The following is a 72,089-nucleotide window of genomic DNA, read 5'->3' on the forward strand; positions in this document are numbered from 1 at the left end:
TTCTAAGATGAGCCTACAGTGGCTACTCTGCTGATTTTAGAAGACTGGCACAAGGAGCATGAAAAAAATGTGAAAGTACTGTATAAATGGTGTGAATAAGTAGCGGCAATAAGATAAACCTTGTTGCATTTATTGTAACATGTATAGATACAGAGTTATGAAATTCTCCCCCATTAAAACACACTCTGTTTCTCAGATTGAGTTTAAAAATACCAATTTCTGACTGAAATAGATGATTCTATAGCAGATGAACTGATTAATGCAGAGAATTCTGCACTGTAGATGAAGGGAAAGAAGAGAAAATAGTAAACACTGATCTTTATAATAAAATAAGAAATAGCATTCACATTAATAAAATGAGATTAGTAAATATTGTAAATAAATATTGATCCCCCTCACTCAGGTTCTCTGAAAAACAAATTATATAAGCTGTCTCAACTCCTTTTGGGAATTATGTAGACAAACAATTAAAGAGAAGGAAAGAGAAAGAAAAGATGAAGGGCCTGTGGACAAACAAAAAGGGAGTTCTGTGAGCAAGTAAGTTTGGGAAATAATGGGTGAAAAAGTGAAACAAGTTTCTTTAGTACAGAATTTTCTAGAAATTTTAGATGTTAATATGCACAGTGAAGTGAAAGATGCATCAGTTTGCATTTTTCTCATTTTTCTAGTTCTTTTTTTCCTATTTTCTCAAAATTTTTTGACAAGGGGATCTCCCTTCACCTCACCATCATCTCACAAGATGCCTCAAGCAGCTCCAGAAGCTGTGGCCCACTAACACGTCCTTAGCTGGACATGGGGAGTTCTTGGCCCAGCCCCCTTCACTTACCCCCCCCCACTCTCTCCTCTGCTGGAGTTCTCACCCCAACCCCACCACCACCATCTGCTCTCTCCTCCGCTGGATGTCGGGAGTTCTCAGCCCAGCCGCATCTGCTGCTGGTTGGCCCCTGTCTATGGGGCAGGTGGCTTTACTCTTTCAGCTTCCAAGTTCACATGTGTAAACTTTTGATTTTACACATTGTCTGAGATCTCTCAGATTCTTTCCAGGTCAAATAATTCCCAGCTCAGATATTCTAGAATTCTATATAAGAAAATCAATAGAAATATATGTTATTTCCTGAGAAATATCAAAGCACATTTTGGTAAAACACAAGAAAACATGTTTATACAGTTCTGTGTAATCTTTGAAGGTATTTCTTCCAACTTCAACTCACTGCACACAAACCTGAGAGACAATGATATTTATCATTCCTCTTTTATAGGCGAGGAATGCTTGTAACAGGCTTCCCTGGCTCCTCCTCCACTTCCTGTCAGAGTGATATTTCTAAAACTAAATGTCCATCCCTTATTTGAAACCCTTCAAAGCCCCCCTCTTGCTTATATAAAAAACCCAAGTTCCTTATTACAGCACACAAGACCCCAGGCTCCTTACTCACTGTTCCTTCCCATACTTAGCATCTTAGCAACCCCAGCAGGTTTGTAATCCCCACGCCCAGCACACACACGGAGCCGTGGGCTGAGAGAGGAGTGTCACTGGGACCAGAAAGCCTAAGGCAGAGCGGGGCAGGGCCAGCGATGCTCTGAGTCAAGGGGGATGGGACTGGAACTCTTTGATGGTAGTGGCCCAGATGACAACAGGAAAGGCGGGGAAGGAACACAGGTGGCCTACACGGTGTACAGAGGAATGAAACAGAAGTGGGAGTGGAGACAGCTAGCCAACAGCCCCGGCAAGGAATATGATCTTTAGAGGAAAAAGCAGAAATACAGAGGCCTCTGAAATAGAAAAAGAGAGTTTTTTAGAATGGGAGGTTATGTGCTTGGGATCATATTGATAGGTTTTTCAGAAAAGATGATGGAGAAGGAGAGACTGAAGACAGAAGAGAAAGGGCATTCTCTGACCAACATCACCTGCATCCCAACACTCTCTCTGAGCAGCCCTTCACACCCACAGCCAGGGCGGCAGGCTCCAGCTCCTCCCCATAGCACCAGCCACACCCCTGGCCACGGTGGCAGGCTCCAGCTCCTCCCCCACAGTGCTGGCTGTACACCCTGTCTAAGCCACCACCACAGGGCCCTGACATTCTCTATGTACAATCTCTTCATCCCATACACTGTAGACTTTGCATGCATTTCCGATTGCTGCTGTGATAAATGACCACAACAAAAATTGCCTTGAAACAACAAAAATTTACCTTAGCATTCTGGAGGACACAAGTCTGAAATAGGTCTAATGGCTAAAAGCAAGGAGTTGGCAAAATTGTATTCCATCTGTGGGAACTAGAGAAAAATCTGTTTCCTTGCCTTCCTGGATTCTAGAGACTGCCCAATTCCTTGGCTCCTGGCCTCCTCCTCACATCTTTTGACCTATGACTCTCCTGCCTCCCTCTTTTCCTGCTGTCTAGGCTTTCATGTATTCACCATTCAGTTACATAACTACCCTATTGATGGGAAAGTGCTGTTATTTAGGAGAAACCACACTAGATTAAAGTGAAAAATGTACATTCTTAGTTTTAAGTTTTCCCATTTTCCAAAGTCTTGAGCATGTGAATGGCTATGTCATACCCACATGTTAACATTTGAAGTCCTCTCTTTTCTCATTTACTATGCTAATGCGTCAGCCCAGACAGGTTATTTCACTGTATTATGAAGGTAGGTCAGGATCCCAGGAAGTACTTTATGTCAGTTAAGAGGGTAAAATGGAGTGGATATTTGTAACATTCTTAGCTTCTCCAAAGATTATAAATATGGCTTTACTTCATGAGGAACCCAAAAGAAGTAATTTTCTCACTCAGTAACTTTCCTTTTACCTCATTTGATTTCCAAATGTTTATTTCCTAAGGAAAGAATAATCCATGAACTTTCAGACCTTACAGTGCCAAACATAGGCCACACTTCCCTGCATTGTGCTGTTTGTGTAATTCCTGACATTAGCACAAACCTCAGTCCAAATGAAGCTGTTTTGTGCCCTCTCTGGAAATTTCCTCTGCTGTTCAGGCTGTCTGTGGTTGGCCATGCTGCATCACAGATAGTGATTTGGCTGCGGTCACCACCACACTTTCTAGCTTTTGTAAAGCTTCCAAGGCGGATCTTCCCAGATCAAATCCCCACCTCTGTCACCTCTGTCCTTTCTTTTCTCATGGAATATCCTTCTACTCACAGAAAATCCACCTTGAAGATTGTCTTCCAGGAAATCCATCCAGTGTCATCCCAATCCAATAAATAGATAAAATTTAAACCAGGTACCTGAGATAATTTCATCTCTATCAATAGACATTACTCTAGCCTTCAAATCAATTTTACTTCAGTTCCTGCTACTTCTAATAGGACATCCTGATATTAACTACTAACTATATTCTACAATGCTTAAACTCTCCAAATGTTCAGGATAATATTCAAATATTTTATCATTGTGCTAATCATTTTTCTTGTTATATCCTCCCCACAAATTTTTCCTTTCTCCTCCTGTATTTTTTTATATCTAGGTTCCATCCTCTTTCTTTCTAAAGTTGAAAACTGAAATTACTTTCTTCATTCCTGTAGGAATGTCAGTTGTTTTCTCTGCCCCAAATCCCTTTTTCATTTTCCAGGTAACTGCTTCCACCCTCCCCCACAAAAAATAATGTGATTCTAAGGAAACTGCCGATTACAGTGCCCCATACATACACACAAAAACCACCTGCCACGGGGGTGGGCAAGCAACCGGGGCAAGGCTGGGTATTGCCTGGACAAAGTCACCTGACAGACTCATGAGTTTAGCTGAGCCAATCAGAATCTTTTGCTGTGATTTATACCCATTGGATCACGGGGAAAGGAGTCCACTCATTCCTTGTTGGTCAGTGAGCTGCGAACATTTTCCTTAAGGCAAGAATCTGGAACAATGAAGAAATCCTATGGGCTACACTGGCCGTGTTTTGTGGGGAAATGTGCTACAGGAGATCACCATCAGGCAAAGAGAAGCAGAGAGAGGAGAGATGTAGAGAGAGAATCCTTTGGGAATTAAGGGAGGGGACTGTGCTCACACCAGGACAAATCAGTTCAAGGAAAGCAGCAGACGCCAGGAGAAGTGAGTTACAAGAAGGCAAACAGTGCTGGGAACTCGGACAAGATGGCTGACTAAAGCCAGTTTTCCACAGAGGCTCCCATCCAGAAGGAGAGTTAAAGGAAAGAAATTTAGCAAGTGACCTAGTGGATTTGAGCTGCACCAAGAGAGAAGGTTGAAGAACGCACATCCCCACTGAGGTGAGCTGTGAACCCAAGGATACAAACAAAAGGTACAAAATCCATCACCAAGCAGATGGGAGTCCCCTCCCCCATGAGAACAGGTCAGAGTGTCCCTCAAACAAACTAGCAGAGTTCAAAGATAGTCCCACTACACTCCACGGGAGAGACCCTTTAAAACTGGACCTATCTCCCCTACTAGGGTGCCATGGCATTCTCCTGCCAGGCATAAAACTATATAAAACTGTATATATTCTATATAAAACTATATATATTCTCTACCAGCAATTCTGAGCTCCCAGCACTTCCCTCCACTCTCGCTCTGAGGTCTGGAGGCCTGTCCCCCAGGAGTCCAGATTCTTGGGTGATTTCTCAAGGAGTGTGGATAGGACCTGGACTGCAGCTGGTCAGTGCTGATTCTGTGGCATGGGAGTGAGGAGAGGACGGTCAGCTGAGAGGGAACCACGCCAGAGTGGCGGTGTCCCGAGGCGCACAGCAACAGCCATTTTTGGCAACAATAGGGCTCACCCCTGGATATTCCAAAGTCACACCCCCATCTCTCTGGACAACAAGAGGAGGCCAGGCATCTTCTCAGGTGGCAACAACCATGGAACAGATCTGGGAAGGAAACACAGGCCCCACTAGTAAAGGCTTTGCCTGAGTTGGTAACAGCCTGGGGAAAGCGCGGGGACTAGAAAATGCACGCACAGAGCCAGGAGATAACCTAGGCAGGGCTGACCCAGAGGACTGCTTTACTGAGCCGAAGATGCACCCAGCCCTCAGGGGATTGTCAGCCTATAGACAAAGGAAGGCAGGAGGCTAGACCTAACAGCTAACCGTGCTGTGAATACAAACCTGCAAGAGCACAGACAGGGCCTGAGGTGCAGGTTCTGGGAACTCAAAAGAGCTTCTCTTCTGCAGGGCAATTTAGCAGGGACAGAAACAAATTCCCGCAAAGATATTCTGTTCAGTCAGTAACATCAATCAGGGGTGGGGCTGGAATTGAGTGAACACCCCCCAGCCTCCATCAAGTGCCCGAGGTTCTCAGGTCTCACCTCCCCCTGCTGGATAAAGGCAGAGAAAAGTGGCCTGGTGGAGCAAATATAGATTTCCTTGTGATTCAGGCAGGTGCAAACCCCTGGAGTATCTGCTCATTGGAGGCAACCGGGTCACAGCCTTGCGGGGCTATCCGTGACTGGGTGTGACAGAGGTGCAAGGTGGGGAAGGAGACATCAACCCTCTCAGACTAATCTATTTGCTGGGTGGGTCCTCCTGACTTCACAGAGCACCAGAGCAAGTCATATCTGAGTTATCACGAGACCTTTGCGATCTAGGTGCCAGAGACCTTTTAAATGCTCCCACCTGAGACAGGTGCTGACTGAGACAATTGATTTGGACCTTTTGAACTGATCCAATTGCCCGAGGACTATCCAGGTAGTGCCCTGGGTGTGTAGTTGTAGGAAAGTTTGATTTTCCTTTTCAAATTGTTAACGGTGGGGGGCAGGGTGACTTAATGGCTGATATTTCTCCACAGCTGAGACTTCAACCCAGAGTAACTGTTTCACTAGGCTCGGACAGAGACCACCTGAAAACAAGACCGAACCACTTAGCCCAACCATACCAAACAGGTCCCCAGTTTCTCAGGCCGTTGCACTGTATGGGTCCTTGAGAAAGCTCCAAGGGAGAAGTCAAATGGTATAAAATAATCATCGGGCAGAATCAGTGGAAAAACTCTGGTAACATGAATAACCAGAATAGATCAAACCACCCCCCCCCAAAGAAAGATATGGCAGACATAACTGAAGATCACATTCACAAACAGCTGGCTGAGATGTCAGAAATCGAATTCAGAATTTGAACTGCAAATTAGATTAATAGAATGGAGGAAAATTTGGAATTAGAAATTAGAGGACCAATTCAATATTCCGCATTAGAAATTCGAGGAGAAATTCAAAAGTTTTCTCAAGAATTTCATGAATTTAAAGACAAAACCACCAAAGATTTTGATTCACTGAAGCAAGAATTTGCAGCCCTCAAAGATCAGAAAAATACAGTAGAATCCTTCAGTAACAGAGTGGACCAAGCAGAGGAAAGGATTTCTGACATTGAAGACAAAGCTTTTGAACGCTGCAAAACTCTCAAAGAGGAAGAGAAATGGAGAGCAAAAATGGATCGTTCTCTCAGAGAGCTCTGAGATAATTCAAAGAAGGCTAATATCCACCTCATTGGAATCCCTGAAAAGGATGAAGTGGCCTCGCAAGCTACAGAGGCCCTTCTTCATGAAATTATGAAAGACAATTTTCCAGACATGCCAAGAGACTCTGAAATTCAGATAGCAGACAGTTTCAGAACCCCAGCATGACTCAACCAGAATAAGACATCCCCCAGGCATATCATAATTAACTTCACTAAAGTTAATATGAAGGAGAAAATTCTGAAAGCAGCCAGACACAAGAAATCCATTACCTACAAAGGGAAGAATATTAGACTGACTGCAGATCTCTCTGCTGAAACTTTTCAAGCCAGAAGAGGGTGGTCATCAACTTTTAATCTCCTAAAACAAAATAACTTTCAACCTTGGATCCTGTATCCAGCTAAACTGAGTTTCATTTATGTTGGATAAATTGAATAATTAATGACATTCATATGTTGAAGAAATTGGCCATAACCAAACAAGCTCTTCAGAATATTCTCAGACCAATCCTTCATAATGACCAGCCCAATCCTGTACAACAAAAGTAAACTCACTCAGAAACTTTTGATCAAACTCCAACTTCCACAGTGGAGAAAGGATTAAAAATGTCCAGAGGACTTTTGAAAACCTCAATACCTAAAATTTTACCAGACTTATCAATAATCTCCATTAATGTGAGCAGCTTAAACTGTCCTCTAAGGAGGCACAGGCTAGCTGACTGGATACAAAAACTCTGGCCAGATATTTGCTGCATACGAGAATCACATCGTACCTTAAAAGATAAATATAGACTATGGGTAAAAGGATGGTCATCCATATTTCAGGCAAATGGTAATCAGATAAAAGCAAGTGTTGTAATTCTATTTGCAGATCCAATAGGCTTTAAATCAAGAAAAGTAAGGAAGGATAACAATGGTCACTTTGTATTTGTTAAGGGTAATACTCAATATGATGAGGTCTCAATTAATAATATTTATGCACCCAACCAGAATGCACCTCAATTTATAAGAGAAACTCCAACAGAAATGAGCAACTTGATTTCCTCCAGCTCCATAATAGTCAGAGATTTCAGCACTCCTTTGGCAGTGTTGGATAGATCCTCCAAGAAGAAGCTGAGCAAAGAAATTTTAGGGTTAAACCTGACCATCCAACATTTAGATTTAGCACATATCTACAGAACATTTCATCCCAACAAAACTGAATACACATACTTCTCATCCACCCAGAGAACATACTCCAAAATCAATCACATCTTAGGTCACAAGTCTAACCTCAGTAAATTTAAAGGAATAAAAATTATTCCTTGCATCTTCTCGGACCTCCATGGAATAAAAGTTGAACTCAGGAACAACAGGAATCTGCATACTCATAGAAAAACATGGAAGTTAAATAACCTTATGGTGAATGATAGCTGGGTCAGAGATGAGATTAAGAAGGAAATTGCCAAATTTTTGGAACAAAACAACAATGAAGACACAATTATCAGAACCTCTGGGATACTGCAAAGGCGGTCCTAAGAGGGAAATTTATAGCACTTCAAGCCTTCTTCAAGAAAACAGAAGGAGAGGAAGTAAACAACTTAATGGGACATCTCAAGCAACTGGAAAAGGAAGAACATTTCAACCCAAACCCAGTAGAAGAAAAGAAATAACCAAAATTAGAGCAGAATTAAATGAAATTGAAAGCAAAAGAATTATACAACAGATCAAAAAATCAAAAAGCTGGGGTTTTTGAAAAAGTCAATAAAATAGATAAACCTTTGGCTAACCTAACAAGGAAAAATAAAATAAAATCTCTAATGTCATCAATCAGAAACAACAAAGACAAAATAACAACAGACTTCTCAGAAATTCAAAAAAATCCTTAATGAATATTACAAGAAACTTTATTCTCAGAAATATGAAAATCTGAAGGAAATTGACCAATACTTGGAAGCACGTCACCTTCCAAGACTTAGCCAGAATCAAGTGCAATTTTTGAACAGGCCATTATCAAGTTCTGAAATAGCATCAACCATACAAAATCTCCCTAAAAAGAAAAACCCGGGACCAGATGGCTTCACATCAGAAATTCTACCAAACCTTTAAAGAGGAATTAGTACCTATATTACTCAACCTGTTCCAAAATGTAGAAAAAGAAGGAAGACTACCCAACACGTTCTATGAAGCAAACATCACCCGGATCCCCAAACCAGGAAAAGACCCCACAAGAAAAGAAAATTATAGACCAATATCACTAATGAATATAGATGCAAAAATAATCAACAAGATCCTAACAAACAGAATCCAGCAACACATCAAACAAATTATACATCATGACCAAGTCAGTTTTATCCCAGGGTCTCAAGGCTGGTTCAATATACGTAAATCTATAAGTATAATTCAGCACCTAAACAAATTAAAAAACAAAGACCATATAATTCTATCAATTGATGCAGAAAAAGTTTTTGATAATATCCAGCATCCCTTCATGAGCAGAACACTTAAGAAAATTGGTATAGAAGGGACATTTCTTAAACTGATGGAGGCCATCTACAGCAAACCCATAGCCAATATCGTATTGAATGGACTTAAACTGAAATCATTTCCACTCAGATCAGGAACCAGACAAGGCTGCCCATTGTCTTCACTGCTCTGAAACTTTGTAATGGAAGTTTTAGCCACCACAATTAGGGAAGAAAAGGCGATCGAGGGTATCCATATAGGGTCAGAAAGGATCAAACTTTTGCTCTTCGCAGATGATATGATTGTAAATCTGGAAAACACCAGGGATTCTACTACAAAACTCTTAGAAGTGATCAAGAATACAGCAGCGTCTCAGGTTACAAAATCAACATTCATAAATCGGTAGCCTTTATATACACCAGCAATAGTCCAGCTGAAAAAACAGTTAAGGACTCTTTTCCTTTCACAGTAGTGCCAAAGAAGATGAAATCTTTGGGAGTTTATCTAACAAAGGACATGAAAGATCTCTATAAAGAGAACTATGAAACTCTAAGAAAAGAAATAGCTGAAAATGTTAACAAGTGGAAAAAGATACCATGCTCATGGCTGGGAAGAATCAACATTGTTAAAATGTCCATACTACCCAAAGCAATATACAATTTTAATGCAATCCCTATTAAAGCTCCACTGTCATACTTTAAAGTTCTTGAAAAAATAATACTTTGTTTTATATGGAATCAGAAAAAACCTCGAATAGCCAAGACATTACTCACAAATAAAAACAAAGCAGGAGGAATTACGCTACCAGACCTCAGACTATACTATAAATCGACAGTGATCAAAACAGCGTGGTACTGGCACAAAAACAGAGAGGTAGATATCTGGAACAGAATAGAGAACCAAGGGATGAATCCAGCTACTTACCATTATTTGATTTTTGACAAGCCAATTAAAAACATTCAGTGGGGAAAAGATTCCCTATTTAACTAATGTGGCTGGTTGAACTGGCTGGCAACCTGTAGAAGACTGAAACTGGACCCACACCTTTCACCATTAACTAAGATAGACTCTCACTGGATTAAAGATTTAAACTTAAGACATGAAACTATAAAAATACTAGAAGAGAATGCAGGGAAAACCCTTGAAGAAATCGGTCTGGGAGTGTATTTCATGAGGAGGACTCCCCCAGGCAATTGAAACAGCTTCAAAAATACACTTCTGGGACCTGATCAAACTAAAATCTTCTGCACATCCAAGAACACAGTAAGTAAAGCAAGCAAACAGCCCTCAGAATGGGAGAAGATATTTGCAGGTTATGTCTCCGACAAAGATTTAATAACCAGAATCCACAGAGAACTCAAACATATAAGCAAGAAAAGAAGTGATCCCATCTCAGACGGGGCAAGGGACTTGAAGAGAAACTTCTCTGAAGAAGACAGGCGCACAGCCTTCAGACATGAAAAAATGCTCATCATCTTTAATCATCAGAGAAATGCAAATCAAAACTACTTTGAGATAACATCTAACTCCAGTGAAACTAGCCTACATCACAAAATCCCAAGACCAGAGATGTTGGCGTGGATGTGGAGAAAAGGGAACACTTCTACACTGCTAGTGGGAATGCAAATTATTACATTGCTTTTGGAAAGATTTTGGAGAACACTTAGAGATCTAAAAATAGATCTGCCATTCAATCCTATAATTCCTCTATTAGGTATATACCCATAAGACCAAAAATCACATAATAGCAAAAACAGAATGTTTATTGCAGCCCAATTCATAATTGCTAAACCATGGAAAAAGCCCAAGCGCCCATAGATCCACAAATGGATTAATAAACTGTGGTATATGTACACCATGGAATATTATGCAGCCTTAAAAAAGATGGAGACTTTACCTCTTTCATGTTTGCATGGATGGAGCTGGAACATATTCTTTGTAGAAAAGTATCTCAAGAATGGAAGAAAAAGTATCCAATGTACTCAGCCCTACTATGAAACTAATTTATGGTTTTCATATGAAAGCTATAACCCAGTTATAACCTAAGAATATGGAGAAGAGGGAGAGGGAAGGGAGGGAGAGGGGAGGATGGGAGAAAGGAAGGTGATTTGTGGGATTACACCTGCGGTGCATCTTACAAGGGTGCATGTGAAACTTAGTAAATGTAGAATATAAATGTCTTAACACAATAAGTAAGAAAATGCCAGGAAGTCTATGTTAACCAATGTGATGAAAATATATCAAACGATCTATAAAACCAGTGTATGGTGCCCCATGATCGCATTAATGTACACAGCTATGATTTAATAAAAAATAAATAAATAAATAATAATAAAACTGGAAAAAAAAAAACAACAGTGCCCACACACAGTGCCACCTGGAACAAATGACCAGCAGCAGGGAGAAGCCACAGTAGATGAATGTGCAGGGTGTGTGAGCACCCCAGGGATTCTCAGGAACACAGAGGGAGGGATTATAAGAAGACATTACATTTTTCTGCACATATGGAAAAAATGCTTAGCTTATTGTTTATCATTATTATTATTACTATCACTATAATTATTCAGAGTAAATTGTGGCCTAAAAGGCTGGAGAATTTGAGTACATAAAGTGTCCATTGAAAAGCAAAGGGAACACTGAAAAAGGTAAGTGCATCCAGACAATACTGCTTTTTTCCCCTGTGACATTAATGCCCAGAAGAGCAGCTACCACAATTTATCTGAGCATGCAAACAGTATTAACGATGCATCTTCCATAAGTTAAATTATCTGCACCACTCTTTCTATGATTTCAGCCATATGTCGTAATTATCCTATCACTGGTGCAAGGATCTATGGAAAATCATGAAGATGACTATGTCATGCGTATTTTCATAAGGGCTGATTTTGATCTTTCAAACCAAGATACAGCCTCAGAAGACTAAATATAATTGGAATAAATAATTATTAAGTCACACCTCATTTTAAAAAAGGCAAGTGGAAGAATATTTTGAAAATGTTTCCACTGTAAGTGACGCAGAAATCAAAGAAAAAAAATAAATTGCACACATGAGAAAACATTTCATACACCATTAAAATACAGAAAAATTTTCCATCACATAAATGCTATTATTGTGTTAAATTTATTGTGTTAATAAGTTATTGCATGACTATTTGACCTTTGTTTTTAAAGAAATGTATAATTTTCTTAAAGTTTAGAAACATGAAATCTAGAATAAATCTGGATGATATTTTTGGAACACGGAGGTGGCAGAACTTTTGCCTTTTTTTCTCTCAATTATTTCAACTAATTTTAGCTGAGCTTGTGGATTTCTATAATGAAGGTTATATTTGCAGTTAAGTGCACCCATATGACCACATTCAGGTCAATGGCAAAAGTGGTGTGCACAACTTTGGAAAGTGTCCTAAGAGGGAAAAAGCATAATTTTCTTATTCCTGTTCTTCCTTCTGTTGGCTGATGTGGGCAATAACTAGAGCTTCAGAAAGTTGACAAGTGATGGCACATGATAAAACTGGAGGAGGCCTGGGTTTCTACAAACACCCCCCTTGGAGGCTGACCTCCAGTTTTTCTATGTGACAATGAGATTTTTGGTTTAACCCATCATATTTGCATTTTCTTCCACAAGACAATGAACTCAATCCTAACAAATACAAAGGAGAAAGTGAGGCATTGTCTCACTTTTCTGGCCTGGGTTTTGGAGGATGTAGATTTCTAAGAAAGGGCTTTTTGGGTGACACATTTAAAAACTGATAATCAACTCACAGAGATAAGCTAGATACTAGAAAGTTAAAGCTTCATATCAGTCATTTCTTAATCTTTAGGGTACTCAAATGGGATAGATTCTGTAGGATCTAGAGCAAGCTATATCTTGTGGGTCAGATTGTTTAAAAATTCTTCCTACTTAGGCTGCTTCCAACTCTCCATATTTATTTCCCTGATTTTCCCCTTTAGCAGTTAGCAAAATTCTGTTTTATTTTTGCACGGGACAAAATTGAAAGAACCAGGACCTCTCGATTCTTGTATACCTGTATGGAGGTGACATTAGAAATAAGTAAGAAATCATCCTTACTAAACCAATAATACCTTTCTAGAACATATATGTTGTAATCTTCCCTTTGCTATCCTAAAATAAAATTCAGAGATAATATATATCTATCTGTACATATAAATAAGGAAATCAATATAATCCCCAAACTATATTATTGAAAAAAGGAAAGTAGTTGATAATAAAGTAATTTTTCCTTGTGCAAATGCTCAAGCGTGATAACACTAGAAAACCAGACTGCCCCTGCATTTTCAAAATGTTCCCCGGAGAAAGTGCAGTGTGAGTGTAGAGTGCTCTACACAATATGACTCTTGCCTGCCCTGGACGACTGCAGAACTTTGGGGTCAGAAAGACATCTCCTCCTTGCCAGCAGGGGGTTCTCCTCCTGGGGACAACCTTGAAATTTTGGGGTTTATTTTCTTAAGAAAATAAAGTGGGGTTTTTTACAGCAGTGTTCTTTCAAGTGCGTTCTGTAGCAAGCAAATCTGTTAATAGGTGTTGTGTTGAAGAACAATTATAGTCTAATTGTTTCAGAAATGTAAGTTTAAAGAAAACTGATTGCTTTTTTCTTGCTCCACTTCAGACTCTCAAAGATGTCGCTGCCTGTGTGATTCTAATTCCCAAGCGTATTTCATCATAGAATCCTTTTTCACTGGAACATCCCTTGGGTCCAGTTTTTCATGAAAGAAACTTAGAAAAATATTGCTTCATCCCTTGTCAAAGCACATTAGCACGGAGAAAAGAGGGTTTTTGGAAGATCAGAAATCTACTCGTGAAGAGCAGTCTTCAGCTAATTCATTGTGCAGGAAAGCAGCCACGTAATGCTGCCCTAGACGTCATGAATTTCTCCAAGTGTCACTTGATGCTCCTGAGAGGGGAGCAACTGATTAGAAACAATCTGACATCAGGGACATGTTCAAGAAAGCACAGTTGTAATGCTGCTAGTGGTATTGATAAATATTTGAGCTCATATTTTACACCAAATGCATCTATAGCTATTTTAACAAGACATTACAGAAATTATCAGTTTATATGTTGACAACAGGACATTAGAAAAGGATATTTGATGTTCATTATCTTTAAAATGTATCTTTTACTACTAGTATCAATAATATTTATCATTTCTGAAGCTCTGTTTTTGTATAATGACATTTTACAATCGCCACTTTATTGCATCCATACAGCATGTCTACGAGATACCATCAGTCCCATCTGTAGATGAGGAGCCTGCAGCTCAGGATGGCCAGGCACCAACGTCACAGAACATTTTAGTTGCAGAACTTGGACACAGCCCAAGTTTATCCTTCTCTAAAGCCCAGGATTTTTCCACTGCCTCCCTTAACTGAGGGAAAAATTTTAGAACATTTTCCATTTTCAAAAATCAGTTACAGCAAATACAAGTTAACCAGCAGCCTTTAGGAAAACAGCCAGAGTCACTCATTCCTTGAGGGTGCTATAGTCCATGGTTTAGCACACATATTTTAATTGACAAACCTACCCTGAACTGCTAAAAAGTTTACAAAGTCTAAAATATCATGTTTTTCTTCCTCCCTCATTGTCACCTGATTTAAACTTCAAGGTGTGTTCTTTGAAAACCACTTGTTTCCAGTGACTCATTTTGAAATCACTGATTTCATCTTCCTGGCTCTTTGCAAAGCCAGGAAGAGAGATCAACACCACATTGTTTTCATCTTCAAACACATTGGCCCTGTAACCAGAAGGATCCAGAAATGTTATTGTTAATTCATTGAATAGTATGCTCTTGTTTCATCTTTTCGCAAGAGAAGAAATCCATTCTCAGAATAGGGCTCCCTGCTTGCCATGTGCTCCATCCACCACCAGTTTCAGCCAAGTTCTAAATGTCTGGAAATGGATTCCCTTATTAGGTCAACACACGTTCTCTCAGCATCTGCGTTACACCAGACACTACTCTACATTCTGGGGATGCAGGAGTAAGGCAGATGCAATCCTTTCTCCTTGGAGTTTGTATTCTAATGGGAAGAATAAAATGATAAATGTATAAATAAACATGATCATTCTAGATAGTGAAAAGGTCTATGAACAAAAATAAATGAGGGTGGGCTTAGCACAGAGTGACTGGGACAAAAGATTTCTTTAGATTGGGTGAGCAGGCACAGCTATCCAAAGGAGGACACCTTTGAACTAGAACCAGAAAGGCAGCAGTGACATGATTTGCAGGAAGGGAGTTCCAGGTGGAGAGAAGAGCACCAGGATGAAAATAAAATTGGGAGGCTTGAGGAATAGAAAGAAGACAGATGCATCTGGAAAGCAGTAAGGGAAAAGGAAAAGAAAAGTAGCAGATGAGGTCAGACAGGTTAACAGGGCCCAGAGCCTGTGGTAAAAAAAATCGAATTTTATCCCAAGTGCAGTGAAAAGACATGGTAGGATTTTGAGATTGCAGTCTGGAGATGAAAATACAGGTTGGCAAAAATGAAGCAGAAAGACCAGTTAAGGCTAATTGCAGCTGTTCAGGGGGAGAAATAGCATGCTTGGACAGGATAATCCCTGAAGATGGGAGGAAGTGAATATCTTTCATGATAAAACTACCAGAATTTTCTGATAGATCACATGAGGGGATAGGAATGACTTTTAGAATTTTGTCTAAACAGTTAGATTGATAGTGGTGATATTTTTTGAATCGAAGATGACTAATAGAGACATAGATTTGACGAAGGGATGGGAAATGGAGTGAAGTATTGGATAGCTTAACTTTGAGATTTCTTTGAGTCATCTAAATGGAGATGTCAAGCAGTCAGCTGACAAAAGGTCAGAGGATGGGGGGTCATAGCTGGAGATATGTTGAGTATTCCATGAGGCTCCCGCAAAGCAATATCCTGGCTTTGAAACATAGTCACTTCCAATTCTACATATGTAACTGATCTGCTCTCAGAATTAATACTCCATGAAAGTATCTGGTTTCCATTTGGTTTCCCTCTAACTGAGGCCATTCTAGGTGCTCTTCCTTTGTCATCAGTATCTTCTTAAAATGAAAATAAAATCAATAGGCACCTAAGCCAAATTGAATGAAATTACAAGTATTCTTAAGTAAGGTGACAACTTGCATTCTAAGACAGTTTAGGTGACTTTTGTATAATTCTCAAGAAGGCTGGCTTCCAGCATCCAGTCTGCCCTGTGGACCCTTCCCCAGCCTGCAGCTCTTCTTTATCCCTCTCCCACACACAACACTCTTTATTTTCCTTCCTATTTCCTGTAGAGTCTTGATTTCAACCAACAGTCAACCAATCAACCCTTGGATGTTTAAAGGTTTATTCATCTGCAAATATATTTGCTTTTTACCTGGGAGATTGAACAAACAAAAGATCTTGAAGGTCAAATAAACAACTCTTTAATGGAAAGGTCTCAGGTAGAATTATTCCAATCTTGACACATAGGCTGATTTCTTTCCTGTGACCCGTGCTATTGTTTTGTTCATTCTTTTCATCTTAAAAATTCTCTTCCTTAAGAAATGTGGCACATGCCACGACACGGATGGACCTGGAGTACATTATGCTTGGTGAAACAAACCAGTAACAAAGACACAAATGCTGTCTGATTCCACAGATGGGAGGTTTCTAGTCAAAAGCTCAGAAACAGAAAGTAGAATGTTGGTTACCAGGGGCGCAGAAACAGGGAGAAAGGAAAAACAATCATCACTGAAATATGATAGAGTTTCAGTTTTGCAACATGAAAAAGCTTTGGGGATTAGTTGCACAACAATGTGAATATACTTAACACTACCGAACTACATGCTTAAAAATGGCCAGAATGGTAAATTTTACGCTATGTTAAACCACAATTAAAAATTCAGAGAAAAATTTAAGATAAAACAGCAAGACATGGAGATTTGAAGCATGAAAAGGATTTAACACACTGAGGCTTCAAAGACGAAGAGGAACACATGATGAGGAATTCAGGGGCCTCTGCAAAAGCAGGAGCCTCAGTCCTACAAATGTAAGAAAGACTGTGAGAGACTAAAGTATGACAACCAACCTGAAAGCTCTTAGAAAGATAGTCTGCTCCAGATCCGTCATCTAAAAGGCAGAAGGACCCCACGATGTCGGCCTTGAAAGACCTCAAGCAGAGAAACTAGTTGAGTCATAAACAAGTCTGTGAGATATAAAATGAATATTTTAAGCTACTAAAAAAATTCCCTTTTTATTAACCTCAAGCCTGTCCTCACCATGATCCACCATCACTTATCTTTCCTCTATAGGCTACTATTTGACATCAGTGTCTACGTCCCCTGTTCTCTTGACTCTACTTTCTCCCCAAAGTATCAGTGACTTTCTTCACTTCCAGGTTCTGACGGACATTTTAAAAATTTTATCTCTGTGACGTTTGATGTTCCTGACCGCTCTGTTCCTTATGAAACATTCTCCCCATTTGGATGCTGTGCTGCTTCTTCCTGATCCCTGCGGTAGATCCGATTAGCTGTAATGAACTCTCACATTTGTTGTCCTCCAGGGCTCTGTCATTCCCCCTACCTTTCCTGCTCTGTGTACTCTCCTCAGAAAACTTCATCCACATGCACAATTTCAGCTCTTAGATAACTACATAACAGTTTCTTATCTAACCAGATCTGTATCTCCAACTGCAGATGAAACATGTCCACTTAGAAACCCCAAAGACCTTCAAATTCATTACTTTCAAATCACTCTTTCCTGACTAAATCTGCACTTTTTCTTGGCAGTTGCCGTCTAGGTGAAATCAATCCTCCCAACTTAGTAGCCCAAACTGGAAGAAAGCAGGTATTGCCCACACTCCTCTTTACCTCTCAGAACCCCTGCTACAATCCAACCACTCCCCCAGTCCTGATGAATTCTACCTCCGTGTCTCTTGAATCCACTCTCCTTCTCTATCTACTGTCAGTTTGTTATTTTGTGCTCTAATCACATCACACTTGATTATTGCAATAGCTTCTTGTTTTTCTGTTTCCTGAATGGTCACCCTATTTTCAGATTGTCCCACTATGGTTCATTTTTCACCCCAAAGTGGTCTTTCCAAAATGCAATTTATTTGATTAAATGTCTTTCATAACTCTGCATGCTTTCAAGATAAAGCTTGAGTTTTTTTTCTTAGTATGCAATGCCCTACATGATATATGCTTGCCCAACTCCTCAACTTCTCCTCCCTCTGGCCTGGGACATACTAAGTTACTACAAATTCAGTAATATGTCAAGCTGGTTCTTACCTCCATTCCTTTGAACATATTGTTCCTTTTATACATAATTCACAAACCATTCTTCAAATTTTGTTTCCATTATGACCCTCTTGGAAACCTATTCTGATTATACAGTGACACCTAGGCATTCTCCTTTCCCTGCTAAGATTGCACCCTGAGAAGTCAATCATGCTGCTTTCTCACAGTTCCTGGTGACAGTGGCCTCGTCTTCTTTGAATGCATTATTTATTCTAGTACACACCCCTGGAGAATAAAGAATGGGCCTTACTGACCCTGGCCACTTCATATTTAACACAATCTATGTACTATCAGGTTCTATAACATACTATAAGTATACCTTAATGCATATATGCATGCATGAGTTGTCTTTTATTCATTGCTCATTAAGAGCTGAACATTTTTGGAAAATGATACCAACAAAAACATGTAATGTTTGCCAGCTTGGTAACAGTAATAATAATTGCTAATATTTACTATATTCTAAGTACTATGCCATTTATACTTGTAATATTCCTGGAATATTTACAGAGATGTATACGTTGTAACTATCCCTATATTTTAGGTGAAAAAATTGAGAGATAGGAAAGTTAACTAATTTGCCCAAAATCCAGAGATAAGAAATGAAGATTCAAATTAATACAGCCTTTTGGAAAGAAGTATGGAGAATCCTCAAAGAGCTAAAAGTAGACTTTCCATTTGATCCCTCAATCTCATTATTAGGTATCTATCTATCCAGAAGGAAAAAAAATCGTTTTACCAGGGTTTGCATTTGAATGTCTGCAGCAGCTCAATTCACAATCACAAAGATGTGGAAACAACTTCAAATGTCCATCAGCCCATGAATGGATTAATAAACCATGGCATATGTATACCATGGAACACTATACAGCCATAAAAAGAAGGAGACTTTGCATCTTTTGTATTAACCTAGATGGAGCTGACACACAGTCTCCTTAATAAAGTATCTCAAGAATAGAAAAACAAGTATCCCGTGTACTCAATACTAACTTACACATAGTAGATGAACAGCTACAGGCCCACATGCGAGGGAAACACAACTAAATTGAAGAAGGAGGGAGGTGGGGAGGAGTCCGGTAAGCTCCCACCTGACTGGTATAATGCAGGGGCACCTGGCACACTTCATGGAGGAAGGACTCAGCTACAACTCCGACTTTTCCTAACACAAACAATGTAACCTAATTTCATGTGCCCTTAGACTAATCTGAAATAAAAAATGAAAAAAAAGAAATCAGGGTTCAAAACTAGATTTTTCTGATTCCACTGCATTAAACTGCCAACCATATATAATGAGCTCTGTAGACCGTGTAGATTTAGAAATACCCTTTTCTTTTGTCAGATAAAATACTGGAACAAAATTTTAGTTCAGAAAATTATCACTATATCTATATATGGTAAATACCTGTATGTAAAAACTAAACCATAATAAAAAATTAAATCCATGTATTTCTTTTTTTTTTTTTTTTATTGTTGGGGATTCATTGAGGGTACAATAAGCCAGGTTACACTGATTGCAATTGTTAGGCAAAGTCCCTCTTGCAATCATGTCTTGCCCCCATAAAGTGTGACAAATCCATGTTTTTCTCATTTTTTTTCCCCCAACAAAAATTGATGAGCATGTCTGGTGAAGTGAGTGAATAGCTGTCCCCCCAGCTTCTGACTGACTCCCCTGCCCACGTGTTCAAAGGAAATACTATAAAGCAAGTTTCAGACTCTATTTTGAAAAGTAGCTCTTTTTTAAAATCATACTTATAAATTTTCAATTTTGTGGCAACATATGGCAAACTTTCTGGCACGTGGAAGGGGTACAATGAATCTGTCAAATGCTTCATGTGAGGGGACTTGCGGTGAAGAGGTGGCAGATTAGAAGCATCGGACTCTGGGCTCTTACCACAGTTCCAGACTGTGGAGTGTCTTACTTATCTATCTCACTGCCTTGTAAGATTCCATTTTAGAAAAAAGTTTTACTTTGAATAAAGCATGAAATCAATTTAAATTATGAAAGCAAATTTTCTATAACCTATGTAATCATGGATTTTCCCAGGACATTTTCCTTTGAGGGCATTTCCTTTTGAACCCTCCTTATACATCTGCTTCTTGGAACAAGTCTTTCTTCTTTTGGTCATCAGAGTCTGTTGAGATTGGTTGAAGACCACAAGCATGAAATGTGAAATAGGCTTATCCACTTTAATTATAATACCAACCCCTTAAATATAGGCGCACATATTATGTTTGAATTGTCAGGCGGATTAGGGCACAGAATAGTAGCACTAAAGTGATATTCCCTGTGTTCACATCCTAACTCTGCTACTTTTATAACACTTAGGTGATTTCTGACAAATTATGTCTAAAATGAAGTTAATAATAGAAGCTACTTTATAGTGCTGTGGTAAGAATTAAGTGAGTTAACATATGTGAATCTCATTGAAGAGCCCCTGGCATACAATGTGGGCTCTATAATTGATAGTTGTTAATAATACTATTATTATTACTCATGCATGGGCATCCCAACCTTTGCATGCCTGGAAATTATCCATAAAATCCAGTGCTACTCCTAGCCAGCTCCTTAAAAATAAGAGCACTACAGTTTTCTCTTCTTAGCAGCCTAAAGCTGCACAGCGTACATCTTGGTTCTTGCCTCTGTGGAGACCCACTGGCAGGACTGCAAATTCTTGCCTGGTCAGTCACTGCAGTATCCAAATGCTCAGGACCCCAGAATATTCCAGAATGATCCTTGTCCATCCTCTCTGCCATGGATGGTCTATTCCCTGCCTAAGGGTATAAAGTTGCTTCTGCTTTACTTAGGTTAGGATGGCAAAGTTGAATAAGACATAGCCACCATTGAAGACTTTCAGTTGGAAAGGAAAGATAGACCAGTGAACTATGATTACAATGAAAGTTTAGGTATTGGTGTAGCAGTGGATAATAGTTTCATTATATGTTAATTTCTTTTTTTACTCTTCTTGCATGAGACTGTTCTCTGAGAAACCAGGTGCATTTTTACCTCTGGGAAGATTTTGTTATAACTGGACTGCAAATAAAGAGCCACCATGTATCTTGCGATTTGCAAGAGAGAATCTTGAAGCCCCTGGCAAATCTGTAGTCCTGAAAGCCAGGGTTTGCTGAGAATTAAAGTTACTTCTGAAGTGGAGTAGCTTCCCTTTCCACTTTAGGACCAAAACTTCACATTTGAAACATACAATTTTACTGTAAGTTCTACACAGATAGAAATTTAAGGACTGCAACTTAAGAGACGATATCATGTACCTAAAGAGTAAGAAGGAAGTGGAAAAAAGTTCTGACTTAAGAAACAGAAGTCAGACAGGGGGTTGGGGGGGTTCTAAAGGAGATTGGATGAGAGAGGATGGTTACGGGTCCCTGTGTTGAGCCGCCCAGGGGCAGGTGTGAGGACACCAAGGGGCTCTTGCTGCAGCTGAGATTGCCACAAACCACCAGACTCATTGAGGCAGAGCCCAGGAGCATCTTTTTCTAAGACTGTCCAAGCTGGCCTTGAAGCAACAAAGAGTGGAGGGAGTGTCTGCAGAAAGCGGCCTGGTATGGAGCAAGGACTTTCCCTTGGTGCTTATCTGAGGAGGAAGGAATGCAGCGGCTCTTGGATGCCTCGTGGAATGCAGATCATGAGCGCTGGATGGCGAACTTTCTAGAGGCAAAGACAGGGCAATCTGCAGATGGGATGGAGCCCCTGGGAATGAAAAGCACCAGCAAGAGCCAGTGTGGGCCTGACTGACAGCAGGGGCCCAGCTCGCAGGCTCCATCACAGTGCAGCATCTTCCCAGAAGGACAGAACCTGAGTCACAACACCTGCATGCTCAGTGGCAGCTTTACAGTCAATACAGGCTGCACCCCAAAGACCAAGCAAGATGAGCTGGACTGGGGCAGAGAAGCGAGCAGAAAGGACAATGTGTCCATCACTCACCTCTTCAGAGCTTCCTGGACGCCCTTAGTGCAGCAAACCTTCCCCTGCACCCAGACGCCATCAACTCCTGGAGAGGGTGTTAGAACATGTGAAATGTCAATCACCTATCCAAAAGAGACAGAGTTACCCTGAGGTTGAAAAGTTTATGGTTTTCAACATTAGTGAAAATTTCAGAGCAAGGTGAAACCAGTGACCAAGAAATTGAGAAATGCTTACTTTGGTCCATCCGCACTGCGGGTCCTCAATCTGACCCCTCTGTAGTAAAGTGAGTGTGCATCGTACTACGGAAATGAAGGTCAGTTTTTTTAGACCATAGAGTTAGAAAAGGCTCCCAGAGGAGTAGCATGTGAGGTGAAGTTTGAAGGGCAAGCAGGAATTATCCAGCTATGAAGAAGATGAAGTATATTTTAAGAAATGGAAAAAACATAAGTAAAGGGACACTGGTCAAATTAAGTACAACATGCTCAGAGAAAACAAAGTTGTCTGAGAGAAGGGCTAAATTTCAGTGCCAAGAGAAATTGGGTTGAACAGGTCGACTGCCTATGGCTGTGATGGTTTTGTCAGTTGCAAGGGCAACTGAATGGCTGAGAGCTAAAAAAACAGCCTGCTCCTGACTCTCCAAAGATCTGTGCACCCTACAGCAGAGCAGGGGTGTAACCTAAGTGCACGACCACCCTTTTTAATTCATTCAAAGGTTTGGTCACTAGCTGAACCTTAAATAACCAGGCTTCCTCTGCCCAGAGGAGATGACTTCCCAATTTTGCTAAAGGCATCGTATAAATTCACGGACATCTTTTATCTGCAGTCAGATTATGGAAGGTATGAAAGTTACTGTAAAGAACTTGGACTTTAGGTAAGAACAACGAGGAGCCATGGAAGGTTTCTGGGCAGGGATATGACATGACAAAAGAGATGATTCTAGCAGCCACTGTACGCAGGGCAGACTGGAGCCTGCGGTCACTGGAGCCTGCAGACTCGGGAAGTTGCTGCAGCTGTCCAGGCTTGAAGCAAAAAGAGAGATTCGCTGGTATCCATGGTAACTGAAAGAGAAAGATGTGAAAATTATTTCGAAGGCAGAAACAACGGGACTTGATTACTGATTGGATTTGAGTGTATGGAAGAGGAGGCAGTAACAAATGACTCAGGGGTTTTGAGCTTAGGAAGCTATGAGAATAAATCTGAACTGGAGACGCTAATGAGGATGGCTGCGTTGAGGGAGAAAAGAGAGTTGGGTTAGGCATGTTGAATTTCACGTAATGATGAAACGCAGAAAATGGAAATGCTCTCCGCAGATTTCAAAGGGCAAGACTCGGGTATTCAATCCTTTTTCCCCACTGTTTTGTTTTTTTTTTCTTCCTCTAAAATTTGGAATGCATTTGGGGCTCTTCATCTGAGGAATTTGGAGGAGGAATTAAATTCACCACTTCCCTTACTGTTAGTAAACTATGAAGATAAACATCATCATCATCAACCTTGTCTTCAAGTCAATACAAGGTATTATTCAACACCTACTGGTGTTTGTCATTTTGTAGACAGTTCACGGTAACAGATTCTATGGCCTTAAGAGATTTCCACTTGGATACAGCCAACATTTGCAGGATCAATATATAGAGAACACAAAGAGTAGATAATAATCATTGAACAATGCCCACACAGGATTAAGAGTAATATTCATACTGTAGAGAAGGACTCAAGGAAAGAGGAAGGATGGCCTTCCAGGTTAGACCAGTGCTGGGATACTCATCGTTGGCAATGAAAAGAAAAATTAACCAGAATTCCTCTTTTAGAAAGGACTAATTTAAGTCATCATCTCCTTAGGAGAGGAAAATGATTTGAGATGCTGCTTGTATAATAGTAATTGTCACTTTGGTTCATCCAGGGCTGAGTACTTCATACCCATTATATCCCCTCTCCCTGGATTCCACAGCTTGTACAAGACCGTGCTGCTATTCTGCAGGAAATCCGGGCCTCCAGCTCAAATTTCCAGCATACCAGATTAAACCACTTGAATGTAGATGAGAAAAACCACAGTGTTTCTTGAGGAAATTCACCACTTTTTAAAAGATCAGTATATAAGAACCCAAAAATGTTGTTGTTGAGGGCAGCATCTTCAGTAAAATGTTCTTCACCTTTTAGAAACAGAGGCCCTTCTGTATGAAAAATCCCCGGGCAGACCGCCCATCCCTGCCCTTCTAACAGCACATCCCTTCCCTTACACATTTGGATTTCACGCAGAGGGAGCTGCTTCCTGCACGGAGCAGCTCTGTGAGTCAGTGTGGGACCACCTGTCGCCTTATCACCTCCCACTATCTTAGAGAGGAGGTCAGCTTTCATCAAAGAGAGAGAGGATGCAATGGCATGTTTCCCTTCCTGATTTTCCACATTACTAATTTCCATTACAGCTCAACACTGTGGGTACAAACCTGGGCTGGGAGTCAGCTGATCTTTTGCTTTTTTTTTTTTTTTGCCCATTGATGGGCAAATTGGTTGACGTTTATCCCAATGTTTGCTCCACTCCTAATGAGATTTAGTGAAGCCTTACATGGATATTTAGAGGACTAAGAACCTTGATTTTGAAATGGTGCCTCATGGACACAGGCACTATTCATAGCCAAAGTGTGGTGGTGCTAGTGGAGCTCCATTCACACCTATAGAAAAGTTCTGGAATGATTTAAGTTTCTCTGTAAGCCGGAGCAATCAAACATTCACTTTGTACTTACATAACATGTTTTCTTCAAGTTTCCTTTAAATTTTTCACTATATTAAATAGAGGGACTTTTTTTTTTTTTAAGAAAAGAGGATCTTTCTCTTTTGCAGCTACTTTAATGTATGAAAGCTTGATTTCTTTGCTGCCCACACAGTTTCCTCTGGAGCCTTATCCTTACCAGTATTCTATGACTCACTGTGTTACTTTTCATAAATAGATGCTAAATAACATCCCTGATTCTACTGGAAATGGCAGATAAAAATATTCAAGGAAAAATTTTAACTAATGCAGTTACATTTGAACAATGCAATCAATTCCCTACCTCTCCTTTTTTTTATATCCTTCTCTTTTATTTTCTACTCATCAACCTGCTTGTCATAAACAGTGGTTGTCAACCTCTGTCAGATTACTCTGTTCTCTTTGTTTCTCATCACCCACGATACACTGCAAAACCCTTTTACTGGGAGAAGGAAGAGTGGTCTTTGCTCCTCCTCCTCCTTTCTCTCTCATTCTTCATTTTCCCCTTCTCCTCCACTCTGCATTTTTTCCTCTCAAAACTATTCTTCCTCACCAAGCCTACCTAGGTCAATCAGGTGTCACTATTGACCCCAGAAAAAGTTCATTCCTCCTGCCAGAGACCTAGCTGTGTTGTCATCTTTCTCAATTGCAAAGATTTGGAACATCAGAGGTCAGACTCAAGGAAAATAAAGATTCCCAGGATAATCCCAAGCCAGGTTTGAGAGCAGAAACTGGAGGCAACAAGTTGGTGGCCTAAAGGTACCTGTGGAGAAGAGGCCAAGGGCATGACTGGGCATAGACGCCACATTCTTTCAAGAGCCCTTGTGGAAGACAATTTCTCCATTTTTTCTGTACATCTTATAATTAAAGACACTGAGTTTTTTAATTCTGGACTGTCTTTTCAAGGATGTTTCTACAGAAAATTGCCTTGTAAGGTGTAAGGAGAGGCATGCTTACTGCCTATTATAATGGATTAGGGTTTCGTGGTTTCAACCTACAGGTGCAGGTGTCCCCAGGCCTTCTTCACCTCACTCTGTGGAAACAGAGGCTCAGAGAAGAACCACAAGAAAATGCAGGCACTCTACCTGCTGCTGCTCCTCGGAGTGGAAGAGTCCTTTGTTTCTGCCCTGGGAGTCTTCTGCCCCCATCTCCAAAACTGTAGCAAGCTAACGTATTAGCTTACAAGCAGGGTAAAATCTCATTGCTTTATAGTTCTTGACAATTTCCAGACACTATGATTTTTAGGCTGTCCGTAGAAATATTTGGCAAATAAAAACTTAGGAGCTAAAATTTTTCCTCTAGCAACATTTTGAAATTGTTAAATACCACCCCCACATCCCCTTCAGCTCCCACCTCCATTAAGTCTAATGTACCTTTTTAACCTCAATAATGATGGACTCTAATGGCCCATTTATTTGGTAGAGTGGATTTCCAAAACCCATTTCCAGATTATAGTTTGTGTTCCAGCATTACCTTTATTTTTATTAATAGAGAAAGGAGCTGAGCAGCTGACTTTTCAATCACTTAATCAGCAAATGCATCCTGAGTACCTTCTCAGTACTGTGTTAAGTGCTGCAGAAAGCAGCTTTAGTTCTCAAAGCATTTTAACTTCCTTCCCTCCAATAAAGAAAACTTCCTTATAAAAAGAACCTAAATGTCCAAGCCACTCATTTAGACAGCAACTAGGAGAAACATTTAGTCTTTAAAAGTGTTCTCTCTAGTCTACCTTTCTCCCCAACAGAAAGGTAACCTCAGGACCCAGACTTAATAACATTCTGATTTTTTAAAACCTCTGACCTTCAGAAAACTCAAAGACTAAGGAATCAAGCCCAACCAAGCCAACATCCTTTTGCTACCACCGATTTATAGTAACAATAAAATAAAACATTGCTGTCCGTCATTTCCAGTTAATTCAATTCATAATGATGATTATTTATTGAGGAAAAGAGAGCAGTGAGTCACGGTGAGGCTTTAAGAGCTGGTGAGGAAGCCATGTAAATACACATGTGCACATGCGCACACTCCCATTTTCAAATCCTCTGGAATCATGGCGTTTTCTAAACAACAGTGCTCAAACGACAAATGCATTTTATAGTTCAACAAAAACTTAAGTTTATCACCTCTAGAAGGACTAAAAGTCCTTCTGAGTCTGTGTGTTTCTCCAATTCAGTCCAGAATTTAACCTCCAACTCAACACAGCACTGACCACTTCAATTTCAACCACAGTCTTCAGAGAGGGATTTAGAAAAAATGCTGATGCAGCTTGTCGGGGACAGTGAGGAGATCAGTGTGCGAGCACACCAGGTACCTCTCCTAGGGCATCAGAACCCAGCACTGAGGCAGCGAAGAGCTCAGAAGAGGCAGAATAGCTTTGCATTCTTTCTGTGAGGTTGGGGGAGCCACAAAGCTCATTCTGCTTCTTGTGACCTACCCCACGAGTCATGGCTTGTGTTTTTGCAACACTGTCTGTTTTCTTTGCATAAGTTGCGCTTTCGAAGGCCATAGACAATCAGCACACAGAGAATGTGCAGGCCACGTAGACTCCTTACTATCTTGGCCTCACTTGCCACCGTAGGATGACAATAGACCTGCTCTAAGTTTCATAATCAGATGTGCAAAAAAAAAAAGAAAAAAGGGTAAAGACTGCTGTGCATACCTAAGAGATGGGGGAAGAGCCTGAGCTCGTGGCATTTTCCTAAGGGAAAGACTTTCAGGTAGTTATTGACTTGGAAGTTACTTTCTTCCTCAATTAAAAGCTAGAGTTATTTATATAACTACTCTACTGAATAAAAGAACTGAAAAAGAAATGAAACGAGGCATAAGACACAGTTATGTCATTCCCAGGTGACCAGAACTGTGAGCTAATTTGAGAAAGAGACACTGTCTAGAAGTCCCTACATGACACAGATCCCAGCACTGGTATGAAGGAAGAAGAGTACTTAGAACTAAGGAGAGACAGCTGATAGAAACTCATCTTAAGACATGAACTCTAAGCAATTGCAGATAGAAAACCTGAGAATTCTCAAGTCGTTTAAGAGCTCTGATTCGAGATGTAATGATTCCGATACACACCAGTGAGGGATGTGGAATAGTGAATAGCGTCACATAAGAAATAATAAAGTCACATCCCAGAATCAGATAAAAAGGGGAGGAAAAGTGAAGACCTGTACATGGACCAAGCAGAGAGATTTCCCTTAGGCAGTCAAGCCTGGCTAAATATTTTACCAGTTCTCTAATGACTTAAGATAGGAAATACTGCAATTGCTTGATTAAGTATTATTTGCAGGTATTTTGCATGGTTTGCAGGTATTTGCCTAGGTTCCTAGTGAGCAATGGCAAAGCTGGACTTTTGAAACCTACATGCAATCTGGCTCCAGAGCTGACACTGTATTTTGTTGTTAACTATTTAGTTGAACCTATCACATTCTTCAATATGAGTTCAATTATTCCCAGTCATTTTTGTATTCATAATGACAACCAGTGTGAAATCCCCTAGTAAATATCAGAATGAATATTTATTTGGGCTGGATCTATCCAGTGAAAAATCACAACCAAGGTTCTGATAATCAGAGTACAACATTAGCAGCAACCCTTCCAGAATGTTGCTTTAGCAGGATTATTTATATCTCTGGATGTGCCATGATACATACTAGTGGGTTCAGGGGTGCTGCAGAAGAAGGGTCCCAAGAGATCTTGTTGTACTATATAACTCTGCTCAGAGAAGGTATGATTTGAAAACACTAGATATCCCACTCATCCTCAAATCCTCTCCTTCCTCGGGCTGCCATGTGCCAGAAATTCTCTACTCTCTTTACTAAAGCAAGGATTATGTTAAAATGCAATTAGTGTGAAAGGGTGATTAATGCTTTTAGCCATTAGCTTCTACTGAAACACTGATGAGGCCCTTTCTTCAGATTAGCTACCAGGGGATCTCAGATGTCATAAGCATATTTTATACATCTAACATTGGTTCAAGTGGCCGGACAAGTAAAAATGTAACTGTGCATTTAAAAATGTTTTGAAATCACAACAGTACCAGAACTGAGACATCAAGTTCCTGTGAGTAGAGCAAGGTTGTTCTAACAAAGGAAGAGCAGTACGTGCAGGTAGAACGGAGGGCATGTGAGCTGTCAGTGTGGGAGACCTGCGGGGATTCGCAAGTCAGGGGTACAGAGGGAGTGAAGGGAATCAGCTGGTTCTGGAAAACAAAATGGTTCTGGGAAACAAAATGGCTGCCTATCCCTCCATATTTTTGCTAGTCTTCAGACAAAGAAGAAGTAAAGGGAAGTGGGCAAAGATAAAATAGCCTACGTTCTTCAACATAAAATGTGTGAAGAGTGGGTATTCGATTCAGCATTTCCTGAGTCCCTACTCTGTGCCCAGGCCTGAGCCAGGTGCTATCCCTTCCCTGGGCCAAGGACCAGCTTGCAGGGTGAGTGTTGCCATAGCAACACACTAGAGACACCTCATGCCCCACTTACACTGAGCCTTCTACTCTAAATATTCTCAAGGTTCCTTGCAAACAGAAATAACTTTTCTTCACACTTCTGGAATTGTTGATTATTTATCTATCTATTGCCATAAAATTTAGTGATATCATGTAAAAACTAAGCACTAGAAGAGAAATAAAATAGACCTTCAAAGACCACGCTGGTATTTTTGTCTAAAAGGTACCTGAGATCTGAGCTCTTACTCTAACTCTCAATTTCATCAGCCAAAACGAGTTTCCATGACGTCTACAGGAATAGTATTTCCCAGCCCCCACTCCTCAAAACACCGTGAAAGAGCTAAAATGTTAAAATAAAAATGGTTACACACTATACGTACGAGGTGTGGTAGTTCCTTCAGTGGATTGGGATTTAAGGACTGTCAGAGCAGCGGCCCCATGCATCTGGTGGGAGCTGCCAGCCTCCTGCCCTGGTGGGACAGCGCCACCTGCTGCATCTCCTTTCTGTGGGCCCCGAGTCTCCCCAATGCTCAGGGCAGCTTGACGGTTCTAAGCACCAGTCGGACAGTGTGTCCTGAACTGTGGAGTAAAGAGAGAAGAAGGAAGGACCATCCTGGGAGCTGGGAAAAGGCTGAGTGTTCGGAAGGAGGGTTTCAGGAGGGTTTCTCCTCACCACCCAGATGCCTTAGGGAAAGATAAGACATGGTTTGATTAAAGAACAGAAGAAGCTGGCACCAGAATTTCGTTACCCCTGACCACACAAGAGACAATCGGAAGGAAGGAAAGACCAAACCAGAGGGACAGAGCAAAGGAGGTTCCACGTAAACAAAGGAGAACAGAAAAGGAGCCAGGCAGAAAACAATACAACCGCCTTTATTTCTTTTCACTCCCTCACCTTTTTAAAACATTGGTTCCTAATGAATACATAGTTCATTACATTACCCAAACAACAAGTCACCTTCAGAAAGTTCTGTCCAGACCTGTTTACCCATGATGCAATTTTCATAGTCTTGCATTTTCGTGGGTGGGGTGCTGGGAAGCTGTGTTCATTTCAGCGAGCGATCTCGCACTATTTGGATGTCACCATTACTTAGTAGCTTCTGTCATTGTTTAGCTGCTCCATCAGCTCATTGCAGGGCAGCTGTGCTGCTGCCCGTCTTCTGCTTCTGGGTCCCTGTCACTGCTTACCCTGCCTCATCGAAATATCACCTCCATATCAGGACCCAGGGGCAGATAGCGAAAACTTACTGCAGATGTTGGGAACAGAACCATTGTAAGTTATTTTATTTATTATTACTAATGAAATATGTAATTAAAAGAACAAAGTGTTATCAAAGGTTAAATTGCTAGTAACAGGCTTTGAACTGCAGCTCCCAAAGCTCATTCTTCGTGTCTTCTCTGGTAGCAATGCCAATCTAGGCTAATTCTAGGAGAAATACTCCTCTCTTGCAAGTGTTCATAGAATTGCCCACGCTACCGAAATTGTTATATCTCCCAGTTATCCTTTTTAAAGGCATGTGTACTTGAATTTTCATAAGGTGAATGTAGTCATGATGTAACTACCATGGAGCATGACTGCCATGTAAGAATTATAGGAAGCCTTCAGAAGCCTTTCAAAATTCCTTAGATCATCTGTAAGCAAGCATGTTTTCTTCTCCTAGGAAGCAGATGACATTATTTTTTTATGCAAAGTATACTAAGGCAGGAGGGTGCTGCAGTGAGAAAGCAGCTCTTCATTGGGAGAGGGAGAGCCCTAGCATGTAGTGTTTGCTGATTTATATGATGTACACACTCCACCCCAGTCCATGTGGGCCACCCATGTGACATCACTGAATGCAGCATTGGGGCAAGTTGTGCAGAATCAGCCCTTGCTGCCCCACATGAGCAGGCTCCACCAAGTTGTGCTGATTCTGCACAACTTTCCCCAAAGCTGCATTCAGTGATGTCACATGGGTGGCCTACATGGACCATGGTTGAGTCTTATTGGAGTTAGACTGCATGTGCACGTTTTAGGGCAGAAGCCTGCAGGGAGTACCATGATGGGCAGGCACGTGAAGAGAGTCAGTTCTGGAGCCAGATTGCATGTAGGTTTCAAAAGTCCAGCTTTGCCATTGCTCACTAGGAACCTGGGAAAATTATTTGAATATTCCATCATATACTCATCCATAGAATGGGGATAATAATAATACTTACTTCACAAGGTTGTTGCAATGATTAAATGAACACACACATGAACAGTGCAGATAACCATGCCAGGCACAGAACGTTTAATAAATGTCACCTATTGTTACATATTACGTGTATAGAGTATCGTACCCTAATGGTCATATCTGCAATGTCTCAAATCAAGTGCAAGAAGAATAAGTATGAATATTGATTGCTGTGGCCCATAATTTCAGAGCTGAGCAAGTGGATGGGAGTACTGGGAATACTCTGGCCCTGAAGAATAGTCAGGTGTTCAGGCTCGGACACTAAGCTCCTCTCTGGACAACCCCTCTGCTACCTCCCACTATTGTGGAAAAGGCCATGCTGGGTCAGAAGCCAGGATTGTCCACACAGGAGAAAGTCCCACCCTCAGGAAGAGAGCAGGGAGCTGTGTAAGAGTTAGATATACTTGGCACTCAATTTCTTTTGGAATAAAGAGGGAGTGAAACTCTTTTATGAATACATATCCTTCAGTATCCTGTACTTTCTTATCTAAAGAACCTGTGAAGGTCTCACACAGAGAAATGAGGCCTCCCTAATTTTGGCAGACACTAAGACATGAAGTCTTAGAGAAAAAAGGAACAGTGAATTAAGTAGACATATGACAGAATTAATCCATCTTTCTTTCTTTTTTTTTTTTTTGTAGAGACAGAGTCTCACTTTATGGCCCTCGGTAGAGTGCCGTGGCCTCACACCACTCACAGCAACCTCCAACTCCTGGGCTCAAGCGATTCTCTTGCCTCAGCCTCTGGAGTAGCTGGGACTACAGGCGCCCGCCACAATGCCCAGCCATTTTTTGGTTGCAGTTTGGCCGGGGCCGGGTTTGAACCCGCCACTCTCGGTATATGGGGCCGGCGCCTTACCGACTGAGCCACAGGCGCCGCCCAATCCATCTTTCTTTCACTTTCCATCTCTTCTTTATGAAAATGCACATGATTATCTTTTCCATTCTGGCTCTACTGCCAATAAATTATGTTTAAGATTTTATTACCTCCTTCTTAGAATATTATAATAGCCATTGAAATAATGTCCAGATTCCAGTTCATCTATCAGTTCTTTTAATCTTTTTTTTTTTTCCTAACACAGGCCAGGCACTGCTTAAGGCATGAGGGGCCCAGGGCTAAGCAGTTGGGTATGATCCCTGCCCTCAAGAAGCTCATGTTGTATTAAAGGAGAGATGCGATTAACAAATCAACAAATAAATGAATATCATAATTTTGAATTGTGGTCATTTTCTATAAAAGAAATTAAGAGGAGAATGTCAAGGAGAGTCTCTCAGGTGAGTTCTTATTTGAGAGCACGGAGAAAGATGAGCTAGTCGGGGCACTGCAAGATGAAAAGCCACAGAGCGAGCTTCTCCCTCTTACTGCCTCCTTCAATACCCCTACCCACTCCCAGCTGTATTTTCCTAAAATAGCCTCTGAGAGCATCTTTCCTTCCTTCCTTCCTCCCTCCCTCCCTTCCTTTCTTTCTCTCTTTTTGAGACAGAGTCTCACTCTGTTTCCTAGGCTAGAGTGCCATGCATCACTAGCTCACAGCAACCTCACACTCCTGAGTTCAGGTGATCCTCCTGCCTTAGCCTCCCGAGTAGCTGGGACCACTGGCACCCACCACAATGCCCAGATCATTTTTTTTTTCTATTTTAGTAGAGACAGGATCTTGCTCTTGTTCAGGCTGGTCAGGAACTCCTCAACTCAAGAAATCTACCTGCCTCGGCCTCCCATAGTAATAGGATTACAGGTGTGAGCCACGTGCCCAGCCTCTTTTTTCCTTTAAAAAGCCTTGACAGCTTCACATTTCCTAGCCATACAAATTTCTGGACATGGCTTCAGAAGCCCTAAACTCTTGACCCCGGTGCACTCCCTGGGCCCTGTCTGGCAGCCATCCTCTGTGCCAAGTCTGCCCCAAAACTGGCTTCTTCACAAGCCCTACATTATTTCTCACAGTTCTGCTCATTTGTTTTCCATTGGCTCAGCCTCATCACTTAGCCAAAACCCGTGTATCTTTCAAGGACTAGTTGAGAATTTTCTCCTCTATTCATACATGCTTTCCTTCCAGTCTTTACAATTCTTACCTCTCAGGGTCAACAGCAGTTGTGTATTCATTAAACTTCCTAGTGACATGTCTTGTCAGCTTTATTATTTAATTCATGCCAAGTTCTCTAAGTAATCACATTCTTTGGGGTAACATCTCCAGCACATTTTTAAGCCCCTGGAGGGCAGCAGCAACAGCTGATATTTATTCTTATCACACGGCACCAAGAACAAGGCTTTGGACCCAATGGTCACTTTTCATGATCTGATTGCTTCTTCTCCATGATTTCTTTCATTGCATTTTGCACAAGTCCTCAGAGGAGCTTACCTTTGTGACAGAGCTCTGAATTCAGGTGCAAACCACATACCCCCTACTCTCCTGGCCTCAGGAGTGGGGTGGATACAGGAAAAAGTGGGAGAAGTGCTATTGCATGAGCAATTGTTTTCTTTGTTTCTAGAGATTCCTTACCACTGGGAAGTCCAAGCTTCATCTCAATTACCCAGACATACTATAGAAATTCTCAAATTCCTGTGTTCATTAATATGCAGCAACAGGATATAGGCAGTTAAAAAGGATATGTAAAATTTTAAAATTGTAAATTTTAGAGAAAAAAACTGACTTCAATTCTGAACTCCTCTATTTATATCCCATGTGGCCTTAGGCATGTTTCTAGGCATCACTGAACTTGTTTAGTTCCTTCCCATCCCTGGTCCCATAAGGAGATCTGGCCTGACCAAGCAATGGATGTTAAGAATATGTAAGAGTCCCCCTTCAGGCTCCAGTTGTTGGCGCCCAGCATCTGCCCAAACAGCTCACTTACAGCAACCTGCTCTTCCTGCTTGCTCCTTCTCTGGCTTTCTGAATGCTCCTCTCTGTGTCAACTTCCGGCCTCTTGTGCTTTGATTAGCTGGTAGGGCTAGCATCTCCAGTGGGTCCACACCACTGTTCTCTGGGTCACTGGCCTCTCTGCTGGGTCCACACCACTGTTCTCTGGGTCACCAGCCTCTCTGGTGGGTAACACCACTGTTTTCTGGGTCACCGGCATCTCTGGTGGGTCCACACCACTCTTCTCTGGGTCACTGGCCTCTGGTGGGTCCACACCACTCTTCTCTGGGTCACTGGACTCTGGTGGGTCCACACCACTCTTCTCTGGGTCACTGATCTCTCTGGTGGGTTCACACCACTTTCCTCTGGGTCACTGGCCTCTCTGGTGGGTCCACACCACTGTTCTCTGGGTCACTGGCCTCTCTGGTGGGCCCACACCACTGTTCTCTGGGTCACTGGCCTCTCTAGTGGATCCACACCACTCTTCTCTGGGTCACTGGCCTCTGGTGAGTCCACACCACTTTCCTCTGGGTCACTGGCCTCTCTGGTGGGTCCACATCACTCTTCTCTGGGTCACTGGAATCTCTGGTGGGTCCACACCACTCTTCTCTGGGTCACTGGCCTCTCTGGTGGGTCCACATCCTTCTTCTCTGGGTCACTGACCTCTCTGGTAGGTACACACCACTCTCCTCTGGGTCACTGGCCTCTCTGGTGGGTCCACATCACTCTTCTCTGGGTCACTGGCCTCTGGAGGGTCCACACCACTCTCCTCTGGGTCACTGGCCTCTCTGGTGGGTCCACATCACTCTTCTCTGGGTCACTGGCCTCTGGTGGTTCCACACCACTCTCCTCTGGATCACTGGCCTCTCTGGTGTGTCCACACCACTCTTCTCTGGGTCACTGACCTCTCTGGTGGGTCCATACCACTCTTCTCTGAATCAAGGTTGTTTCTGTTTCCCATCCTGCCTACAGATCTTCTGATTTTACCAAGAGAGGGAGAGAGGTCCAATCATCCAGGTGAGTAATGAGATAGGAAAAGCAGGAGTATCAGTCATCTACTTGAAAGATGAAGACACGTTCAATTGGTTGCTAGAAAACAAAGTAATTCATGTTTTAAATTATACATTAATTAGCCTATGCTATATTAGCCAAGTATAATTCAAGTAATTCATGTTTTAAATTATACATTAATTAGCCTATGCACAGGTAGAGATTTATTGTTAAATCTTTTTTTCTTTTTTTTTTATTAATTCATTTGTACACAGATCATGAATACATTTATGCCATTATGGGATTCAATGTGTTGATTATTTATACAAATGGAGTGCTTACATCCTACCAATCAACATAGCTTTCACCTCATTTACCCAATTACAGCATTAAGACATTTGTGTTCTACACCTGATAGATCCAACTTGTACTTGCAATGTGCTCCATAGGTGTGGTCCCCCAGTTTACATGCATGGAGCTGGAAAATATTCTTCTTAGTAAAGTATCTCAGGAATGGAATAAAAAAAACTATTGTTAAATCTTAAACACAACCCATAATATACATCCTGCGAATGTGATATGCCATAACCTCTGACAATGGAATGACTATTACACACATATAGATGACCCAAAAAAGGTGCGAGCCTGCCAGACTTTGTCCTTGGTTTCTTTTCAGCACCATCCCTGACAAACTTTCTGAGATATGCTGCCTTCCCTCTTTTGTTTTCTAGCTAGCTATCTGTCAATGAATGCCCCTGAAGTGTGGGTTGACACTGCCTTAAGGTGTTTTAAGTGTAAACACATATAAAGTTTAAAATACAATACCTCCCAGTGGCATTTACACTTTTGTATAGAACTGTTGAAAAAAGCCCCAGAACAATCAATCTCGCAGGGTAAGATTTCAGGTATCTTGACAGAGGTTGTAAATTTCATCTCTCCTGAAATTACATCATCAGTGAGCTCACTTCCTCCAGGAATGTCAGATCCAGGCAGAGTACACAGAAGGCAGCAGGAAGACAGAGGTGAGTCTGTAAACTGTGGAGCCCTGTTCTTTCACATGACCTCTGAGGTTAGAAGCACAGTCATCAGGTCCCAGCTGCTCTAAAATGAGTTTAGCACAATAAAGGACAGGTGTGAAAAATCCTCTAGCGGTCTGGCTTCTGACAGCTGTTTTTCTGTGAAAGGTAATAGCTCCTTCTCTTCAGATAAAACTTGAAAAGGCTAAACTTCCTGTTGGAAAATTGACATCAATTTTGGATTGATGTCAATCCAAATTGCCCAATGATTTTGAAAGCATATTCATACTGAAACATCAACACAGAGAGAAGGCAGAAATGTACCTTGCCCTGACGGTGTGACACATAAAGACTGGACATCAAGGTATATAATTCAGCCAACTTGCTATTATTTCCAGAAGACTAAGTCCATTTAAATTCAATGAGCTCCATGGCCCTAATAGTCTTAATATATTGTATTTTCCTCATGCCAAATTCAATCTCACAAAACTTGCCAATTCATTTTACTAATGGCGAAAAACGAGTTACAGCTTAGAAGAGACCATTAAGGAAAACCAAAGCAACCGATAGACAGCAGGGTGGAACATGAAGAATGGCTGTGACTCAGCGAAGATGCCAGCACATCACAGACAGGGAGGGTGGTGGATGCTGAGCACAGCATGCTCCAGACTCTCACCTGGGACGAGAGGAGACTGTGGCCAGTTGAAAGGGGGACTTTGTGAGTAGGGAAACCAAAACCAATTACATTCTCCTCCTGAGCCATGTTAGGCAACAGATGAGCCGAGGGTATCGGAATGAGCTCAAGCAGAGTGATTCCTGTTACACTAGGCCGTTATATGCAAGGTGAAAGACTCTCACAAGAGGAGAAACGTGGAGATGTGACAGACAGAGTCTCAGGTTCATACAGTAACCCCTGAATTGATGTTTTATTCCAATTAAAACTTAACTCTCTGGTAAGAGTTCTTTGCTCCATTATCCCAATATTTACTTCTAAAAGAAGGAAATATGCCAACTCAGAAACATTCCATGAAAACTAATTGCCTGGTAAATTTGTGCAAAAACACATAACGCAGAGATATTAACCAGGCAAGCTGAGAGAAGTTCTAAGCTGAAGTCAATAGACTTAAAACAAACCCAGGGGTGCAGAGTGTGGGATAATGCACAGTGTCAATCAGGGGGCTGGTGGGAAGTGGGATTATCGCCAGCATCTTTTCCAAACTATGCAGACCCACTCACGTGAAGATTCTGATGAGCCCCGAGGGAAACTGCCCACAGCCCACCAGAGGCCCGCTGCTATTGATAGACTCAAGTTATCAGGACCACTGAGTGAGAAGGGCTTTGAAAGACACCTGTAAAATGGGAAGAAGTACAGATCTACAGTCAGAAGGACCTAGAAATGAATGGAGGAAGGGTAAATATTTGCTTTGGGCAGTTATTTAACTTCTCTCTCTGCCTCTATTTCCTTGTCTTCAAAAGAGGGGGAGAGAGTAAGAGCTCAGTGGAATCTGAGTGCCATTCATGACTATCCATGGTATCTTAGCAAATAAATATGTCAGACTCTACCCATTTTTTTTATTTTATCTTGTTTTCATTCATATCAACTTCCCCTGGTTTGTATTAAAAGGATTTCCTGGCCTGTGTATTTTTTATCAGCTCATGGAAAGAAAGTTCTCAAAGGAAAGACTCTTTGCTCCATATCCAATGGAGTTGTTGGCATAGAATTTAGGAAGTTAAGAAGAAATGACTTTCTTACAATTATTTGATTCAGCATGGAAATTTCCTTCAGGATTGAGCTGTGTTTTGCTGTTGCCATTGGCTCAAAGTAAAACTGAAGAATATAAACAAGTAATTCTAGTATGAAGAGCGCAAAACTGTGAAATTGTACCAACTAACCGGGGTTGTATTCTTATTAGTGCTACTAATTTACTTGACGTTGGACAAATAATTTTCCCATATTACAATTTAGTCTACTCAAAAGTCTAAGAGATGTCACCTGCCCATAAAAAAAAAAAAACATGAAATATGGCACGATGCCAGTAGAATATCATCATATAACTATGCTCTGTGACTCGACATACACACTTTGGGGGGTAGTCCTGTTTATTTTTTTCAATCAATATATTCTGACTAATATGTATTGTATTCAACATTGGTACATTGACTCCATGGGATTTCTTGTTGGATCTGATGAGAAGATGAGACTAAACGAACACATCCTTCATCCATCTGAGGTTACTCACATAATGAAACTTACTGTGCCCTTAGGGAGTCCAAAATGGCCATTGATGAAACTGACAAAATAATTCATTTTCTTAATATTTTTCAAGGTAATTAATATTCATGCTTGAACCTTCAGAGAAGAGTTAAGTGTAGAAAGAAACACACACAAATCTTTAAGAACCCTGAGGATTTTGCCCTTCCTCCTTTTCATATATCTCTTTGCCTCAGCCCACTTACTTCTGAAGAAAGAAATCAAAACTGTCAAATAAAGGTTAAGTGTGGGTTTCTTTAAGTCTCTTTAAGTAGAATTAGGCCCAGGTTTTACAAGCTGCATTTCTTCAGTTTTATACTGTCATACACTAATTTCATTTAACTGAGCTTCAGAATATTGAGTAAAGTCCAGGTGAACACGTAGCAAAAAGCTCTGGAAACACTCCAGGGAGAAAACTGAGTATGTTGGTCACCAAAATAACAAAGGAAACAGAATCGTAGAGTTTGGCTTCTTCACTGCCTTTCCCAGGTCCGTGCTCACTGTGGTAATCAATTTCAATTCTAATCCTATGTTGTCCATGGAATAAAAACAAAGGAAATAGAAACTCAACATTTATATTTTTATCTTTAATCTAATCAGAAAAATATGAAAAGTTTCTCATCTCTCTTCTCAAAGATGTCTTAAAATGTAACTAAAAAAAAAACCTGAGTGTTTCTAAAAATCATATTGTCATTAAGAAATAATTTTTAGGCCCAGAAAATTTGCCTAAAGAACTTCTTTCCCTGGAATTCTGAGAGAGCAAAATGAATATTCATTGTATACATTCAAATGCAAAGGATTATTTATAAAAACAGTTTACAGATAAAAACAACTAATATTCAGGAAGTGTGAACAATTTGCTCTGGCATAAACTAAGTTAATAGAAGAGCAAGATGATCTCTACTCTCACTATCTCACTTTCCTGTTAATCATTTATGCACAATTCTTGAGTATGAGTACCTGTCATATCCACTACTAAGAACCATGAAGGATACGAACCCAAAAAAGTTATAATTCCTGCTCCCAAGAACATTATTATTAGATACTTTATGCAGCACAATACTGAAAATAATTATTTATCAAATATTCGTTATATGAGAGAAACTGGGTCAATGTCACAGTCACAGACATCATCCTCTTGATATGAATGTTATTTTCCTCGATTTACAAATAAACAAACTAGGATACAAAATGGTAATGCAGTTGTCTCAAATCACACCATTCATCAAAAGCAGAGGTAACTGAAACCTATATCTGCCTGATGCCAAGATCATAGCTCTTAACTACGTCATAGGCTATGTTACAACTGAAACGTCACATTTACCCCAAGACACAATGGAAGATACATTAGCTAAATGTTAAAGAAATGTCCAAACACAAGATTTATTAACTCTGCAATAATTTCACATAGGAACCTACAAAATTTCATTTCTAACTGGGTTAAATATGAAAGGATATTGAATAAGAGGTTTCACTTAAGAGTGGGTCTACCAAATTGCTTAGTAGGAAGTTAAACCAAATGCTATCTCAGGCTTTCTTCTGTCCTATGACCTGGAGAAACAATAACAATCAAAAAACACCACCATCTACAACAGCAGTCTCCTTCCTCTGTGCTTTCAAATGAGCTAAAAAGAGGTGAATACATTATGAATAAAATAGCTATGCAGCATCCTTGGAAGAATAAGCATGTGCTGTGAGGCTTTACGGTGGTGCCAAGGACATGTTGCAGAGTCTTTCAGTGTTAACCCTGGTACTGAAATTTGGACAAAGGTGTGTGTGTGTGTGTGTGTGTGTGTGTATGTGCAGTGAATAAGTTTGTGTGGGTGGGAGGCAACCACTGCAGATGGCTGAAAAATATGGTCCTGTTGAAAGACCCCGGGGGTGGCTGGCATGCCGAAAGAGAGACAAGTGTCTCCTTAGAAGAACTGTAGAACAAATTGCTTGCAGACCTATTCAGGCTTGGTTCTCTGACTGCCCCTCGGGGTCATACACATAGTAGAGCCACTGCGGTCATCAGGCTTCTCTAGATCCCAAGAAAGAGCCTCAGTGAAGAGGCAGCATTTGAAAAAAATTTTAAGTGTTCAAGATGTTTTCATGTTCTATGAAACTTGCTTTAGGAATGTTGCCTTTGTTCACACCCCAGGACCCCTGCAGTGCTCTCCCTACTCTCTCTACCTATTTTTCCCAGTAAAAACCATTCTTTTTGTATCAACTTTTAAATTTCTCTCTTCCCCACTGAATATGTTCATTTCGTGTCAGGGAGCATGACTAACTTAGCGACGAAATCCCAAGGGCCTGACACAGTGAGGGGGACATAGTAGGCTCTCAAAAATATTTTTTCCAGGGTGGCACCTGTGGCTCAGTTGGTAGGGCGCCGGCCCCATATACGGAGGGTAGCGGGTTCAAACCTGGCCCCAGCTGAACTGCAACCAAAAAATAGCCGGGCGTTGTGGTGGGCGCCTGTAGTCCCAGCTACTCGGGAGGTTGAGGCAAGAGAATCACTTAAGCCCAGGAGTTGGAGGTTGCTGTAAGCTGTGTGATGCCATGGCACTCTACCGAGGGCCATAAAGTGAGACTCTGTCTCTACCAAAAAATATATATATATTTTTTCCAGCACTCCTTGGACTATCTATTGGATATTGTCAGATAATCCAGAAAGGCAAAGAAAGCCTAGGGTGGTCCTCACGAGGCTGCCTGAACAAGATTGTTCATTCACTCACTCACTCAACTAATATTGTTGAGTCTATGCTATGTGCCAGGCATTGCTCTAAGTGACTGGGATGCTTCGAAGGACAGAAAGGGACAAATTCCCATCCTCCTGGCATTTGCACGTTAGCATAATTACGTTTGAAAAAGAAATTGAAAAACCCAGGTATTTCAGTACAAAATTCATTTTGTTTGCAGATTATATAACAATGCTAAGGATCTCACGGGTTTTCTATCTTAACCAGGTGGGGACTATCTCCATAAAACCAGAAGAGTTTTAACCTGCAAAACATCATGGAAATCTATTTTCAGAGATGTCAAAGCTAGCAGTGTGCTACTCCATGTCCGTCTTACGGTAGAAGCTTCTCATTAGCTTCAGCGTGAATACATGTGCCCTGTTGTTTCTTACCACTTATCAGGGTTCTGAAGGTAACAGCTACTAGGTTCTGATAAGAAGAGAAACATCTAGAGTGTGGTCATGCTCATTTAGAGAAGGGGGGTGAAACCAATGTGCACTGTACGGTTTACATGCACTGAGTTATGACCAGCATTCCATACATTACCTCATTTAATCTTTACAATGAACAAACAACTAGCTAAGTCATGTGCCCTCCCCTTTTGCTTCCTACCAAATGAGGAAACAGGGCAAGAGGTAGAGCTATACTTTCATATATCTAGAGGGAGCTTATAGCTTTTGCCGTCGTCCTAAATCATAGCTCTCTAACAAGTTTATAGACTGATTTAACAAGTGAATCAATGGTCTCACTAGATACTAAGACATTTTGTTGTTCATAACCCTGTGCCAAAAAAGAAATGGAAAATCCTTCGACCAGAGAGAATGGCCATCTATGTTCTGTTCAGCCAAGGAAGACTTTGTAGATAAGATGGGAACTAGTTATAGTTGATGCTATTTAAAGAAATTCTGACTTCTAAAATTCTTCATTCCCTTTCTTAACGGCATCTTTTTTTTCCTGTCCTTAAAGTCAAAACTTTTCTCCAGCTGAAAATACAGCTGCCTCATAGAAACACTGCATAATAAAAATTAATAACAATAAATCCCAGAAGAATCAGACAAGTGGTGATAAGGCCACTTTATGCTTTCCCATAATCCAACTGGGAACTTCCTTCGGGCCTCACTGGCCAAGTGCTAAGGGGGGATGGGGGAGCCCTGGGACATGTAGGAGAGAGGCAGGCTGGCGGGAAGGAGCAAACAGAAGAGGAAGCAAAGGGAATTTTAACAAGGAGAACGGTCTCCAGGTGGGGCTGGTCTAAGGGGAAATTGAAGGTCAGCAGAAGGCCTTTCCCACGATCCTCTCCCCACTCTATTCTCTGCTGCGTTCTTAACCACCTTCACTCAACCCTCTTCCCAGCTGCTCTCCCTCCCGCCCTCCCCACCACCTGAAACAACAAATGCTACAAATCTGAAGTCAATTCTGTGTATACAGTGGAGCCTCATTTTGCACAAATGTGAGTTATATTTCTGACTTTAGAACCTACCCTTCCTGCTAATTTTTTTTGATCTCTAACCACAGCCGCGGTGCACAGGAACAGAAAGCTAAACTATCCGCCTGTGTATTAAGGCCACAGTGGCTTGAAAGGAAAACCCGGTTAGACTGCCCCCTACAGGCAAGTTTGAGAATGGACACTGTCTTCCATCCTCTGAACATTTCAGTTACTTCAAAGGCAGAACGCTGCAAAAGGCGGGATGTCAGCTTTCTTTCTATTCCACTTTTGGTCTAGATCACTGGTAATCAAGTTACAATATGCTTAATAATTAATGAAGGGCAAAATACCTCAAATCATTTACACTATATGTCAAGATGACTTAAAGGCTTTTAAGCAAAATTTTGTGTTTGAAAACTTTTCATCTCATTTGGACTTTTGAACATGCCCAGTGGCAAACAGCCACCTCCACTAACATACATTCTTCCGGGTATATAGCTTTTGAAATATTCTCTAAGGAGTCTTTAACCACCAAAGATAAGAATAATTTGTCTCTGCACATCAAATCTCATCTGTCTCATATCTTATTCCATTAGGAATAGCTTATTCCCCAGCTGATTCACACTGAAGTTTAACTGAGTTAAATGTTTATGGTTTCTGTACCTGAACAGCATCTACACTTCACATACGACTTTAGCACTTCAACCCAAGGGATTAAATCACTTTGGGAAATTCCAAGCACTTGGGCAGATTAGGAAGGGAAATGCTTGGGTGCAGGAGGCTGGGAAAGTTGAAACTTGGATGGATGAATCAGAGAGGACACTGCCAAGTGTGTTTCTCGGAAATGAAATAATGGGCTATAACACAGGCTGTCCCAAAACTTTTGTAGTGACCCACAGCCTTGCTTATTAGAAAATGCTGCCCTTAGCAGAAGCTGGGAGACAGGTCCCCTTTGGCCAATTCTGGGCAGGAAGGAACAATATTGAGAGCACCTATTCCAATTGCCATCCCAGAAAAGTCACAAATGTCTACTTGATTAATCTAAAGAATCCATAAATTCTGTCCCTTTAGAGAATGTTTTCAGGTTATATGTAGTTGGGGAGCAGCTTCCTTCTCTCCACGAAGCAAAAATCCATGCCCTGCCCACAACTGCAGCAACGATCAGACCACACACGGTGCACAGGAAGAGAAAGCTAAACCCAGGATTTTGCAGAGCTTTGGTTGCATATTTGTACTCAAAATATTGCATCTGAACTTTGGGCAATTATAAGAAGAAATGCAGAAAATTCTGTGCAATTAAATGTTAAACCCATGAAGAAAGAAATCTATCTGCACAGAGTCTGGGGCATAAATAGTGTGATTACGGCAGACTAGGCAGTCAGGCCCTGAATAAAAAAACCAAAACAGAAACATTTTTTTCGGTCACATCTGGAAGAGAGTTTTACCAGTTCCTTAAGATAGAGGATTGAGACTGAGTAGTTCAGACAGAATTCTGTTCTAGCAAACAGAATTTTTGTTTGTTATATATTATTGCTGCTTTTCTTTGTTATATATTATTGCTGTTTTTCTTCTGCTAACTACATAGTAAAGCTCATAATACAGATTTGCTAACCAGCAATTAACTATTTTATTTTCTTAATATAATTCAAGCTAAAAAATTCCTTCAGGTATCATTATAAGAAGATTTCTGGACTAAGATAAAACTTTGCTGAATCTTGCAGTCATGATTCTGATATGTAGACATTTAAAAATCTAGGTAAGCAGCAAACACTCTTATCCTATCTCTGTGTCTTACAAACAGCAAATATAATAAATAAAAGGATATATTTCCCAATCCAGTGTTCTGTGGATTTCCTCTAATCATTGTAATTATTTCAGGAGATGTAATATCATTGTCAGGAAGTAGAACTTTCCTTAATACAAAGCTACCCAGCTGGGCCTAGGAGGATTTACTACCTCAGCCTCATAAACATGCCACCTGAGCTTGGGGGTCCTACAGAACTGCCCCTCCCCCCACAAAGATCTGTTCATGCCCACAGTTTCTGCCCCTAGTTCTGAAACTTCATAGCTTTTTACAAAGACACTTCTTGCCAGTGTGAATTATTCAAATTCTGCCCAATAAAGATAGTTCTGCTCTTGTAAAAGAATAATAAGAAAAAATAATTGTCATACTGATGGCCTCAGTCTGATTTCATGTTCCATAAAACTCCATTGTGACTTTGTCAAATTACTGCTCTTCCCTGGTCCTAAATTTACTGACTTGTAAAACAAAGGTTTGGTCCAGAAGATGATATGTAAGTTGTACATTTCCCAGGAACATGGAATAATGGCATCATTCTCTGAAAAAATTCATCCATTTAACACCTGAGAGAAATAAGATCCAAATCACTGACAATACTAGCTCCTGTCCAGGACGTGGGGCAACAGAAACTTTCATTCATTGCTGGTGGAAATGCAAAATGGAAAACATTTTGCCAATTGCTTATAAAACTGTTATCTTCTTAACAATCACACTCCAAGATATTTACCTGACGGATCTGAAAACAGTGTCCACACAAAACCCTGCACATGAATATTTATAGCAGCTCTTTTATAACTGTCCACAATAAGGTGTCCCTTAGGTAAGCAAAGGAATAAACAAACTTCACTACATCCATACAACGCGATATTATTTAAGGATAAAAAGGAATGAGCTATAAAGCCACAAAAAAATGAGTGATATTTAAATTCAAAAAAGCAAAAAAAAATCTCTATAATGTATAATCCCAAGTCAACATTGTGGAAAAGGAAAACTGTGGGGCTGTGAAGCAGCTCGATGTTTCCCGTGAGTTCATGTGCAAGATGAGTGAGTAGGGTTGGATAGGTGAAGAGTTTGGGAGTTTTAGAATGGCAAGACATTTTGTAGGATACTATAACCATGTATAAATGATACTATGCATCTGTCAAAGCCTCTGGTACATCACAGCAGAAAACGTGCCTGCAAATGCTTTAAAAATCATCTAGGAGGTCAGAGAACCCTAAGAGTTTATACAGAGGTAACAAAAGAATCTCAATATTTTAGGACTGAAGCCGGCATTCCACAGAGGGTCCCATCCAGAAGGAAAGTTAAAGGACAGAAATTTAGCAAGGAACCTGGTGGATTAGAGCTGCACCAAGAGAGAAGGTTGAGGAACGCACATCAACCCCATGGAGGTGAGCTGCGACCCCAAGAATACAAACAAAAAGTACAAAATCCAACACCAAGCAGACAGGAGTCCCTTCCCCCATGATAATGGCTTGGAGTGCCATTGCACAAACAAACGAGCAGAGTTCAAAGGTCCTCCCACTACACTCCACAGGAGAGACCCTCTAAAAACTGGACCCACCTTCCCTACTAGGGTGCCATGGTACTCTCCTGCAAGGCATAAAACTGTGTAAAACTGTATATATTCTCTACCTGAAATTCTGAGCTCCCAGCACTCCCCTCCACTCTCACTCTGAGGTCTGGAGGCCTGTTCACCAGGAGTCCAGATTCTTGGATGATTTCTCGAGGGGTGTGGACAGGGCCTGGACTGCAGCTAGTCAGTGCTGATTCTGTGGCAGGGGAGTGAGGAGAGGACAGTTAGCTGACAGGGAACCACGCCGGAACAGTGGTTCCCCGAGGCACAGAGCAGCAGTTGTTTTTGGCAAGGCTCACCCCCAGATATTCGGAAGTCACACCCCCTGTCTCTCTGGGCAACCAGAGGAGGCCAGGCATCTTTTCAGGTGGCAACCACTGCAGAACAGATCTGGGACAGAAACGCATGCCCTATGAGTAAAGGGTTTGCCTGAGGCACTACCAGCCTAGGTGGAGCGCAGGGACTAGAAAATGCACACGCAGAGCCAGGAGATTCCCAGGGTGGGGCTGACCCAGAAGACCACGTTACTGAGCCTAAGATGCACCCAGCCCCCAGAGTACCATCAGCTTAAACAAAGGAGGGCAGGCAGAGGCTGGATCTGACAGGTAACTGTGCTGCGAATACAAACAGCTGAGACCGTACAGCAACACAAACAGGGCCCGAGGCACAGGTTCTGAGAACTCAAAACAGCTTCTCTTCTACAGAAGAATTTAGCAGGGACAGAAACAAATTCCCGCAAAGTTGTTCTGTTCTGTCAGAAACATCAATCAGGGGCGGGGCTGGAACTGAGTGAACACCCCCCAGACTCCATCAAGCGCCCGAGGTTGTTAGGCCTCACCTCCCCCTTCTGGACAGAAGCAGAGAAAAGTGGCCTGGCTGAGGAGACATAGATCTCCTTGTGATTCAGGCAGGTGCAAACTCCTGGAGTATCTGCTCATTGAAGGCAAGTGGGTCACAGCTCTGCAGGGTTATCAGTGACTGGGTGTGACAGAGGTGCAAGGTGGGGAAGGAAGCATCAACCTTCCCAGACTAATCTATTTCCTGGGGGGTCCTCCTGACTTAACGGAGCACCAGAGCAAGTCATATTTGAGTTGTCAGCAGACCCCTGCAATCTAGTTGCCAGAAACCTTTTAAACTCTCCGACCTGAAACAGGTGCTGACTGAGACAATTGATTTGGATCTTTTGAACTGAGCCAATCACCCTAGGACTATGTAAATGGTGCCCTGGGTGTGCGGTTGTAGGAAGGTTTAATTTTCCTTTTCCAATTGTTACCTGTGGGGGGAAGCAGGGTGACTGAATTGCTGGTATTTCTCCACAGCTGAGACTTCAACCCAGAGTCACTGTTTCACTAGGGTTGGACAGAGACCATCTGAAAATAAGACAGAGCCACTTAACCACACCACACCAAACAGGTCCACAGTTTCTCAGGCCATAGCACTGTACGGGTCCTCAACAAACCTCCAGGGGAAAAGTCAAAAAGTGTAAAATAATCTTGGGGCATAATCAGCGGAAAAACTCTGGTTACATGAATCACCAGAATAGATCAACCCACCAACCCTCAAGGAAAGATATGGCGGATGTAACTTAAGGTTCCATTCATAAACAGCTGGCCGAGATGTCAGAAATTGAATTCAGAATTTGGATTGCAAACAAGATTAATAGAATGGAGGAAAATTTGGAATTAGACATTTGAGGAACAATTCAAAAGTTGGAATTAGAAATTTGAGGAGAAATTCAAAAGTTGTTTCAAGAATTCAATAAATTTAAAGACAAAACAACCACAGATTTTGACACACTGAAGCAAGAATTTGCAGCCCTCAAAGATCTGAAAAATACAGTAGAATCCCTCAGTAACAGAGTGGACCAAGCCGAAGAAAGGATTTCTGACATTGAAGACAAAGCTTTTGAATGCTGCAAAACTCTCAAAGAGGAAGAGAAATGGAGAGCAAAAATGGATCATTCTCTCAGAGAGCTCTGGGATAATTCGAAGAAGGCTAATATCCACCTCATTGGAATCCCTGAAAGTGATGAAGTGGCCTCACAGGCACAGAGGCCATTCTCCAAGAAATTATGAAAGAGAATTTTCTAGACATGCCAAGACATTCTGAAATTCAGATAGCAGGCAGTTTCAGAACCCCAGCACGACTCAACCAGAATAAGACATCCCCCAGGCATATCATAATTAACTTCACTAAAGTTAATATGAAGGAGAAAATTCTGAAAGAAGCCAGATGCAAGAAATCCATTACCTACAAAGGGAAGAATATTAGAATGACTACAGATCTCTCTGCTGATAATTTTCAAGCCCGAAGAGGGTGGTCATCAACTTTTAATCTCCTAAAGCAAAATAACTTTCAACTCCAGATCGTGTAACCAGATAAACTGAGTTTAATTTATGATGGAAAAATTAAATACTTTAATGACATTTATATGTTGAAGAAATTTTCCGTAACCAAACAAGCTCTTCAGGAAATTCTCAGACCTATCCTCCATAATGACCAGCCCAATTCTCTACTACAAAAGTAAACTCACACAGAAACTTTTGACCAAACTCCAACTTCCACAGTGGAGAAAGGATTAGAAATGTCCACTGGACGTTCAAAAAACTCAATATGCAAAATTTTACCAGACTTATCAATATTCTCCATTAATGTGAACAGCTTAAACTGTCCTCTAAAGAGGCACAGGTTGGCTGACTGGATAGAAAAACTCAGGCCAGATATTTGCTGCATACCAGTATCACATTGTACCTTAAAAGATATAGACTCAGGGTAAAAGGATGGTCGTCCATATTTCAGGCAAATGGTAATCAGAAAAAAAGCAGGTGTTGCAATTCTATTTGCAGACACAATAGGCTTTAAACCAACAAAAGTAAGGAAGGATAAGAATGGTCACTTCATATTTGTTAAGGGTAATATGATGAGATTTCAATTATGAATATTTATGTACCCAACCAGAATGCGCCTCAATTTATAAGAGAAACTCTAACAGAAATGAGCAACTTGATTTCCTCCAGCTTCATAATAGTTGGAGATTTCAACATTCCTTTGGCAGTGTTGGATCGATCCTTCAATAAGAAGCTGGTCTTGGGATTTTATGATATGGGCTAATCTTACTGGAGTTAGATGATATCTCAAAGTAGTTTTGATTTCCATTTCTCTGATGATTAAAGATGATGAGCATTTTTTCATATGTCTGTAGGCTGTGCACCTCTCTTCTTCAGAGAAGTTTCTCTTCAAGTCCCTTGCCCAATCTGCGATGGGATCATTTGTTCTTTTCTTGCTTATATGTTTGTGTTCTCTGTGGATTCTGGTTATTAAACCTTTGTTGGAGACATAACCTGCAAATATCTTCTCCCATTCTGAGGGCTGTTTGTTTGCTTTACTTACTTTGTTCTTGGCTGTACAGAAGCTTTTTAGTTTGATCAGGTCCCAGTAGTGTACTTTTGAAGCTGCTTCAATTGCCCGGGGGGTTCCTCCTCATAACATACTCACCCAGACCAATTTCTTCAACAGTTTTCCCTGCACTCTCTTCTAGTATTTTTATAGTTTCATGTCTTAAGTGTAAATCTTTAATCCAGTGAGAGTATATCTTAGTTAATGGTGAAAGGTGTGGGTCCACTTTCAGTCTTCTGCAGGTTGCCAGCCAGTTCACCCAGCACCATTTGTTAAATAGGGAATCATTTCCCCACTGAATGTTTTTAATTGGCTTGTCAAAGATCAAATAACAGTAAGTAGCTGGATTCATCTCTAGGTTCTCTATTCTGTTCCAGACATCTACTTCTCTGTTTTTGTGCCAGTACCATGCTTTTTTGATCACTATCAATTTATAGTATAGTCTGAGGTCTGGTAGCGTGATTCCTCCTGCTTTGTTTTTATTTGTGAGTAAAGTATTCGCTATTCGAGGTTTTTTTCCGATTCCATATAAAACAAAGTATTATTTTTTCAAGATCTTTAAAGTATGACCGTGGAACTTTAATAGGGAATGCATTAAAATTGTACATGGCTTTGGGTAGTATGTGCATTTTAACAATGTTGATTCTTCCCAGCCATGAGCATGGTATGTTTTTCCATTTGTTAACATTTTCAGCTATTTCATTTCTTAGAGTTTCATACTTCTCTTTATAGAGATATTTCATGTCCTTTGTTAGATAAACTACCAAATATTTCCTCTTCTTTGGTACTACTGTGAATGGAATAGAGTCCTTAACTGTTTTATCAGCTTCACTATTGTTGGTATATATAAAGGCTACCGATTTATGAATGTAGATTTTGCAATCTGAGATACTGCTGTATTCCTTGATCACTTCTAAGAGTTTTGTAGTAGAATCCCTGGTGTTTTCCAGATATACAACCATATCATATGCAAAGACCGAAAGTTTGATTTCTTATGACCCTATATGGATTCCCTTGATCGCCATTTCTTCCCTAATTGTGGTGGCTAAAGCTTTCTTTACAACATTAAAGAGCAGTGCAGAAAATGGGCAACCTTGCTGGTTCCTGATCTGAGTGGAAATGATTTCAATTTAACTCCATTCAATACGATATTGGCTGTGGGTTTGCTGTAGATGGCCTCCATCAGTTTAAGAAATGTCCCTTCTATACCAATTTTCTTAAGTGTTTTGATCATGAAGGGATGCTGGATATTATCAAAAGCTTTTTCTGCATTGATTGAGAGAATCATATGGTCTTTGTTTTTTAATATGTTTATGTGCTGAATTATACTTATAGATTTACATATATTGAACCAGTCTTAAGACCCTGGGATAAAACCGACTTGCTCATGATGTATAATTTGTTTGATGTGTTGCTGGATTCTGCTTGTTAGGATCTTGTTGAATATTTTTGCATCTATATTCATTAGTGATATTGGTCTATAATTTTCTTTTCTTGTTGTGTCTTTTCCTGGTTTGGGGATCAGGGTGATGTTTGCTTCATAGAACATGTTGGGTAGTCCTCCTCCTTTTTCTACATTTTGGAACAGGTTGAGTAATATAGGTACTAATTCCTCTTTAAAGGTTTGGTAGAATTTCTGACGTGAAGCCATCTGGTCCTGGGTTTTTCTGGAGAGAGAGATTTTAGGGAGATTTTGTATGGTTGATGCTATTTCAGAACTTGATAATGGCCTGTTCAACATATTTCCACTTGATTCTGGCTAAGTCTTGAAAGATGACGTGCTTCCAAGTATTGGTCAATTTCCTTCAGATTTTCATATTTCTGAAGAAAGTTCCTTGTAACATTCATTCCAAGTATTGTTAATTTCCTTCAGATTTTCATATTTCTGAAGAAAGTTCCTTGTAACATTCATTAAGGAGTTTTTGAATTTTTGAGGAGTTTGTTGTTATTTCATCTTTGTCATTTCTGATTGATGAGATTAGAGACTCTACTCTTTTTTTCCTGCTTAGGTTAGCCAAAGGTTTATATAATTTATTGTCCTTTTTAAAAAACCAACTTTTTGATACATTGATCTGTTGTATAATCCTTTTATTTTCAATTTCATTTAATTCTGCTCTAATTTTGGTTATTTCTTTTCTTCTCCTAGGTTTGGAGTTGGAATATTCTTCCTTTTCCAGTTGCTTGAGTTGTCCCATTAAGTTGTTAACTTCCTCTTTTTCCATTTTCTTGAGGAAGGCTTGAAGTGCTATAAATTTCCCTCGTAAGACTGCCTTTGCGGTATCCCAGAAGTTCTGATAATTCATGTCTTCATTGTCATTTTGTTCCAAAAATTTGGCAATTTCTTTCTTAATCTCATCTCTGATCCAGCTATCATTCAGCATAAGGTTATTTAACTTCCATGTTTTTGTATGACTACGCAGATTCCTGTTGTTCCTGAGTTCAACTTTTATTCCATGGTGGTCCAAGAAGATGCAAGGAATAATTTCTATTCCTTTAAATTTACTGAGGTTAGACTTGTGACCTAAGAGGTAATTGATTTTGGAGTATGTTCTGTGGGTGGATGAGAAGTATATGTATTCAGTTTTTGGGGGGGGGAATGAAATGTTGTGTAGATGTCTGCTAAATCCAAATGTTGGATGGTTAGATTTAAATTTAAAATTTCTTTGCTCAGCTTCTTATTGGAGGATCTATCCAATACTGCCAAAGGATTGTTGAAATCTCTGACTATTATGGAGCTGGAGGAAATCAAGTTGCTCATTTCTGTTAGGGTTTCTCTTATAAATTGAGGCGCATTCTGGTTGGGTGCATAAATATTCATAATTGAAATCTCATCATATTGTATATCCTCTTAACAAATATGAAGTGACCATTCTTATCCTTCCTTACTTTTGTTGGTTTAAAGCCTATTGTGTCTGCAAATAGAATTGCAACACCTGCTTTTTTCTGATTACCATTTGCCTGAAATATGGACTATCATCCTCTCATCTCGAGCCTATAATTATCTTTTTAGTTAAGATGTGACTCTTGTATGTAGCAAATATCTGGCCTGAGTTTTTGTATCCAATAAGCTAACCTGTGCCTCTTTAGAGGACAGTTTAAGCTATTCACATTAATGGAGAATATTGATAAGTCTGGTAAAAATTTAGTTATCGAGGTTTTTGAAAGTGCAGTGAATATTTTTAATCCTTTCTCCACTGTGGAAGTTGGACTTTGATCAAAAGTTTCTGAGTGAGTTTACTTTTGTGGTAGAGGATTGGGCTGGTAATTATGGAGGATAGGTCTGAGAATATCCTGAAGAGCTTGTTTAGTTATGGCAAATTTCTTTCACCCTAGTGAAATCGTTACTCTGGGTTGAAGTCTCAGCTGTGGAGAATTACCAGCAATTCAGTCACCCTGCCACCCCCCATAGGTAACAATTGGAAAAGGAAAATCGAATCTTCCTACAACCACACACCCAGGGCATGTCTTTGCTCTTGCAGGTTTGTATTTGCAGCCCGGTTAGCTGTCAGTTCTAGCCCCTGCCTTCCTTTGTTATAGGCTGACATTCCCTGAGGGCCGGGTGCATCTTAGCTCAGTAAAGCAGTCCTCTGGGTCAGCCCCACCCTGGGAATTTCCCGGCTCTGCACATGAGTTTTCCTGTCCCCACACTCCACCCAGGCAGGTACCGCCTCAGGCAAACCCTTTACTCACAGGGCCTGCGTTTCTGTCCCAGATCTATTCTGCGGTGGTTGCCATCTGAGTAGATGCCCGGCCTCCTCCTGTTGCCCAGGGAGACAAGGGTGTGGCTTCAGAATATCCGGGAGTGAGACCTATTGTTGCCAAAAACGGCTGCTGCTCTGCACCTCAGGACACCGTAGTTCCAGTGTGGTTCACTCTCAGCCCACCATCCTCTCCTCACTCCTGTGCCACAGAATCAGCACTGACCAGCTGCAGTCCAGGCCCTGTCCACACCCCTCAAGAAATCACCCAAGAATCTGGACTCCTGGAAGACAGGCCTCCGGACCTCAGTGTGAGAGTGGAGGGGAGTGCTGGGAGCTCAGAATTGCAGGTAGAGAATATATACAGTTTTATGCCTGGCAGGAGAACACCGTGGCACCCTAGTAGGGGAGGTAGGTCCAGTTTTTAGAGGGTCTCTCCCATGGAGTATAGTGGGAGGACCTTTGAACTCTGCTTGTTTGTTTGTGGGGCACTCCGAGTCATTCTCATGGGGGAGGGGACTCCCATCCACCTGGTGATGGATTTTGTACCTTTTATTTGTATCCTTGGGGTCACAGCTTGCCTCAGCAGGGTTGATATGCATTCTTCAACCTTCTCTCTTGGTGCAGCTCTAATCCACCAGGTTACTTGCTAAATTTCTGTCCTTTAACTCTCCTTCTGGATGGGAGCCTCTGTGGAAAGCTGGCTTCAGTCAGCCATCTTGTCTCCACCCCTATAGCATTCTGTATATGAAACTGAGTAAAATATGATAAAATGATCCAGTCTTTACAACATTTCCTATGTTAACTTTTGGCTTGTGTTGTTGTTTTATGGTAACTTGAAGACTGTCATCCACGTAACAATTCCGCATGGGGTGAACCGTTCAGCCTCCTCAGACGATGATGTAAATAACAATGGCCGAATATAAATGTCTTAACACAATAACTAAGAAAATGCCAGGAAGGCTATGTTAACCAGTGTGATAAAAATGTGTCAAACGGTCTATCAAACCAGTGTATAGTGCCCCATGATCACATTATGTACACAGCTATGATTTAATTTTAAAAAAAAAAGAATCTCAATATTTTATGTACATGGTGTCTATAAAGTTCATGTTCTATTTAAATTCGTTGTCTATTTTAAATCACACACAAACTTTATGGATATCCTGTATGTTAAACAACCTCATTGAATGGGATGAGGATTATGGTATAATCTAAACCTCTTTGCAAATGAATAGAGTCTATAAGTCTAAAGTGAAGGAGACTATTCATACTCGATAAAGTAGTTTCTCACAAGGGTGTGGGTTAACAATTCTGAAACCTCTACAAATGGCTACTGAAATGGTATCCAATTAAGTAAATGAAAGGTGGACAAGTGTCAGTTTCTCACTATTGGGCTGAGAGAGTAGAGATCAGCAAGGAAAGGAACCCGGGGTGACCTGCCTGCAGGGGCGAGAGCTGGAAAATCAGTGCAAACTCTCCTTTAGCTTAATCTGGGCCCTGATGGTCACATAGAGAAATGCTTATGGATATGGTTTGTATACCAGTAACCAGACGTAAATACTCCCTCATTTTTTCATCTGAGCAGCCAAGAAGCAAGATACTCCAGTTGTAAGAAGTGCCCAAGTCATGCTTCCTAATACCATTCTCCAATAAAAGGAACTCGGGCTCCTTGTAGAAATGGCTGGTTTTAAAACTTGAGCAGGAAATATACAAGATTAGCATGGAACACCTTCCAATTACAGAAAGTAAGAAACTCCTCAGAATAAAACAAAACAAAACTTCATATTGATGCCAAAAGGACATAGGAGGCAACTGAAAAAGTTCCCATTTGCCAAAGCTGGAGCAACTTGAATAAGAAAATAAGTAAAGCAGCATTAGACTCTAACTCAAAGTATAAAATAAAATACACATGCGTACACACTGATATCAATGATTTAATAAGTAAAAATGGGGAGAAGGAATAAACCTCCTGTGCAGAAGAATTCCAACTACAATAGAGTCCCTGTAAATTAACCACCCACAAGACTGTAACAAACTGGCCATCTGTACTGATACACACACGTGGTGCCTGTCTGATCTGCAAAAATGAGGTCAGCTTGAGGAGGTGGTCAATGTAGAGAGGTGGTCAGCTATAGAGGTTCTTCTGTAACTTGTGGATACTCCATCCTCAAGGAAGGGGAGTGCAATACATCACCATTTAAGTGTGGGCTGTACGCAGAGATTTTCCTCCAGGAGCACAATATGCAAAGAAAGAAAAACACTACCTCAAGCCAGGAGATCAAGGCTGACATCAACAATGATAAATCATATTGATAATATGTACCCTGATTTGATGTAATGAGAATGAAATTTTGTGATTTCCAAAACACCTTATCCAGTCTAACCACGGTGGGGAAATCAGACAAATCCCAATTGAGGGACATTCTACAAAATACCTGCTTTAGTCCTTTTCTGCTGCCATGACAGAATATCTAAGACTGGATCATTTCTAGTGAATAAAAGTTTATTGGCTCGTGGTTCTGGAGCCAGGAAGTCCAAGCACACTGGGCTGGCATCTGGTGACACCCTGCAGTTGGAGACAGAGGGCAGGAGAGGGCAAGAGGGAGCAAACGGCACCAGTCCTGCTCCTAAAAGTGTGGCCCTCACGAGCTAATCACCTCTTCAAGGTTCGACCTCTTAATACTGTTACAATGGCAATTAAATTTCAACATGAGTTTGGAGGGGGTAGACATGCAAGCCAGAACAATATCTGACTAGTGTGCCTCCAAACTGCTGGAGTCCCCAGAACTTGGAAAGTCTGAAAAATTATCACAGCCAGGAAGAGACGTGACTAATAAATGTAATACACTCTAGATGGGATCCTGGGACAAAAGAAGAACATTAAGCAAAACCTAAGAAAATATGAATAAATTATGGAGTTTACTTAATAAAAATGCATTAATCTTAGTTCATTAATTGTGAAAATATGCCATACTAGTGTAAGATAGTAATAATAGGGGTGTGGTATATGGAAAGACTGAATTATCTTCATGGTCATTCTATAAATATAAAACTGTTCTAAAATAAAATGCTTATTTGAAACATTATTCAGGCTACATTGCACAAGTGCTGCTGTGCTTTTGCATTGTTGGGCTGCAGTTTGTACAAAACGATGAGTAAAACAAAGCTCACCTATTCCCTGCAGGAGCTTCTAGTCTAACTTGAAGCAGTGACATTCAGCAAGTAAGTCCACAAATAGAAGGAGTGCTCTGCTGTGGAGGAGTCATGAAGTCTAATGCTGCAAAGCCTGAAGCAACGTCCTAGCACTGATCCATGCGGAGAAGCATCAGATCCTCTACTCTGCGCCTTACAGCCACAGGCTGCCTGTTAACCCATACAGCAAACATTTTCTGTGCACCACAAAGGGGACTCTATGGAAGGTGGTGATGGGTAGGACATGAGTAGATTCATTAGAATCAGAAGACCCAAGATCAAAATCCGTGTTCATTAGACACATCCATTATCTAAGCTACAATGCCTTCACCAGTAAAATTAGGTAACAACATCTGCTCTGCAGAGTTGGTCTGAAGATTAAATGTGATGTATAAACCGCCAAGCATGTTTAACATGCACTTTCTGGGACTCAGCAGAGCTGCTCGCAAGTCTGTTCGTTTATTCCGGAACATGAACTTCTCCACGGTGCTGTACTCCTTTTTCTCAGGGAGAGCACAGACTGCACGGTCTCCCCGTCCTCCTCTCTATATGCCCCTCTCTCTCTTTAGAAGCTCCTGTCTCTCCACACCTGACTTCCTTATCTGTAAAAGCCTGTGTGCAATGACGCCGTAACCCAATAGAACTGCCCAGGACAGAAAAAAATGCATTTCTAAGTGCTCTGCTTTCACACAAGGAAACTCAATTTGTCTTGCAGAGGGTGAAAGGAAGTTTCATCCAATCTATTTCTGGAATCAGGGAATATGCTATGGAGAAAAAAGAAACTAGAGTACATTTGAATTTAAAATTTAGAAAACGCTATCACAAATTGTATACCACTAATTCAGAATTTTTGACAATTCAGACAGAATTCATGGTGGTTCTATGGTTTATAAAAATAAAAGCCAGCAGCTCCAGCACTATATTTAGTAATATGTTCTATTCACATTAGTTGACTTCATAGAAACAAATCTATGTTAAATTATATTAAATATATAAGAGCACACTTTTCTTAGGCTTTTTAAAACGCATTTTTTAATTTAGTTCCAATCATTCTGGTTGTAAGAAGCTGTATTATATGAGCATTACCAGGCCTGTTGTAATTGCACCTAACCAGGCAGACAAACCAATATGTGTCAAATAATGCCAAAGGCAAAGGTTTTTGTTAGGATAGCAATGAAAGGAGAAAGCAATGCTTTGAACTTCAAATAACAGCCTATCTTTGGGTAAACAGTCATCAGCAAATCATAAAAATGTATTTAAATCCAAACTTCAAACATGAACATTGTCAGGTGGTCAGGAAGTGAACATCGCCTGGTTAATCTTAATTTTCATCTAATTCGGGTGAAGAGTCTAGTTCCAGTTAAAGAAATGGATATCTTCACATCTTCACCAGCTCTTTGGCAAAGACAGGAGTAAACGTTACCTCTGTCTCCCCACTCCCCATCCTAAAATCTGACGAGTTAGTGGCTATTTAGCTAAGTTCAACATTTATAAATTTGCAAATTTATCCATATAAATAGTTTTCTATCCATAATGATAGTTTTCTACAATGATGGTATATCCAGAGAAGAAGATATTGGTATCAAATGCTAAAAAAACTATAAAAAAGATTCCTATGGAAATACATGTTTTATCTCATTTATAAACTCATAAGTACACGTATATATTTATTCTACTAAAATATTATCTTAAGTACATCCTTATTTCTCTTCCAATTTTAGCTTTAATGTTATTTGAAATTTTTTCTTGTAGTATTTCCACAATTGTTGTGGAAAAGGTTTAAGTACGAAAATGTTGCAAACCTACCTTCTGTAGGCAACTGAGACCAAACTCTCAATTAGCCTTTTGTTCACTATTTTCATTAATTAGCTCTGTCTTTTATACATAATTTCATTCATTATCTCTGTCTTTCATTGTCTCTAATGCCATACCATAACAACAGTCATTTGGTCTGTTTTATAGATAATTAATTTCAGAAACAATAAGGATCTGAATTGAAATCATACAGTGAAAAGTGATGGTCCAGGGCAAGCTGCCCGTATCCTGACCATAAAACCTGAACTACCTGCAACACAGCACAGCAGCTGCAGGGGAAGTGGTGCATCAAAAGAACTTTTTAAATCTAATGTTTATAAATATAAATAGATTCATGAGATTAGAGTATTAAATTGTACAATATCAGAGAGAAATAACATTACTTAAGAAGCTGATTAATCAATTGTGACAACAAATTGCACCAGACAGAGAAAGGAGTTAAGACTTCAACATTAATTAACCTGAGGGAGCGTCACTGTGTTGGATGTAACTAGGGAGGAAGTGTTTGGGGACCTTCCTGGGAATTCCAAAGAACTGAAATGTTTCAGAACATGAAACGCAACATTGTTCACAAACAGATCTCCCCTTCGGGCCACTCTGGTATCTGTTGGGATTATTTGCTGCAAGTGGCTTAAGTAAAACGTGGAGATTTATTACAAGGGCACTGTCCTGCATCAGAACTGGGATCATGTGCCTGGGGCTTATGATACTCAAAGTTTCTGTTTTTAAGCATTCTTTACATGGAAGCTTTCTAAGGAAAAGGGAAAAGCCTGGAGTAAAGAAGAGCTACTTCCAAGAAGGACTCAGTGGGTAGAAACATCTGAACGGATCTGTTGCCGAAGACACAGAGATACTGTCTAAAAATTCCCACTTACGTGGGAAGACTCAGGCCAGGATGGGGGCTGGCAAATCTCTGTCGTTTTATAAATGAGGGCACATGCTCCAGCCAATTCTAGACATTGTGATAATGTGATACCATTTCTACCAACAGAACTGCTGAGGCCTCAGGGCTACACGTACACAAGGAATGTGACACAGTAGAGAGAGGGGGGTTCTCCACATGCCAGTGAAGGGCACAACGTGGGATTTCTGCGCCAAAGCCGCCCATATCAGTACCGGGGCACACAGAGGGCAGGAGGGCAGCGGGAGAGCAGGCGAGCCCTGGGCAGCAGCATCTGCTTCTCTGGACTGGGACAGTTAGCAGCAGACCTTACCCTGGGCGCCAAAGCTGCGGTTGGAAGAAAGTAAAATGATAATGTTTGGGGAGTGAGTGTTCTAGTGAAATACTCTGAGGATAACTCAGAAGTAATCAGTAAAGATTTTAAAGGTGTCTGGGGTGAATCAGGCAAAGCCAAAGGAATATCCTATTTGTACTGCTATCCGAACCCTGTTATTTTACCTCTTACATAATGTGGCTTGGGAAGCATGTTGTATGTATGACTAGAAATATGTGAATCTCTCTCTCTGTCTTGAAATCTATGGAATTCAATGAATCTTGCCCCTGCCCTCCTCTCTGATGGCAGCAGGGAGGCACCTCTGTGCATCTGTCTGCCCTTGCCGGACACCTTCCCACACAATACAGGAGTTCAATAACCCTCTGCTTGTTCTCACTAAGCTCCTGATGCCCCTCGTAGAGGGATCCTTTCCATGTTTTTTCTATTCTCAGTAAAAGCTTCTGCCCATGATATTAGTAAAGATGCTGGGAAGGTACGCATATGAAATAAAGCAACAAGGATCTTTTGAAGCCCAGAACACATCAATGGCATTCACTTAAAAAAGACACGTCTCATGTTACACAGTACTTACATTCCCCCAAAGTGAACACATCTTAATGAGTTGTATAAAAAGGCAGATGGTATTTAAACGTTGATCATTTTTTAAAGCCTTGAGTGTATTCATTTGAAAGGAAAGAATCGCTTCTATTAACTCTGTGTAGATTTGCCTCCTTAGTAGGTTTGCAGAAAGGGGATATCAAGGAGCGTCAAAACAACCTGGATTTAAAGTCAGACTAAGAATTGACCTGTGTCTATGATTAACTGCTCTGTGACCTTAAACAAGTTTCTTAGATTTGTTGAGCTCAGTCTTCTCATCTGTGAAGTAGGGCAGCAGCTGATTTCACAGTGTACTGTGAGGAACCATGAAAAGAACTCATACAAGTTCATAGACAGACCCATGATACAGACAGATACCTAGAGAGAGAGATAGCATGTTTTAAATTTCTTTCTATATTTTTTAGTGCCTTTTCATAACACTGTATCTTAGGTTCTTTTTATAGGTAATGAAAATATTTCAGAGACACTGAACGTCTGACTTAAAGTTACACAGCAGAAAGTGATGGGCCCAGCACCCACCTGCAGGCCTCCCGCCTGTGGAGCCAGCCCACCTGCCGCGCAGCACAGACATGGGTGCATGCGGGTGCGTGTTGTAGGTGAGCACGCCCCCACCGCTCTTCCTCCCTCCTGTATATGTATACAGTGCACCCATATTTCTTTGTTTCTGAACAAAATACCATGTCTTTAATTTTTTAAGTATATATGCAGAAATAAAAGTTAATAAAAATTATGCAATGCATGCAGGCAAGCCATCACAGACTGCAATGGCCCACAGTCAAAATCCTGCCTTTCACCCATTCTCTAATTTTACTGAAATTGACTTAGATCAAGTTTGACAGCTTCATCTCAGTTCTAAATGAATAAATCAATGAATGAGATACACCTTTTCTATATTCAGTCCCTTCATTTCTATGAAAACCCAATCAAGTGAGCAGTCAGTATTTACCAAGGGCACAGAACTATGCAGAGGGCATCAGGTGAGATCTTACTGACTTCCCCCCATTGAAATGACACACCCACCTCCCTAAAAGATCTTATTTTTTGTATTTGTATTAATCTTTTAAATCTTGAAAACCATTTGCTCAGAATAACAATGAATTTCCAGAGTCAATTTCAGATGCCTTTTCTTCTTCTACAGCATGCATAGATGCTGTGACCATTAGTTGGTGTTTAAGTTTCAATATTTGTATATTGGAAGTTGCAAAATGGGCCTCAAATCTACTCAAAAGCAATGTGTTCCTATTGCAAGGTTTTTCCCAAGAGGAAATTAGAATACATTTTGTATGGTAAAATCACTGATTTGCATTCTGCGACCTTAGCTGATTTCTACACGAATGTGGAAGAATTATAGGAAATCATTTTCTGGAATACATTCACCATTAAGTTTCCTAAAGATTGCTGTTTGAGTGCTTAAAGAGGCCAAAACACGAATTGGAATTATATGTTCCTCGATGTTGAGAACTCTTTGTGTCAAACAAATCTGTCAGAGTGTTTATCTCCACATAGGACATTAGTTCTTATTTTTAGATTCTCATTAAACTCAGTAAAGCAGGTGTCTGCATAATTGGAAATTTCATTGATATGCTTGTTCTGCATATAGCAGCAAAAATCATATTGCTCCTTATTATTGGTAATGCTTAAAAGTAGAATCTTGAAAGTATTTTAATAATTGGATTTTAAAAGTTCTTTAGTTATATGGCAACTCAAATGGTCTGATTCTGTTCTTCCAAATGTAGTTTCCAAAAGGGGGGAAAAAACACTCTTTACCGAAATCTTGGCTGAGCACTAAGTGCACTGCTGATCTTGAGTGCTTCAACTTGGATGACCAGACTGGAGAACCAGGAATGATCCACTGCTAATCGTGAGTGCTTCAACTTGGATGACAGGACTGGAGACTCAGAAACGATTTTGTAAATTATCATATTGCCGGACTTACTCTTTCTGAGGTGAGCAAATTAATGTCAAGAGCTCTCTCTCTCTCTAATAGGTCTCAGAGCATCAAAGTCTGATGCACCCAGCTTTGTGAACAGTCTCAACTCAAAGAGATATAAAAGTAAAAGCTTTGGATTTTTCGCCAATAACTGATTTCCCTGTGCTCTGTTGAATAGTCATAGCATTTTCCAGGCTGGGAAGCGTCTCTCTCATGGTGTCATTCTGGTTCCATAACCTTGTAGTCATTTTCAGGAGTTAAAATAGTAACATTTTGGATCTTTACTCACATCTACGAGTGCTGCTCTTTAAGCTTCAGTCTCAAATTTGGCCCAAAGCCCTCTTCACCCTAGCACAGGCTAAACTCATGACTCTAGAAGTTTGAAAGGAAAGTGAGGAAAAAGAATACCTCTCTCCTCTTCGTTTATCTCCACTCTGCTGTCTCTCCTCTGATTTTGAGGTAGAAGGGAAAGAAAGGGCAGCTGTCTCCTCTTCCATGCCCGCCAGTGCTGAGGTTCCCACCCCTTTCCCAGGGACAACCCCGCCTCTCCTTCCTAACTGGGCAGGCCAGTCAGCTCTCAGCATTGCTGAGATCCACAATCCTTGGGCCTCTCCTTTTTTCTCTTTACATTAAATTCCTTGGTGATCTTACTGAGTCTGGTGGCTTTTAATAACATTTATATGCTAAAACCCCCAAATATCCAACTGTCTAATTATCATCTATACTTGGATATCCAATACACATCTCATTCTTAATGTGCCCACAAAGCCTTCTCCACCTGAAGTCTTTCCCATCTCAGCTAATAGCAATTCCATCTTTCTCATTGCTCAAGCCAAATTTGGAGTCACTTTTATTCCTTTCTTCCTCCTATACCCCAAATCCAATCTTCCCACAAATTCAATCATCTCTACCTTCAGACTTGTATCCAGAATCCAAACTCTTGTGCCCACCTCCACTGAGGCCACCCTCATCTCAGCCATCACTAGCCCTACCTCATATAATTGTAATCTGAGGACTTTCTCAACACAGCAACCTGAGTGATCTTATTAAAACAGATCATTTTGTACCTCTGCTCAAAATCCTGCAAAGGCTGCCTCTGTCATCCAGAATGAGATCTGGAGGCTTCATGACAGCCTCCATGCCTTACGTGAGCCGCCCCCCCTTAGCATGTGTTTGCCCTCATCCCAGGCTACATTGTTCCTTGCTCACAGCAAATCTGCAACAGACACTTCAGCACAAACTTTTCAGTTGAGATATAATTTGCATACAATAAAATATGCCTGCCTGCCTGCCTTCCTTTCTTATTTTGAGAAAGAGTCTCACTCTGTCACCCAGGGTAGAGTGCCATGGCATCATCACTGCTCACAGCAACCTCAAACTGTTGGGCTCAAGAGGTCCTCTTGCCTCAGCCTCCCCAGTAGCTGATTTCTCTGTGGTGGAAGGAAAAGAAAGGGCAGCTTTTAGACAGTCTCACTCTGTTTTCCCAGACCCAGCTCACAGTAACCTCAAACTCCTGAGTTCAAGTGATCCTTCTGCTTCAGCCTCTCGAGTAGCTAGAACCACAGGCATCTGCCACCAAGTCAGGCTAGTTTTTCTCTTTTTAGTAAAGATGGGGTCTCACTTTTGCTCAGGCTGGTCTCCAATTCCTAAGCGCAAGCAATCCACCTACCTTGGCCTTTCAGAGTGAGACTATAGACACCTTCCATGATGCCTGGCTAGTTTTCTATTTTTAGTAGATATGGGATCTCACTCTTGCTCAGGCTGGTCTTGACCCCTCTCCCCCAAGATCAAGCAATCCACCCACCTCAGCCTCCCAGACGTGCTAGGATAACAGACATGAGCCACTGGGTCCTGCTGCAAATCTTAATTATTCAGTTCATGGAGTTTTGGCACTTATGTACACCCAAGTAACCACCATCCACATCAGGACATGGGACATTGCTGTCTCTCAGTCAGCTCCCACCCCTCCTCACAGGCAGCCACTGTTTTAATCTCTGTCACCATAGATTAGCTTTGCTTGTTCTAGACTTAATATAAATGGAATCACATAGTTAAATTCTTTAATGCCTGGCCTCACTGACTTAACATTTTTGAGATTCATTCATGTTATAGAATGCATTCATTTTCTTCTAATTGATGAGTAGAATTCCATTGTATAAATACATCATAGCTCCTTTGTCATTCTCCTCTTGATGGGGGTCAGTGGTGTTTTCTATCTGGGGCTGACATAACAAGGCCCCTGTAAGCAGGCGTGTACAGATGTCTGTGTAGACCTGGGTTTCATTTGTCGCGGGTAAACATCCAGGTGTGGGATTACTGAGTCATAGGCTAAAAGCATGCTTACCTTTATGAAGCAACTTTTGCCTTCTGGCCTCTGCATTTGCTGTTCCCCTTACCTGGACAGCTCTACGATAAGTATTTCCCGGCTCCCTCTTTTGCTTCCTAAAGTCTTTGCCAAAAGTCACCTTCTCAATGAGCTCTGGGGTTCCCTATCCCACTGCATCCTCCACCCAACCCTAGCACTCTCACTCTCTCCAGATACGCCCTTTGCACCCTTCACCCTTTAACATGCTATATGATCATTGCTTATTGATTATATTTATTGGCTATTTTATCCCACCAGAATGAAAGTAAGCTTTTTTTTTTTGTCTGTCATTTATTAATGTGTCACCATTGTGCAAAACAGTGCCTGACACTTCAGTAGAAGCTTAGAAATGATTGTCAGAAGGAAAGAAGGAAGAGAGGGAGAGAGGGAGGAGGAAGGGGGCAGGAAGGAAGGGAGTGAGGGAGGGAGGAGAAAGGGGGGAAGGAGGGAGGAAGGGAGTCAAGAGGGCAGCATCTGAGGCTTCACCCCAGTGCCAGGCCATCTCTGTTCGATGTAACTTCACCAGTCTCCTGAGCTGCTGAGTCTCACTCTCTCTCTCCCCATTCTCACTACTTGTAGACTTTCCAGCCTGTTTCTCGTCTGCACTTGCACGGCGGCCTCCAGTGCAAAAGCCTCTATGTTTTGAGATGGAGTTGGTGAAATGTCTCACCTGTCAGAAGCTTATCTGTTGGTTTCTGCTTTAGTGTATATAGATGTGTTTCTACCATCTTCCTCTTCCCTCCCCCACAGCACATGACCATCAGATAGCGGGGGGGGGGGTTCAAGCTTCCTCCCCCTCTCCCACAAGCAGCATCAAACTCCAGCCCTGCTCTTCCTCCATTTTCTCGGACCTCACAGGCACTCAAATCACTTTATAGTCATATTTCCACTGTTCTGGAAATATGTTCCATTTCCAGAATTCCTCCAGGTGAACAGACTTCATGGCATGTGTTTCTCTTCAAAGCGTCCAGTACATTGAAGAAGCTATTATATTCTATACTACCTGGCAGAAAATTCTAGAATGCTCCATTTCTTTTGCCCTCTCAATACAAGCCCTCACAAATAGAACAACAGAACTAGGATTGCCATTTATTGATTAAGTCCTCTGTTTTTGAGAAAATCAGAAATGAGTGATGGGCAGGTATGGGGCCAGCAGGGTTTTGAGAACTCTCTGCTCTTCCCACTTAATATTTTTATGAACCTAAAACTGCTCCAAAAAGTAAAGCTTCCCAGGCACAGTGGCTTGTGTTTGTAATCCTAGCACACTGAAAGGCCAAGGTGGGTGAATTGCTTGAGCTCAGGAATTAGAGACCAGCCTGAGCAAAAACGAGACCTCATCTCTACTAAAAACAGACAAAACTATGCTTTCTTGGAGGATTTTTATTGTTTCATGCCTTAAATTTAAGTCCTTTATCCATCTTGAATCAATTTTTGTGAGTGGGGAAAGGTGTGGGTCCAGTTTCAGTCTTTTACATGTAGACATCCAGTTCTCCCAACACCATTTATTGAATAGGGAGTCTTTCCCCCAAGATATGTTCTTGTTTGGTTTATCGAAGATTAGGTGGTTGTAAAATGTTAGTTTCATTTCTTGGTTTTCAATTCGATTCCAAGTGTCTATGTCTCTGTTTTTGTGCCAGTACCATGCTGTCTTGAGCACTATGGCTTTGTAGTACAGACTAAAATCTGGTATGCTGATGCCCCCAGCTTTATTTTTGTTACAGAGAACTGCCTTAGCTATACGGGGTTTTTTCCGGTTCCATACAAAATGCAGAATCATTTTTTCCAAATCTTGAAAGTACGATGTTGGTATTTTGATAGGAATGGCATTGAATAGGTAGATTGCTTTGGGAAGTATAGACATTTTAACAATGTTGATTCTTCCCATCCATGAGCATGGTATGTTCTTCCATTTGTTAATATCCTCTGCTATTTCCTTTCTGAGGATTTCATAGTTTTCTTTATAGATGTCCTTCACCTCCTTCGTTAGGTATACTCCTAGGTATTTCATTTTCTTTGAAACTATGGTGAAGGGAGTTGTGTCCTTAATTAGCTTCTCATCTTGACTGTTATTGGTGTACACAAAGGCTACTGACTTGTGGACATTGATTTTATATCCTGAAACATTACTGTATTTTTTGATGACTTCTAGGAGTCTTGTGGTTGAGTCTTTGGGGTTCTCTAAGTATAAGATCATGTCGTCAGCAAAGAGGGAGAGTTTGACCTCCTCTGCTCCCATTTGGATTCCCTTTATTTCCTTGTCTTGCCTAATTGTATTGGCTAGGACTTCCACCACTACGTTGAATAGTAAAGGTGACAGAGGACAACCTTGTCTGGTTCCAGTTCTAAGAGGAAAAGCTTTCAGTTTTACTCCATTCAGTAAAATATTGGCTGTGGGTTTGTCATAGATAGCTTCAATCAGTTTTAGAAATGTGCCACCTATGCCTATACTCTTCAGTGTTCTAATGAGAAAAAGATGCTGGATTTTATCAAATGCTTTTTCTGCATCTATTGAGAGATCATGTGATCTTTATTTTTGCCTCTGTTAATATGGTGGATAACGTTTATGGACTTGCGTATGTTAAACCAGCCTTGCATCCTTGGGATGAAGCCTACTTGATCATGATGAATGACTTTTTTGATGATAAGCTGTAATCTATTGGCTAGGATTTTGTTGAGAATTTTTGCGTCTATGTTCATGAGTGAGATTGGTCTGAAATTCTCCTTTTTGTTTGGGTCTTTTCCTGGTTTTGGTATCAGGGTGATGTTTGCTTCATAGAATGTATTGGGGAAGATTCCTTCTACCTCAATTTTTTGGAATAATTTCTGCAGTACAGGAATAAGCTCTTCCTTGAAGGTTTGATAGAATTCTGGAGTGAAGCCATCTGGACCAGGGCATTTTTTGGTTGGAAGATTTTTTATTGTTTCTTTGATCTCAGTGCTTGAAATTGGTCTGTTCAGGAGCTCTATTTCTTCCTGGCTGAGTCTAGGGAGAGGGTGTGATTCCAAATATTGATCCATTTCTTTCACATTGTCAAATTTCTGGGTATAGAGTTTCTGGTAGTATTCAGAGATGATCTCTTGTATCTCTATGGGATCAGTTGTTATTTCCCCTTTATCATTTCTGATTGAGGTTACTAGAGATATTGGCCTGGGGAAAGACTTCATGAAGAAGACTGCCATGGCAATTGCAACAACAACAATAATAAACAAATGGGACTTCATTAAACTGAAAAGCTTCTGTACAGCTAAGGAGACAATAACCAAAGCAAAGAGACAACCTACACAATGGGAAAGGATATTTGCATATTTTCAATCAGACAAAAGCTTGATAACTAGGATCTATAGAGAACTCAAATTCATCCACATGAAAAAAGCCAACAATCCCTTATATCAATGGGCAAGAGACATGAATAGAACTTTCTCTAAAGACGACAGACGAATGGCTAACAAACACATGAAAAAATGTTCATCATCTCTTTATATTAGAGAAATGCAAATCAAAACAACCCTGAAATATCATCTAACCCCAGTGAGAATGGCCCACATCACAAAATCTCAAAACTGCACATGCTGGCGTGGATGTGGAGAGAAGGGAACACTTTTACACTGCTGGTGGGACTGCAAACTAGTACAACCTTTCTGGAAGGAAGTATGGAGAAACCTCAAAGCACTCAAGCTAGACCTCCCATTTGATCCTGCAATCCCATTACTGGGCATCTACCCAGAAGGAAAGAAATCCTTTTATCATAAGGACACTTGTACTAGACTGTTTATTGCAGCTCAATTTACAATCGCCAAAATGTGGAAACAGCCTAAATGCCCACCAACCCAGGAATGGATTAACAAGCTGTGGTATATGTATACCATGGAATACTATTCAGCCATTAAAAAAAATGGAGACTTTACATCCTTCGTATTAACCTGGATGGACGTGGAAGACATTATTCTTAGTAAAGCATCACAAGAATGGAGAAGCATGAATCCTATGTACTCAATTTTGATATGAGGACAATTAATGACAATTATGGTTATGGGGGGGAAACAGAAAGAGGGAAGGAGGGAGGTGGGTGGGGCCTTGGTGTGTGTCACACTTTATGGGGGCAAGACATGATTGCAAGAGGGACTTTACCTAACAATTGCAATCAGTGTAACCTGGCTTATTGTACCCTCAATGAATCCCCAACAATAAAAAAAAATAAAAATAAAATAAAAGAAGGGAAGGGGGAGAGGATGGTCAGGGCATTCATCCCTCCCCTACACCCATGCAGTCAAAAAAAAAAAAAAAACAGACAAAACTAGCCTGACTTGGTGGCAGATGCCTGTGGTCTCAGCTACTCGAGAGGCTGAGGCAGGAGAATCACTTGAACCCAGGAGTTTGAGGTAACTGTGTGCTGGGCCTGGGAAAACAGAGTGAGACGGTCTAAAAAAAATAAATAATTAAATTTTATTAACTTTCTAAAAAGAAGTAATGTCTCTATCTACAGATAACAGGGAAGTCTTGTAAAAATCACTGCCCATTCATTTCCCTACTGGTTCACTATGGCCAATGTGAACTCACTCAGAATCTAAGCAAATTCCCTCATTAAGTAAGGTAATATTTATTACTACGACAGTTTAACAATGTTTGTCAGTTAATAATGACATAATAATGTTGACAGTTTAATAATGTTTTGGTAACCTTAAAGTGATTATCAGTGCCTGTTTTGGTATAAGCATGAAAATGCTCTTAAAGTATTTACACTGAGGGTATGTAATGCGGGAAGCTGATTCCATAGAAGATGAAGGAGCTGAGAAACCAAACGAAATGATGGGAGGAATCAGTAGCAGCATCAGGAAACCACTTCTACCCTGAGGCTGGGCAGCTAAAGAGAAAGGGTAAAGTTTACCGAGTCCAGGTGCCAGGGTCCCTCAGCAGAAGCCAGTTTCATGGCAGGCCTGTCCAACGGGAGCTAGTGCCATGGAAAACATACAGCCTGGCCAGAAAAGGTGGGAATGGAGAGCAACATCAATGTGTCCATTTCTCAGTCTCCTCGCAGAGCTCCCTTCTGAGCACATGCAGTCAGAAGGCTGCTGACAAGTTTGCCTGGGAGACAACCTTTAAAGAAGGTTTGAAGCTTACATGTTAGGGGCGGGTACAGAATGGACCTGAGGACAGCAGGTGGCACCGTGCCAGAGCTACAGCAAACGCGTGCAGCAGAATCTGGAAAAGATGCAAGAATTTATATCAGAGACTGTCTCTGTATGGTGTTATTTTATGACCTTTCAAAATGCATGTGTGTAATATAAGGAAGAATAAGTGGCTTATGCTCCTCTTGTTGCAGAAAGAAAGGAAGACTACTTAATGGTAAGATGTTATTAGAATAGCCCGATACTAAAGCAAAGCCTGAAAAAGGAAATTTTGTTAGATTCCACTCCACCAAAATACTGTTTTGTTGGCCTATTATGACACCAAGGTTGGCGGTAGTGAAGTGAAGAAAGAAGGTTTGAAGCTTACATGTTATTTCTGGCTCTTCAATTGCAGTATGGTGGGGGGGAGACTAAGAGTAATAGTTCAGATCTCATCTTGGTGCTAATCTTGATGGTTTGTCTATTTTTAGAGAAATGAAACCAGCAAATAAAAGTGGAAGGTAAAGTTTCTTTTTCTTCTCTTTGACATCATGAAGTTATTTCAACAACAACAAAAAGATACAGTTTGAAACATGGTTGTGCTCCTTGAAGTTCAAGATGGCATGTGCTTCTTAAGTCTGCAATTGACTAGGCGTAGTGCTGTGACGAGACTGACTTAGGTGGTTACTGCCTAAGGATCATCTAGGATCATGGTAACTTCTGGGCAGTAGAGAGGGCCAGCACTCTAGATTCAAGGCACAGGTGCAAACACCACCTGGAGTCCCTTCCTAGCCGTGTACCTTGACAACAACTTGACGACTCTGAGCTTCCATTATTTGACATAAAATAATTCTGGGTCCAGGTGCCACTGCACAGGGTGGTTGTGATGATGTAATGAAATAAAGTTCAGTGGCCACTACTGCACAAATGTTGGGTTCTATTGTTCTCTTTTCAGTTCAGAGACCGGAGAATAAGCTCTTCCTTTATGTGAGGGAAAAAACACTAAACGCAAACACTACGTAGCCATGAGCAAGCCTGAAATAGCCACTATATAATTAACCCAGTCTTCAGCAAAGAAAACAATTACAGGATTAGAGAAGGAAAACACAGACAATTTTCAGCGCCTTCCCAATGGCAGCAGCTGAACGCAGGCCTGTCAAACTTAAACTCGCTGTGGCACCAGCTGTGTCACTGAATCTTTGCAGCCCTAAGTATCCCAGATGTTTAGGGTTCACCTCGTCTGATAAGCCCTTCAACAAGCTAACTGGTGATTTCCTACAAAACAGAGGGCTAAAATCAGAGGAAGAAACGAAGATCACCTGGACATTTGTTACCTTGAAATACTTGATGGAAGAGGTGGAGAAAGATTAGTTTTGTAAGGCCGAGCTCCTGGCAGCAGTTTTCCTGTCTAAATGTCTCCCGGGAAGCAGTTTTTCTGACCAACTCGCTCAGTTCTGGTTTCAGTTAAGTTGTTTGTCTATCGCAAACTCACGCTTTTTCCTAGATGAATCTTTTTTTTTCCTTAAACGGACTTCTTCTTTTTCCCCTGAAACTACCACCATGTTACTCCCTTAGAGGAATTTGGCACAGAATTCATCATGCAACAGACATCTGTCAAATATCTACATCACCCTTCCACGTCCCCATGATACAGCAAGGAACAAAAATCTCTGTCCTCAAGGAGCACGTATTCCAGTGAGAGAGACAGATGATGAACAAGAAACATAAAAGAGAAGTAAATGATACAGAGTGTTAGAAAGTGATGAGTGTTAAAGGGCTTAAAATAATGTCGCAAGAGCAGGACCAGGAACGCTGAGTGGGCCCTGGGGAGAGGGTGAAAGTTCTTCCCTGTCCAAAGAGGGAGGTTTCTGTAAAGACAAGCAGCCTTCCCCCTGAAACAAGGTTTCATGCTGGCAAGTAATGGCTTCAGTCCCTTCCCATTCAAACAAGTAACGGAATTTTATATAGTACTTTTTACTCTTTTCATTTCCAGATCTGATTTCACAGAACTGCAGATTAGGACACCCTGGATTCTATACCCATTATATTTCATTAGAACTAATTTAGTTTTTCTATCTCCAAGTCCTCAGTCTTCCCTTCACAAATAGGATAATTACCAGCTCATGTCCTTTGACGTCACAACAATGTACCACTCTCGGTGTTTTAGCAATTCAATTCTAGACTTTCATTTGATTCCCTGGACCTCATCTGAACATCCGTGGGCACAATTCAGTCTTAATAAAGGACATATTGACTCTGGGCAAAATTATGAAGCAAGTGAAGATGGGGTAGGAGCTGCCCTGTATCACTGCTGAGGCTCTTAGCCTGCTCGTTACGGGCGTCCTCACCATCCTCTCGGCACTGCCGGGTGCTCGGGTACCCTTGACCGGCACATCCCGGCTCCTCCACCCAGAGCTTACATCCAGTGTGGCACTGCCTTGAGGATGTTCCACACAGCCAATAAGGAAGTTTTTTGTAATAATTAATCCACACATAGTTAATTAATCCAAGAGATTTTGTTTTAAAGTCAGGGAGATGTTCCGGCTTCATCTTGGCCAGCTTTGTATCCCCAGGGTTCAATAATACATTTTAATACTTATACACATTAGATGCATGAATGAATTAAGGAATGAATGGAAGAGAAATATTAATAAAGGAAAACATAATCCTGGCAGAG

This window comes from Nycticebus coucang, chromosome 14 (assembly GCF_027406575.1).
Source record: "Nycticebus coucang isolate mNycCou1 chromosome 14, mNycCou1.pri, whole genome shotgun sequence".
NCBI lineage: Eukaryota > Metazoa > Chordata > Mammalia > Primates > Lorisidae > Nycticebus > Nycticebus coucang.